At 44.1% G+C, this 72,089-nt stretch overlaps 4 protein-coding genes across 4 annotated transcripts in view; 1 reads left to right on the top strand and 3 right to left on the bottom strand.

Annotated features, from left to right (window-relative positions):
- The window catches only part of LOC309524656 (vomeronasal type-2 receptor 26-like), a 15,487-nt gene extending 15,019 nt beyond the window's left edge, over positions 1-468 (top strand). The window contains exon 7 of the mRNA XM_082209490.1: positions 1-468. This exon is cut by the window's left edge and continues 698 nt beyond it. Coding sequence (XP_082065616.1) covers positions 1-213 — 213 coding nt within the window. The 3' untranslated portion in view covers positions 214-468.
- A 24,202-nt stretch (positions 469-24,670) lies between these two features.
- On the bottom strand, positions 24,671-41,389 carry LOC309525344 (vomeronasal type-2 receptor 26-like; the record flags this gene model as incomplete). Its single annotated transcript, XM_082210914.1, has 6 exons — positions 40,974-41,389; positions 40,332-40,623; positions 39,118-39,915; positions 38,479-38,706; positions 26,591-26,717; positions 24,671-25,569 (listed from the first exon to the last, which is right to left on the bottom strand). The coding sequence occupies exons 1-6, from the start codon at positions 41,186-41,188 to the stop codon at positions 24,671-24,673; spliced, it is 2,559 nt and encodes an 852-aa protein (XP_082067040.1). The 5' UTR covers positions 41,189-41,389.
- A 5,004-nt stretch (positions 41,390-46,393) lies between these two features.
- LOC309524646 (vomeronasal type-2 receptor 26-like) lies at positions 46,394-53,374 on the bottom strand (the record flags this gene model as incomplete). Its single annotated transcript, XM_082209453.1, has 6 exons — positions 46,394-47,304; positions 49,828-49,954; positions 50,621-50,848; positions 51,355-52,164; positions 52,521-52,812; positions 53,160-53,374. 6 exons carry the CDS (start codon positions 53,372-53,374, stop codon positions 46,394-46,396), a joined length of 2,583 nt encoding a protein of 860 aa, XP_082065579.1.
- A 4,608-nt stretch (positions 53,375-57,982) lies between these two features.
- LOC309524651 (vomeronasal type-2 receptor 26-like) lies at positions 57,983-71,380 on the bottom strand (the record flags this gene model as incomplete). Its single annotated transcript, XM_082209464.1, has 6 exons — positions 70,918-71,380; positions 69,212-69,503; positions 67,861-68,670; positions 62,231-62,458; positions 60,302-60,428; positions 57,983-58,893 (listed from the first exon to the last, which is right to left on the bottom strand). Exons 1-6 carry the CDS (start codon positions 71,130-71,132, stop codon positions 57,983-57,985), a joined length of 2,583 nt encoding a protein of 860 aa, XP_082065590.1. The 5' UTR covers positions 71,133-71,380.
- Positions 71,381-72,089: the final 709 nt, after the last annotated feature.

The raw sequence follows: 72,089 nt of genomic DNA, 5'->3' as shown, positions 1-72,089 counted from the left end.
ATGCTGGTCTTCTGCAGCGTTTGGGTCTCCTTTGTGCCCACCTACCTGAGCACAAAGGGGAAATACATGGTAGCTGTGCAGATCTTCTCTATCTTGGCTTCCAGTGCTGGGCTTCTGGGCTGCATCTTCATTCCCAAATGCTACATTCTTGTGCTGAGGCCTGATCTGAACACAAAGGAACACCTGGCCACAAAAACTAAAGTTGTTGTCTGATTCTTAACTGTATTCCACCATAGTAGCGATGAAACACACAGAGTTGCCTTGGGAATGAATGTTTCTCCTTAGATAAAGTTTGCTCTTCATTTTTCATTCATCTTTAATGATGAAAGGGAATCATTGAATCACATCCCTGGAGAGTTTCTGGACATACAACTTTTAGGGATAACCCTACCTGTAGAGTCTCCTGGAGTGCAGCCTCCCTCTTCATACATAATTATCCTTCCCTACCATATCCAGTTTGTACTTTGACATGACCCAACTTCCTTTCTTTCTGAGTTCATAACCTAAGCCTAAATAATAACTTAGTGTAACTTGAAATTCTGCTTCTAGTATTAAAATCAGCAACTGAAAAACGGAATCTCACTTGAGTGTATTAATGCTTGAGGGAACCACCAGAAGGCCCTGGAGCTGGACCTCAGTATCTGGTCTGGACGATGGGTGTGGAGACACTCCTTTAGCTATACAGGGCCAATGTCATTTAGGGTTTTCAAGGTCGGCATCAACAAATGAATGTGACAGCTGTCTGTTTGGTGGGAGTGAGAGGGGCACCATGATAGCTGGAGCCAGAGACAATGATGGACAAGAACCACCACTTGTAAGTAAGAAGGCGGGTGAGTGGTGGTGGCATGAAGGCCGGTTGAGATTGGTGGGGTAGTCCCCACTCACCCCCATGGACCAGACCTCTCACTTATTTGCCCTGAGCTGCTGGAGAAGGGCAGGGTGCATCCTTTTTGTCTCCCTCTCTTATATAGCACCAGCACTCATAGACATCCAATGAATCTGAAGGTTGGGAGATTGAGAGCAAACAAAACATTGAATCATGCAGTACATAGTTACTTCCCCCCAATGCCAGTGGCTGGTGACCAGTGCCTGGCAAGGCCCATTGCTTTCATGCCCTCCTTGTGTGCTTCTTAGCAATGTCTGATTGGCCACTATGTTGCAGGACTAGATGGGAGTTTGGACTAACCCAGCAGGGCTGTTCTTAGCAAAGTTCAAGGCAAACTCATTCCCAAAATGCAAGTGACTCATGTTGCAGTGATTTGGTATAAACATATTTTTCCAGCTCTGTCCCTGCCCCTTGAACTATGGAGAGATCCTGGGAAATTTCTTCCCGTTATAATTATAAAAATGATAGTGGTTTATTCTTCCCAAAGCTCAAGAGAGAGCTCCGGCAATTGCCCAAACATCAGAAGCCAAGGAAGCCTGAGGTTATACATATCACACTGTGCTGGAGGGTGTTAACTTCTTCTGATCACCTGGCTGTGGGGGAGAAAGGAGAGGTCAAAATAGAGGTGTAGGAGGCCAAGCCAGAATGACCTCCCTGCTGCGGCTTCTGCTGCCGCCTCTGCTTCTAATGCCCCATCAAGTCTGGGGGAAGTTGAAGGCAAAGTGCTCCTTAAATTTGATGAGGGAAGAAAATGAAGCACAGAGTTACTCCCGGCCTGGAGACTTCCTCATTAGCGGAATCATATCTCCAAGAAGCTTTGCTGAGCAACTTCCATATAACTTTCCCCGGCCCCCCCGTAACCAAGCTTAAAGTGTAAATAATTAAATACATCGTGGATGTCATGCTTCTTGACAACCACTTCAATGGTTCTCTTTAACAGGGAAATAGTTCTTATTTCAGGCATAGGGAGACAGTGCAGTACAATATAATAGACAAGTTATCACAGTGAGTCTACTATGAGTATTACATTTAAGAAACACAGAACTGTTTGCTTGAACAACTTAAGGTATCACAAGAAATCATATTTAAATATCAAAACATGTAAAGGAATTATCAAAAGGTCCACATAAAGCTGCACAACGCTCTCCCCAGAGAGGCTCGCCTGGTGCCATCATTACATATCTTTAGTCACCAGGCAAAAACAGTCGTCTTTCATAAGGCGTCTGACTTTTAATTATTAGAAGAAGAAGAAGAAGAGTTTGGATTTGATATCCCGCCTTTCACTCCCTTTAAGGAGTCTCAAAGCGGCTAACATTCTCCTTTCCCTTCCTCCCCCACAACAAACACTCTGTGAGGTGAGTGGGGCTGAGAGACTTCAAAGAAGTGCGACTGGCCCAAGGTCACCCAGCAGCTGCATGTGGAGGAGCGGAGACGCGAACCCGGTTCACCAGATTAGGAGTCTACCGCTCTTAACCACTACACCACACTGGCTCTATTTAAGTGGGTGGGGTGGTCTATTTAAGTGGGTGGGGTGGTCCAATCTAGCTTTTAAAAGTAGATTTTATTTTTTTAATGCAGGTTTTAAGGTCTGTTTTTGTTTCTTTGTTTCATATGATCGTACGTTGCTTTGAGTTGCTGTGGAAAAGACGACAAATCGATTTAATAAATAATAATGCCAGAGACACCGATTTGGGGAGGTCGTTCCCTCTCAGCTTCGTCCTATTTAACAAGGATGTTTTGGTGACGAAAAGTGAGATAAACCTTGTGCACTACATCTGTCTACATCTGCGGGATACAAATGTAAGCATTAAATAGTGAAATGGCCGGACAAATCTTTGCCTCTCCTTCCCTACTACATAGGTTTATTCTGCTACTTCATTTCCCTCCAAAATGTAATAGAACACAGATATTTATGGATGTAAGTGATGCTGAAGCCACTTTTCTCTTCCTCAGATGCGGATCATTGCCACAAATGTCCTGAAGATGAATATTCAAACAAGCACCAGAATCAATGTATTCCTAAGATCATCATCTCCCTGGTTTATGAAAAATATTTGGGGATAATCTTAGCTTCTATTACACTATTTTTGTCTTTGACAACAGGCATCATATTAGGAATCTTCATTAAATGTAAAGAAACTCCAATAGCCAAAGCCAAAAACCGGGACCTCTCCTATATCCTCCTCATCTCCCTCCTGCTTTCCTTCCTGTCCTCCTTCCTCTTCATTGGAAGGCCAAGGAAAGCCACCTGCCTTCTCCGACAAATGGTCTTCAGCATCATCTTCTCAGTTGCCATTTCTTCTCTGTTGGCAAAAACCATCATGGTGGTGCTGGCCTTCCTGGCCACAAAGCCAGGGAACAGGGTGAAAAGATGGCTGGGGAAGAGTTTGGCCAACTCCATTGTCGTTTCCTGTTCCAGTGTCCAAGTTGTCATCTGCACCATTTGGCTGGGCATCTCTCCACCCTTCCCAGACTCTGACAAACACTCCCAGGCTGGAGAGATCACCCTGCAATACAGTGTAGGGTCTGTTGCCATGTGTCAGGGGCTCGAGGACAGAGGCACAGGGGAGAGAGGAGATGGAGAGCGAAGGGGAAGGATCTGAGGGCAGCATAGGGGAGTATGACAGTAACCCGAGAGATTCCATGAGCTTCTCCAGCGAATCAGAAGATTCCCAGAAGGAGGCGCCGATGGTCAGGGCGAGGGGGGTCCCAGGGGGGACACACCAGAAACGGGGCCAGCGGGGACTCCCAAAGCAGCAGCTGGAGATCAGGACCAGCTTCCCCACCAGAGCAGAGTGGGGGGGGGAAGAGTCCCAGGTGTCAGGTCCAGCTAGCCTCCCCGAAGGGGGAAGCAGTGACAGGAGCAGTGAAACGGTCAGGAGGAATGTTGCCGGCTGGGCGCGCGCGCCAAGTTCAAATGTACAGGCGCGCGGGACAGCAGAAAGCCCGGATCGGGAACCAGGTCCTAAAGCCCGCCGGAGGCAGGGGGAAGACTAAGGGGATTCAGCGTCAGAAGAGTCTAGGAAGGGCGAAACCCCAGCTGACAGGCGGACCCAGCGGAGGAAAGAGCAGAGGAAGAGGTGGAGCAAGGCTAGAGTCTTAAACTGGTGTATCGGGGGAGGAGACTCAGACGGAGCTTCAGCGGTCTAGAGTCTAAGACGTAGAGCTGCGCGCTGCGGCTGTGAAAGCAGAACTGAACTTCAATAAAGACTTTTGTATATACCAAGAACCAGCGTTGGTCCTTTGTGAGCTGGGACCTAGGGCAGCTCTGACACCATGTTTTATGGTTCCCTTAGATACATGGGCTTCCTGGCTGCCATCTGCTTCACGGTGGCTTTCCTGGCCAGGAAGCTGCCTGGGGCCTTCAGTGAAGCCAAGCCGATCACCTTCAGCATGTTAGTCTTCTGCAGCATTTGGATCTCCTTTGTGCCCTCCTACCTGAGCACAAATTGGAAATACATGGTAGCCGTACAAGGTACATTCTTTCACCTTTGGTGGACGTGCCCTAGGATTAAGGCTTTCTGGGAGATGATATATAATGAATTGAAAAAGGTATTTAAAAATACCCTCCTGAAGAAACCAGAGGCCTTTCTCCTGGGCATCGTTGGCCAATTGGTGCCGAAGAAGGACAGAACTTTTTTTATGTATGCAACAACAGCAGCAAGAATACTTATTGCAAAGTATTGGAAGACACAAGATTTACCCACTCTGGAAGAATGGCAAATGAAGGTGATGGACTACATGGAACTAGCAGAAATGACTGGCAGAATCTGTAACCAGGTAGAAGAGTCGGTGGAAGAGGATTGGAAGAAATTTAAAGACTACTTGCAGAAATACTGTAAAATTAATGAATGTTAAAATGATGTTGGAATGGAAAATAAGTGGTATTGGCAAAAAGACTATTAAGAATATGCAAATATGGATTGACAATGGTTGAAAATACATAGTTATAACAGGTTAAGATACTGAGTAAAGATAAATGATAGAGGGTAAGGATTTGCTGAAAGGAATTTTAAACGGGAATACAAAAGGGGAGGTGTGAGGAAGTCAGGAATCAAGTAAATGAACTATAAGATATGAAATACTGGTTTTTCTTCTTTTTTAAACTGATTTTCACTTTTTGTGTGCTTTGTTTTTGGTATTTTTGTACCTTTTCCCCCCTACTATGGCTATTCTTTGCTTTTATTTTTTATGTTTAAATTTTGTAACTTTTTATTGTCTCTAAAATTCTAATAAATATTATTTTTTAAAAAAAATACATGGTAGCCGTACAGATCTTCTCTATCTTGGCTTCTAGTGCTGGACTCCTGGGCTGCATCTTCATGCCCAAGTGCTACATTTTTATACTGAGGCCTGACCTAAATACAAAGGAATACCTGACAATAAAAACTAAAGGCATCTGATCTTGAGTACTATGTATAGGGAACCAGTTTTGTCTCCGGGAGGGGGGGGGGAGGTGTATCTGAGAGGCAGAGCTGGTTCCACACAAGTTCTATGCCCAACATCTCCAGTTTAAAGCATGAAGAAGCGGGACCAGGAAATGCCACTTTCATTCTGTGATCCTGCCAGTTAGAGGGGATAATACTTAGCTGGATGGGCCGGTGGGCTGCATACACATCAAACGTTTGAGACACAGCATGTGACCCCCAATGAATACTAGGAGCTGTAGATTACACAGAGCTGAAGTTTCCAGTACCCTTAACAAAGTACACACTTTTCTTACAGGGATGCTCTCATGTTCTTTATGTCAGGAGTTCAGCCTACACTTGAGTAGGACTCTGGCAGAGACACATGCCTGATTGGCATGTTCTCTCCCTCCTGGTCTTTCGTTTGGGAGCTTCAAAAGCTTTCTTCAGCCCGAACATCACAGCGACCAATGCCAACCGACACCGGCACACTTAGGGATCCGCAGAGTTTGTGCACCTTTCGTGACAGAACTCAGCATTTTGGCTAATCTACTTTATTTACATATAAACACACGGAGCACTGCAACATGGCTCCCTCTCTCTCTAGCATTAGACAGCAAAGAGAAAAAGAACAAAGGACAATAGTCCCACTTAATGGAACACAGTAACACAAACATCCTGTCTCCGTCACTAACAAAAATCCCATGACTGCACTCATAGATCAGGAATTCTAACACTTCACTGGTGTGCAGAAGCTTTGGGTCACTAGGAGCATAGTCGGTTGCTGTATTCAGGGCCAGGTTGAAATTTTCCAGTCGGCTAATTGGCTCCAGCCCTCTGGTTTTCACCATCCTCATAGTGAAGCCCTTGTGGCAGGGATTGTGAGTTTTATGGGTGTAGAACTTTCCTGAACTTTCTAGAACTTTCTAGTTCTCAAAAAACAACAAGCTAGTAGCTGTGTTTATCTAGAAATTCATGTGAGACTCGAGGTCATTGCTCGGGATGGGTAATATATTCTCTTGCCTGCTGGGCAGTTTATCTTCAGTCTTTCTTACTTTCTGTTTTCCTGTCTATTTTTTTTTTTTTGCTTCTGTAACTGGATGTGCTCTTCAGAGTGGAATATATTTGTACCTTACTGGGGATCCAGTAAGTCCTGTACGCTTTTAAACCTCAGTAAACTATTGCTGAAGAATTCTCCTGTATGAGTGAGTGTTTCTTTGGAACTATGCATGGGAGATGGACTTCATGCATTTCATACTCTGCTATTTTCTGCCCATGTGCTGGAGTTGCTCAAGTATGGAGACAGGGGTGGAGGCTGATTTTTGCACCAGCCCTGTCACTTCATAGCAATTGTCGCAGCTTTGACAGTTTAGGCATTGTTTAGCTGACTTTGATATTGGTAATTGGGGAACTCTATTGAGCAGGTGGTTGCAGGCCAGATCCAGGCACTCTCACAGGAAACTGATTTTCTAGATCCATTTAAATTAGGGTTTGCTTTGTTGGACCTCAGTGTCTGGGCTGAATGATGGGGGTGGAGATGCTCCTTCAGGTATACTGGGCGGAGGCTAATTACGGTTTTAAAGGTCAGCACCAACACTTTGAATTGTGCTCAGAAATGTACTGGGAGCTAGTGGAGATCCTTTAGGACCAGCGTTATATGGTCCTGGCAGCCACTCCCAGTCACCAGTCTAGCTGCCGCATTAGTTGTAGTTTCCAAGTCACTGTCAAAGGTAGCCCCACGTAGAATGCATTGCAGTAGTCCAAGTGGGAGATAACCAGAGCATGCACCATTCTGGTGAAACAGTCTGCGGGCAGGTAGGGTCTCAGCCTGCATGCCAGATGGAGCTGGTAGACAGCTGCCCTGGACACAGAATTGACCTGTTCCTCCATGGACAGCTGTGAATCCAAAATGACTCCCAGTCTGCTCACCTGGTCATTCAGGGGCACAGTTACCCCATTCAGGACCAGAGAGTCCCCCACACCTGCCCTCCCCCTGTCCCCAGTGTCCCCCCACAAACAGTACTTCTGTCTTGTCAAGATTCAACCTCAATCTGTTAGCCGCCATCCATCCTCCAACCACCTCCAGACACTCACAAAGGACATTCACCACCTTCACTGGCTCTGATTTAAAAGAAAGGTAGAGCTGGGTATCATACACATACTGATGAACACCAAGCCCCCTCCTGCCCTGCTTCTGAGCTTCCCACAGCTGTCTGATTCACTACTGGGAGATACAGAGTCCTGGACATGATTGTCCTTTGGTCTGATCTGGCTGCAGGGCTCTCCCTAGGTAAAGGTAAAGGGACTCCTGACCATTAGGTCCAGTCGTGGCCGACTCTGGGGTTGCGGCGCTCATCTCGCTTTATTGGCCAAGGGAGGCAACGTACAGCTTCTGGGTCATGTGGCCAGCATGACTAAGCCGCTTCTGACGAACCAGAGCAGCACACAGAAACACCATTTACCTTCCCGCCAGAGTGGTACCTATTTATCTACTTGTACTTTGACATGCTTTTGAACTGCTAGGTTGGCAGGAGCAGGGACTGAGCAACAGGAGCCCACCACGTCACAGGGATTCGAACCGCCGACCTTCTGATCGGCAAGTCCTAGGCTCTGTGGTTTAACCCACAGTGCCACCCGCGTCCCTCTCCCTAGGTACTTGTGCGCAAAATTCAGGTCAAACTCTCCTTATCCCTTTCCTTGACTCATATCAAAACTTTGGAGATGCATATCACAAACACGCTTTTCTCTAGCTGTACACCTGCCCCTTAAGCCATATAAGACTCCAGGGAGTTGTGGATGCAAAACCTCTTCAACTTATAATTATCAAAATCATAGTGATTTATTCTTGTAAGAGCTAGAGAGATATTTTTTGGAGATGGCCTAGGCATCAGAATCAACAAGAGTGTTGATAGCAATGTCATTAATTGCACTGTGCCTGGAAAGCAAAGTCAGTGCAGAGAATATTTCCTGAGTCAAGATCTGCAGCAGGAGAGAGCGGGGGATATGTATGTGTGATGTTACATAATTCTGAAGTCACAGCAGAACAACACCCAAATCAGTAAAACCACTACAGCTTTGGTCTTGGAAGAGCTGCTTGCTTCTTCTGATCTGCTTTCACTGGAGGTGAGAGGAGCCACTGATATGAGAGATGTAGAAGGCAGGGCCAGAATGAGATCCCTGCTGCTTCTGTTGCTGCTTCTGTTGCTAATGATGCCCCATGGAGTCTTAAAGAACCTGAAAGCAAAATGCCCCTTGAATCTGATCCGGGACCAGCATGAAGCGCTCAGTTACTACCGGCCTGGAAACTTCCTCATTAGTGGGATTGTATCTCCAAAATATTTTTTCGGAAAGCTTCCATACAACTTTTCCCAGACCCCCTTAACCAGGGATAAGGGGTAAGTAATTCTATGCAGATGGATGTTGTGTTTCTCCACCAGCTCTCCAATGGCTGCTTTTTAAACCAGGCAAATAGCCTCTATTCAAAGCTCCAGAACCTGTGACCCTCCAGACATTGTTGGATTAAAGTTCCCATCATCCCTTGCTGGCTGGGCTGGTACTGTTGGGAGTTGGAGTCCAGCAATAGATTCCCAGCCATCCATTCCATTTTCAGCTTCCCTGGGTCTTGCAGGAAGTGCTCTTCTGGCAACACCATAATGCAAATGATCAGGGATCAAAATGAGGCATAACATTATTCCAATTTGGGTAGATAGGTGCAGGCGACACCAAATTCAGGCAATTTCCAAAGTGCAAAGTCTCTATTTATTTTACTTTTATTTTATTTTGACACTATACCACATAATTACAATAATCTACCAGGAATGCAACAGTAGACCATGTGAAAATTCCTCTTCGCTAAATTAAAGCTTTCCTTCTCCATCTCCACCTTTTCCCTTTCGTGTCATGTGTTTTTGAATTATGGGCCTGATGACAGACCGTCTTAAGCAAATTAATACACTGAGTGGCATTTTTTGGCTGGAAAGAAGGAGAAATAGGCTTTGAATAAAACAAATACATATCATAATACAGAGCAGGAGACTTCCTCATTTGGGGAGTTGGATGTCCAAAATATGAAAAATATTTATTCAAGTTTTTCTCACATACCCCTTCAGCTGACCAGATTTCATTCATAACTACTGCAATGCGCTCTATGTGGGGCTACTTTTAAAGGTGACCCGGAAACTACAACTAATCCAGAATGCAGCAGCTAGACTGGTGACTGGGAGCGGCCGCCGAGACCACATAACACCGGTCTTGAAAGACCTACACTGGCTCCCAGTACGTTTCCGAGCACAATTCAAAGTGTTGCTGCTGACCTTTAAAGTCCTAAGCGGCCTCAGCCCAGTCTACCTGAAGTCTCCACCCCCATCGTTCTGCCTGGACACTGAGGTCCAGTGCCGAGGGCCTTCTGGCGGTTCCCTCGCTGCATGAAGCCAAGTTACAGGGAACCAGGCAGAGGGCCTTCTTGGTAGTGGCCCCTGCCCTGTGGAACCCCCTCCCACCGGATGTCAAAGAAAACAACAACTACCAGACTTTTAGAAGACATCTGAAGGCAGCCCTGTTTAGGGAAGTTTTTAATGACTGGTGTTTTAATGTATTTCTAATCTTTTGTTGGAAGCTGCCCAGAGTGGCTGGGGAAGCCCAGCCAGATGGGTGGGGTATAAATAGATGATGATGATGATGATGATGATGATGATGATGATGATGATGACTGGTTGATGTGTTTGGTACCTGCACTCAAATGGTTTCTAATGACCTGTTTCCTAGTCCCCAACTTAGTGGCCATCATTGGCAAAGGACTTGCCCTTGCTTGACCCCTGTGTTGACTTTTGAAAAACAGTTGGGGGATCTATGCAGACATCCTCTGAAGCAGCCAAAACCATGCAAGTAGCATTGCTGCAACTTCCCAGTCTTTTGCAAATTTTGGGGTTGGGGTTCATTTTTACTCAGTTTTGTTCTGTGAAGACAATGTGCACTTCTAAGCTCCTGCAATGGAGCACATATCCCCAATTATTATTGGAGAATGCAGAGATCTTTGGAGGAAAATGTGGGGTATAAATTCAAGAAATAAAATGCATGCGTGCACACAAACTATTATTTGCAGATCAAATATGTTTGTTTTTGTTAAATGGTGAATAGCAGTTTAACGCTTCAAAATTGATTGATTTATTGCAGTTTGTCTGCCAGCAGGTACTGGCGAATCTTGTCCTTCTTGTTCACCACCCAGGAGATCAACAGTGATCCCAGGATCTTACCCAACATCACCCTGGGTTACAACCTCTATGAGAACCATTTAGATGAAAGGATAACTTCTGATGCCACGATAGATCTGCTTGCAGGTGTGGAAAGCAATATTCCGAACTATAACTGTGGGAAACAGAGTAACCTGCTGGCTGTTCTCGAAGGGGGAAATTCTGCAATCTCAAGGCAGATTTCGTCCATTTTAGGCATCTATAAAATTCCACAGGTAGGTAGGGTGGCAGAATGGAGGGACAGAGCAGAATGTCAACTGTATAAAATTCCACTTTTTGGACACCTTTCTTTCCAGAGAAGTCAAGAGAGGGCATTAAAAACGAGAAAACTGCTTTTTTTTGTTTTCAAAATTCAGCCTCCACCAACCTAGCACCTTCCAGATGTTTCAGACCACAATACCATCATACATCCAGTTAGAGAGTTGGAAAGCTAATTTAGTCCAACCCCCTAAAACGCAGGAGACTCGAGATTAAGAGTCTCATGCTCTACTTATTCAGCTATCCCAGTCGCAGCCAGCACAAATTTTCTTAGATATTAATCACTTCAGGTTAATAAGGATATGTTCCTGGAAGTAAAGGAAATCACTATCAGTTTCTATTATGATCTACAGTGGTACCTCGGGTTACATATGCTTTAGGTTACACACGCTTCAGGTTATAGACTCCATTAACCAAGAAATAGTGCCTCAGGTTAAGAATTTTGCTTCAGGATGAGAACAGAAATCGCGTGGCAGCGGCAGGAGGCCCCATTAGCTAAAGTGGTGCTTCAGGTTAAGAACGGACCTCCGGAACAAATTAAGTTCTTAACCCAAGGTACCACTGTAGTTGAGATTCCTGCATCGCAGGACTAGATGACCCTCAGGGTCCATTCCAAATCTATAATTCTACGATTTTAATTCTTTCTCTTCTCACTAGGTCAATTTTGCCTTCATGGCTCAGGTTCTTGAAGATAAAACCCAGTCCCCATTTGTCTACCAGATGGTCCCCAAAGAAGAAGCTCAATATCGGGGCATTGTGAAGTTGCTCCTGCATTTTGGGTGGACGTGGATCGGCCTCCTCACTCCAGACAATGATGCTGGAGGAAGATTTGTGAGTGACTTAACGCCTCTGCTGATCGGCAGTGGGATTTGCATTGCCTTGTCCAAAAGATTTCCAGAAAAGGGTCTAATTAAAATGTTCAGCCCCAATGAACCATATGGCACCTGGAGACAAGTCGATGTATGTGTTTGCTACATAACCACTCAAATGGGATCAAATATAATTATTGCAATTCAAGCAGCACGTGGGAAACAAATTGGGCCAAAAGTCTGGATCACAACAGCTTTTCAGGACATCAACTTGAATTTGTCTTATCCTCCTTATATCTTCCAGCACTTTCATGGTTCTTTATCCTTTGTAATGAAAACCAAGATCAGTAGCAGCAGAAAGGCCGACTCCATACCAGGCTCCCATCTTCTTCAGCAATTTTGGGAGGAAGCTTTTCATTGTTCATATTCAAAACATGTGCTGTCTGTGAGAGGCTGGACAAGATGTGCAGAGGAGGAGAAACTGAAGGCTCTGCCCCAAGAGGAGCTCCAGAGAGCCCTGTCTCAAGACAGCTACAGCACATACCTCAATATTCAAGCTGTGGCTCAGGCCTTAAATGCAGCATATTCATCTAGATCCAGGTGGATGTTAATGGCGAATAAAGGAGACACATTGGAACATCAAAGGTTATGGCAATGGCAGGTATTTCCTTTTCCTTTTCCTTTTTTCCTTTTTTGGCAAACTATCCATTGTCCCAATGATGGAGTCAAATTTACAAGCGAGATTTTTCCTTGCCCGTTTCTGAAGGAAATCCAATTTGTAAGGGTTCTGGTTAAGGTGAACATTTTGGCTTGCTTTGGTTATGAGAGCCAGTGTGGTGTAGTGCTTAAGAGTGGTAGACTTGCAAGCTGGTGAACCGGGTTCGCGTCCCTGCTCCTCCACATGCAGCTGCTGGGTGACCTTGGGCCAGTCACACTTCTCTGAAGTCTCTCAGCCCCACTCACCTCACAGAGTGTTTGTTGTGGGGGAGGAAGGGAAAGGAGACTGTTAGCCGCTTGGAGACTCCTGAAGGGGAGTGATAAAGCGTGATATCAAATCCAAACTCCTCTTCTTCTTCTTTATGTCGTATGGCACTTCCATATCTTGTCGTTCCTCTCTGGTGCCATTAGAGAGATACATATTTATTTTTTCTTATAATGATTTTTATTAAATTTCTGTTTTATATTTTAGAAAATTCACGTAAACAACCTTAAAATAGCAATGACGTCCCTTCCTCTCTTCCCATGGCTCATTTTGCACAACATAAATCCCTGCATATTTTATATGAACTAAACCATTCAGTATTCCATTATTACATCCATCAAAAATTATTTACACTGTTGAATTTATCTTAATGCTGCCAACGTTTTCGAGTATACACAATTCCCCCTCCATATATTCAGTAAACGTTTTCCAATCTTCTCTAAATGTATGTTGCTCTTGTTCTCTTATTCTATATGTTAATTCTGCAAGCTGTGCATATTCCATCAATTTAAGTTGCCATTCTTTAGTTGAGACCTCGCTTGTTTTCCATTTGGGGGCTAACAAAACACAGTCTGCAGTAGTGGCAAACATAAATAACCTTTTTTTTTTGACACCTGGGAATTTCCGCCTGAGTTAGGACTCTGGTTTGTTTTTTTTAAAGTACTTTTAAACATTTCCCCCCAGTTCATTATGAATTATTTCCCAATACTCTTTTACCCTTTTACAGGTCCACCACATATGATAGAATGTACCCTCAGTCTCATTACATCTCCAACACTTATCTGATTCAGTCTTATACATCTTAGCAAGTCTTCTTGGAATAGATACAGGTTTCTTATTCAGGGATGAAATCTCATACCCCAATCCGCCGGGTGTTTAAGCTGCCCATCAACAATTAAGCACCTGGAATTTAGACTGAGCAGGCACACAGATCTTCTGGTCACAGTCTTCCACATTGCTTTCTTAATGCTGATGTTCCCCCTGTCATTCCAGCTTCACCCTTTCTTAAGAGAAATCCAGTGTTCAAATACTTCCATGGGCAGACTATGTTTGGATGAGAATGGGGAGCTGCCAGCTGACTTTGATATTGATAATTGGGTGATGTACCCTAACGGGTCCTGTGTTAGAGTGAAAATTGGGAGTCTGGAGAGAGTGACTTCTACTGGCCTAAAGTTCGCCATTAACCCAGAAGCCATTGAGTGGCCCAAGCAGTTTAACAAGGTATGAGGATATAACAGAGGGATGAGGCTAGGAGAGCCTGATTAGTGCAACTGCTGCACAACAGCCTTGTAAGGTTGAGAGCCAGTGTGGTGTAGTGGTTAAGAGCTGTGGACTCGTAATCTGGTGAACTGGGTTCACGTCTCCGCTCCTCCATATGCAGCTGCTGGGTGACCTTGGGCCAGTCACACTTCTCTGAAGTCTCTCAGCCCCACTCACCTCACAGAGTGTTTGTTGTGGGGGAGGAAGGGAAAGGAGATTGTTAGCTGCTTTGAGACTCCTTCGGGTAGTGATAAAGTGGAATATCAAATCCAAACTCTTCTTCTTCTTCTTCTAAGGTGGACCAATTATGTCTTAAGAACCCAGTAAATGCTGCCAGACAGACCAGAGGGGGATCTGGGGCACTCAAGGAAATACTGGAGCCCCAGGAACCTGAGACAATATAAGCAGCATTTCCCAGCCAGGTTCCTCTCTGTTTATTTGGGGAGGAAAACCAGCAGTTATCTCTTTCTTTCTCCCAGGAAACAGAGTAGACCACTTTTCTCTAACACCCCAAATTGTATCCCCAGGAGAGTGCACACAGCAGTTAGGAACATGGCAGATGGCTCAAATCCTTGAATTTAAGAAATCCACATTTCAGACTCCAAGAGGCAATTGGTATGAAGTTCTATTCAGATTAGAAGGAAGGGAAGAAGGAAAATGGACAAAGCAGAATACTGAAAAGAGGTTCACATCACCCCTTCTTTGCCAGTACTCAAAGCACCTTTGAAAACGTAATAATCCAGGAGTCATTTTTAACGTTAACATTTTTTAATGTTATTGTCTTCAGGATATTGCATGTACAATTGCTGCATTGCATCAGTCTTGTTTGTTGCCACTATTTCCTTACTGCTGTTATTCTGGATTTGTTTTTGCCTTATTTTGTCCTCTGTATAGAAGGTAGAGATAACAGTGTTGAGACAAAGAAGCAAACACACTAAACGGTTTTCCCTGCCATGCCCTTTTCTAAAAAAAGGAAAGAAAGTGCTTCCCCAGAAATAAATGGACGGGGTCAATGGGACTAGGGATCTTGCTGGATGCTTTGCAAACTCTATGAAATAATTCCATCGGCACAGGTGCTCCTAACACTTTCTGCTTGTCTTGGTTATTAGGCTGTGCCTCGCTCCAGGTGTACCGAAAGCTGCCACCCTGGATATGCCAAGGTAGTTCAAGAAGGAGAGCCAGTTTGCTGCTACTCTTGTGTTCCATGTGCGGAAGGGGCAATCTCCACTCAGGAAGGTGGGTGATTCCAAGGGCGGGGTGACGAGGGTGACACTGTGGTCTAAACCACTGACAAGGATCCTGAGATGACGTCAAGGGTAGCCAAGTTCTGTGCGCTTGCCATAAAACTTAGGGAACAAGCTGTGCTATCATAATGATTCAGGTTTTAAATGATAATTTTAGATTATATGTTAGTGACTAAGTTTTAATTTATATCTTTTTAAACTGTTGCTATATCTGTATTGTCCCTGTTATAGGTAAAGGTAAAGGGACCCCTGACCATTAGGTCCAGTCGTGACCGACTCTGAGGTTGCGGCGCTCATCTCGCTTTACTGGCCGAGGGAGCCGGCATACAGCTTCCGGGTCATGTGGCCAGCATGACTAAGCCGCTTCTGGTGAACCAGAGCAGCCCACAGAAATGCCGTTTACCTTCCCGCCAGAATTTATCTACTTGCACTTTGATGTGCTTTCGAACTGCTAGGTTGGCAGGAGTGTCCCTGTTATACCTAATTGCAAATTCAAATGTATCCCTATTGTGTTTTATGACTTCCTTGATATTGTATGTGGGCTGGAATTGGTCTGTGACCGAAATAATAAAATTCAGTATTCACCGAGCCTATTGGGCTTGCTGATTGTAAGGTCGGCGGTTTGAATCCCCACGATGGGGTAAGCTCCCGTTGCTCTGTCCCAGTTCCTGTCAACCTAGCAGTTTGAAAGCCTATAAGCACACATAGATACAGTGGTGCCCCGCAAGACGAAATTAATTCGTTCCGCAATTTTTGTCGTCTAGCGAATTTTTCGTCTTGCGAAGCACGAAATCCCATAGGAATGCATTGAAAATCAATTAATGCGTTCCTATGGTCAAAAAAATTCCAAACAAAGCCAAATTTGGTACAACAACAGTTTATTAACTGCTCTTTAAAGTCACACATACTGTAAAGAGCAGTTCAAAAATTTAAGGGAAAATAAATTAACTTTATAAACAAAACATGTCTATGTTTTTAGTCAAAGAAAAAAAGTCGCGAGACGTTTTCGTCTTGCGAAGCAAGCCCATAGGGGAAATTCGTCTTGCGAGGCAAATCGCGAACGGAAAAAACTTTCGTCTAGCGAGTTTTTTGTATTGCGAGGCATTCGTCTTGCGGGGCACCACTGTAAATAGGTAAAAAAGGTAAAAGATAAATAGATAAATAGGTACCACTGTGGCGGAAAGGTAAGCAGCGTTTCCGTGTGCGCTGGTTTCCATCACGATGTCCCATTGCACCAAAAGCAGTTTATTCATGCTGGCCACATGACCCGGAAAGCTGTCTGTGGACAAATGCTGGCTCTCTCGGCCTGAAAGTGGAGATCAGCACCGTACTCCATAGTTGAATTTGACTGTACTAAACTGTCCAGGGGTCCTTTTCCTTTACCTGATTCCAAGGGAGAGGGCATTCCTTGGGAGAATAAGAACAGGTCAGAGATTTACTCAGAGACTCCTTCTGTGAAGATTCTGACATTTTTGAATCTGGATCCTAATAATAATAATAATAATAATAATAATAATAATAATAATAATAATAATAATTTATTTATACCCCGCCCATCTGACTGAGTTTCCCCAGCCAGTCTGGGTGGCTTTCAATCACGTGTTAAAAACAACACAGCATTAAATATTAAAAACTTCTCTAAACAGGGCTGCCTTCAGATGTCTTTTAAAGATATGATAACTACTTATTTCCTTCACATCTGAAGGGAGGGCATTCCACAGGGCGGGTGCCACTACCGAGAAGGCCCTCTGCCTGGTTCCCTGTAATCTCACTTCTCACAATGAGGGAATCGCTAGAAGGCCCTTGGTGCTGGATCTCAGTGTCTGGGCTGAACGATGGGGGTGGAGTCGCTCCTTCAGGTATACAGGACCGAGGCCGTTTAGGGTTTTAAAGGTCAGCACCAACACTTTGAATTGTGCTTGGAAATGTACTGGGAGCCAATGCAGATCTCTCAGGACTGGTGTTATGTGGTCTCGGCGGCCGCTTCCAGTCACCAGTCTAGCTGCCGCGTTCTGGATTAGTTGTAGTTTCTGGATCACCTTCAAAGGTTGCCCCACGTAGAGCACATTGCAGTAGTCCAAGCGGAAGATAACCAGAACATGCACCACTCTGGCAAGGCAGTCCGCAGGCAGATAGGGTCTCAGCCTGCGTACCAGATGGAGCTGGTAAACAGCTGCCCTGGACACAGATTTGACCTGTGCCTCCATAGACAGCTGTGAGTCCAAAATGACTCCCAGGCTGCACACCTGGTCCTTCAGGGGCACAATTACCCCATTCAGGACCAGGGAGTCTTCCACACCCGCCCCCCCCCTGTCCCACAAAACAGTACTTCTGTCTTGTCAGGATTCAACCTCAATCTGTTAGCCGCCATCCATTGTCCAACCACCTCCAGGCACTGACACAGGACCTTCACTGGTTCTGATTTAAAAGAGAGGTAGAGCTGGGTGTAATCTGCATCCTTTCCATTATTATTCACCTTCATTAATTAATTAGTTACCAAAAATGAGTTTAAAGGAACAACAGAAATGAAGTTATACCTGGGGTACAAAGCAGGGAGCAGGGAGAGGGCTCACCATGCTCTATGCACCATGTATTCCTGTTGCTATTTCAAACCAAGTCTTCAGTGATCAAAGAACCAAAGCACACCCAAAAGAAAGTGAATTAAAAAATTTATTAAGAATAACTGACCAGCAGTGATTTTTTTAAAAAAGATTTATTTATAATTATGATAGCAGGATGCAGAACCTCTGTGCACCTCTGTGGGGAAGTCTTTGCCTGTCAATGTTACCTACATCACAAGCTTATTTTGGAAACAAAAATTGAAAAGTGCCTTGTGTGTCACATCAATCTCTTTTGGATACACATGTAGAGGTTAAATAAATCAATTAACATTTTCCTCCTTTGTTGCATATTCTAATTTTGTTACCTCCTCCACATTATCTTCTTCTCTCAAAATGCAGTATGACACAAGAGAGTTACAGATATAAGTGATGGAGATGAAAAGACTTTTTCTCCTTCTCAGATGCAGACCATTGCACCAAATGCCCAGAAGATCACCATCCAAACAAGGACCGGGATCAATGTATTCCCAAGATTATCACCTTCCTGGCCTATGAAGAATCTTTGGGGATCCTTCTGGTTTCCGTTGCCCTTTTATTGTCATTAACCACAAGCTTCATTTTAGGAATCTTCATTAAATACATGAAAACTCCCATAGTCAAAGCCAACAACCGGGACCTCTCCTATATCCTCCTCGTCTCCCTCTTGCTTTCATTTTTGTCCTCCTTCCTGTTCATTGGCCAGCCAGGGAAAGTGACCTGCCTTCTCCAACAAGCAGCCTTTAGCATTATATTCTCAGTTGCTGTTTCCTCTGTGTTGGCAAAAACCATCACTGTGGTGCTGGCCTTCCTGGCCACAAAGCCAGGAAACACTATGAGGAGATGGCTGGGGAAGCGTTTGGCCAACTCCATTGTCCTTTCCTGTTCCAGTGTCCAAATTGTCATCTGTACCATCTGGCTGTGTATCTCTCCACCCTTCCCAGAGTCTGACATGAGCTCCCAGCCTAAAGAGATCATCCTGCAATGCAATGAAGGGTCTGTTGCCATGTTTTATGCTGCCCTCGGTTACATGGGCTTCCTGGCTGCCATCTGCTTCACGGTGGCTTTCTTGGCCAGGAAGCTGCCTGGGGCCTTCAATGAAGCCAAGCTGATCACCTTCAGCATGCTGGTCTTCTGCAGCGTTTGGGTCTCCTTTGTGCCCACCTACATGAGCACAAAGGGGAAATACATGGTAGACGTGCAGATCTTCTCTATCTTGGCTTCTAGTGCTGGGCTTCTGGGCTGCATCTTCATTCCCAAGTGCTACATTATTGTGCTGAGGCCTGATCTGAACACAAAGGAACATTTGACTGCAAAAGCTAAAGCTGGCACCTGATCCTTAAATATTCAATTTTGACAGTTGATACCCAGCAATATCTTCTTAGATACAGACCTCTCTCTTGCATAAATTATGAGTTCAATAAATTGAATGCTTAAAGACTCTGCAATGGCCACAGGCACTATGAGATTATAATTTTCTGTGCCTTGTTGTACCACAGCCTGATTCCCCTCAGATTCTTGATCAGCCATCTAGCCATAATCTTCATGCTCCCCTGGGGATCACTGTGACTGGTTTGGCACATCTGTTTATTTATATGGCTAACTTGCCCTAAAACTGCACCCAAACTGGATCACGACATGTTAAATGGCAAATAATAATTCAAAAAAACATATTAGAAACAACCAGAAGAAATCGCAATATTAATGAGGAAATAAATCTGACAGTTTCAGCTAAAAACATTGCACAAAACAATGTATCTTTTAGTAGCTTAAACTAAACTGAAGTTATACCAAAACAAACCCTCACCATTTCCCAGATGATGAACTTGTGTACAGTAGTTGGGACAAAAAAAATTTCTAGCATCCTCCAAATAATCTGAGGTAGAACTTCTTTAGTGGCTGAAATCCACCCCCACCTCACCCCAGTTTTATCTCCCTATTTCCTGCTTAGTTATTGTGTATCAGTGTGCTGGAGAAGAACAGACCCAGGGGACAAAAATTGTGGGTACCCCATGTGTAGAATTTGAAAACTCAAGACTAAGTTGAGCAAAAGTGATACAACAACAACAACAACAAATTTGCACCCTGCCCATCTGAATGTGTTGCCCTAGCCACACTAGATTATTGTCATATGTGCAGAAGAAATTGGCTAGAAGAGACTGTCACCTTACAGCCAATTATTGAACCACTCACTTGGCCTGCATAAATGCCCAGGTTAGGACTGTAGCCTCTCCTCCTGAAAAGAACTGACTCTGAATCGTGCAGGTGGGAAGCCCAGGTGAAAGATGGCGCCTTATAGGGTAAACTGGCAGCTATCCAAGAAAATAGGCATTATTTGTATTGACTTTTTGGAACTTAATGAAATTCTGTCCATTTTAGTTTGTTTGTTTGTTTGTTTGTTTGTTTTTAGAATACAAAAGTGTTAGCTGCTCTTATTTATCTAATTACCGGTATATATTAAGTTGTTTATTATTATTATTATTATTATTATTATTATTGTTGTTGTTGTTGTTGTTGTTGTTGTTGTTGTTGTTGTTATTATTATTATTATTATTTATACCCCGTCCTCCCCAGCCAAGACCGGGCTCAGGGCGGCTAACAATCAATAATAAAAACAAGTTGATTAAAATACAACTTAAAAGCAAGATTAAAATACAACATTAAAACATTAAAATGCAGCCTCTTCACAGGAGGAGGAAGGAAAAAAGAAAGAAAGAGGGGGAGGGAATCAAACTGATTCTAAGCCAAGGGCCAGGCGGAACAACTCTGTCTTACAGGCCCTGTGGAAAGAAAGCAGATCCTTCAGGGCCCTGGTCTCATGAGGCAGAGCGTTCCACCAGGCCGGAGCCAGTGTTGAAAAGGCCCTGGATCTGGTTGAGGCTAATCTAACTTCCTTAGGGCCCGGGACCTCTAGGGTATTTATGGACCTTAAGGTCCTCTGTGGGACATGCCGGGAGAGGCGGTCCTGTAGGTACGAGGGTCCTAGGCCGTGAAGGGCTTAATACTGTGCCAGTGAGGCACCCTTTTCCACAGGGAGAGGCTCAGACTCAGAAGCAGAGAGACTCTGAGACCCCTGGAAAAGGATGCTTTGCTCGCTGGCTGCAGAGTGCAGAGCTGAACTGCTTCTCTCTGCTGCCGCCTGCCGGCTTTTCTCATTGACTTTGTGGGTGCCCTGCCCCCACAATTATATTATTGTGGCTGCCCAAGCACCCACGGCCCCCTGGAGTTGGCTCTTATGGAAGGCAAGCAATGCAGAGCCAGACACACCTCTTTCAAACATGTTAGTAGCTGTTTGCCAGTCCTGCCTGCCTGCAATGCATTTGCACCCCAAGTCTGAAACCCCAAGTTGCACCTGGGGGAAAGGGCATAGGAGGAGGACACAGGAAGCCCTGGAAGGGAGATGATCTGGTTATATCATTGCTAATATCAGACTGCATTGGAGGGATAGAGTCATAGAGTCATAGAGTCATAGAGTTGGAAGAGACCACAAGGGCCATCGAGTCCAACCCCCTGCCAAGCAGGAAACACCATCAGAGCACTCCTGACATATGGTTGTCAAGCCTCTGCTTAAAGACCTCCAAAGTAGGAGACTCCACCACACTCCTGGGCAGCAAATTCCACTGTCAAACAGCTCTTACTGCCAGGAAGTTCTTCCTAATGTTTAGGTGGAATCTTCTTTCTTGTAGTTTGGATCCATTGCTCCGTGTCCGCTTCTCTGGAGCAGCAGAAAACAACCTTTCTCCCTCCTCTATGTGACATCCTTTTGTATATTTGAACATGGCTATCATATCACCCCTTAACCTCCTCTTCTCCAGGCTAAACATGCCCAGCTCCCTTACCCGTTCCTCATAAGGCATCGTTTCCAGGCCTTTGACCATTTTGGTTGCCTCCTCTGGACACGTTCCAGTTTGTCAGTGTCCTTCTTGAATTGTGGTGCCCAGAACTGGACACAGTACTCCAGGTGAGGTCTGACCAGAGCAGAATACAGTGGCACTATTACTTCCCTTGATCTAGATGCTATACTCCTATTGATGCAGCCCAGAATTGCATTGGCTTTTTTAGTTGCCGCGTCACAGTGTTGGCTCATGTCAAGTTTGTGGTCAACCAAGACTCCTAGATCCTTTTCACATGTACTGCTCTCAAGCCAGGTGTCCCCCATCTTGTATTTGTGCCTCTCATTTTTTTTGCCCAAGTGCAATACTTTACATTTCTCCCTGTTAAAGTTAATCTTGTTTGTTTTGGCCCAGTTCTCTAATCTGTCAAGGTCATTTTGAAGTGTGAACCTGTCCTCTGGGGTGTTAGCCACCCCTCCCAGTTTGGTGTCATCTGCAAATTTGATCAGGATGCCCTTGAGTCCATCATCCAAGTCGTTGATAAAGATGTTGAATAAGACCGGCCCAAGACAGAACCCTGTGGCACCCCACTAGTCACTCTTCTCCAGGATGAAGAGGAACCATTGATGAGCACCCTTTGGGTTCGGTCAGTCAGCCAGTTACAAATCCACTGAGTGGTAGCAGAGTCAAGACCGCATTTTACCAGCTTCTTTACAAGAATATCATGGGGCACCTTGTTTCATATCAATGTGCTTCAATGCTTGATAGTTTATTTCATGATGAATTAAAAGCGCCACCTTAGCCACATTATCAAAAGGAATTACAGGTGATTCTCAACTTATGCTTGGGTTATGTTCCAGGAATAGCGCATAAAGCCAAAATCACATATGGTCAAAACACACTGGATTCCACAAAATCCAACACAGGATTGTCAAACGGTTTTTTTCCCCTGGACACCTGCCCCCTTTCTACCTCCTTGTTTGTTTGTTTATTTCTTTATTTATTGCCAAGCATGTATAGCTGAATGCACACAAATTAAATGTGTGAGTGTTTCAAGTTGCTTATATTTGGATAGTAAGTGTTGGCATGAATTAATATGCTTGTAATGATGTATTGTTATATATTTATATTGCTGTCATGTTGTGAGGTGTGTTGGTTACATTTATGTGAAAAAGCAGCATGCATACTGAAATCATAGAATCTTAGAGTTGGAAGGGACCCTGGGGGTCATCTAGTCCAACCCCCCTGCAATGCAGGAATCCCAGCTAAAGCATCCATGACAGATGACCCTCCAACCTCTCTTTAAAAACCTCCAAAGAAGGAGAGTCCACCACCTCTCGTGGGAGTCTGTTCCACTGCTGAACAGCTCTTACTGCCAGAGAGGGTTTTTTTTAATGTTTAGTTGGAATCTCCTTTCTTGCAAATTGAAGCCATTGGTTCGAGTCCTACCACCCAGAGCAGGAGACATCAAGCTTGCACCATCTTCCATGCAACAGCCCTTAAGATATTTGAAGATGGCTATCATATCTCCCATCAGTCTCCTCTTTTCCAGGTTAAACATACCCAGGTTAAACATTCAAGCGCTCCTCCTAAAGCTTGGTTTCCAGACCCTTGATCATCTTGATTGCCCTCCTCTGCACACATTCCGGCTTGTCAATGGCCTTCTTAAATTGTGGTGCCCAGAACTGGCCAGGGTATTTCAGATGTGGTCTGACCAAGGCAGAATAGAGCAGTGTTTCCCAACCGGTGTTCCGCGGCACACTAGTGTGCCGCGAGACGTTGCCTGGTGTGCCGTGGGAGGGAAGCGGGCGAGTCGGGCGGCGAGAGGCGGGGCGGCGGCGGCGAGGAGAGGCCGCCCAGCGCGGGGCTCTCGCCGTCTGCCTGCCTGGCTGCCTGCGTGGCGCTGACGTCACGGGGCTGTAACGTGCCCCACATAGGCACACGCGGGGCGGCGAGCGAGCTCCCTCCCACATCCCATTGCCGCTCGCTTCGGCCGGCCTACTGGGCTGTCGCAGGCAGAAGGCCTGCGCATGCGCGAGGTTTTCGCGCCTTCGGGATTCCCTTCACGCCTTCCTCTTCCCGGGTCCTTGAGAGCGCGGGAAGCGGCAGCGCGAGACCGGCGTTGAGCCTGGTAGGTATTGCGCTTGCCAAGGCAGTCATTTGGGAAATGAAAACTTGCAAAGCAAGCAACCAGTTCAATCTGAAGTACATGTATGCTTAATATCCTGTATCTGAAACCTGTTCTGCCCCCTCCCCCACACTTGGTGCCATTTTCATCTACACATGCAGCAGAGTAAGTTGACCCAGAATAGTACCAATTCAGATGGCAGATGGGAGAATGACAGTGCTGAATGCTTTACCATGTAGAACAGTCCCTGCAAATAAAAACCTAGCATATTTGGAAGAGGGATGCTAGCCTAACCATTACCTTCTATGCTGTTACTATTTTTTTTTATTTTTTTTTACATAAGTAAAAAGTGACCTTTCCCCATCTGGCATGTTGGTGTGCCTCGAGATTTTTTTCATGAAACAAGTGTGCCTTTGCCCAAAAAAGGTTGGGAAACACTGGAATAGAGTGCTACTATTACTTCACTTGATCTGGACACTAGACTTCTGTTGATGCAGCCTAGAATAGCTTTAGCTGCTGCATCACACTGTTGACTCATGTTAAGCTTGTGGTCCACCAAGATATAATAAATATTTTGCTATCTTCCCTCTCTCTCCTTTGTGTAAGCCGTTGTTTGTTTACTCTGTGGACCCAGAGACAAATGGTTTGATGACACTGGTTTAGGGACTGGTCTAAGGCAGAGCAGAATCTACAAAGCAGGTGGTTCTTGCACATTTTTACTGAGTACCAGCCTTGTGTACCCTTAGGCAATGTCACTGGAAATTTACTAGAAAGCCCAGCTTCTCATTGGGCCTCTGTCTCAAGGAAAGAAGCCATAAGTCTCAGGCAGCAAGCAATCACTAAGAGAAAGAACTACATTATTAGGGACCTAGAGTTTACTCAGAAATCTCACCTACAAGTGATCCAAAGTTTTCTCAAAAGGCTCAATCCCCCCCCCCTTTGCCCAAGTATGAAACACAACACTCCAGGTTCTTGATAAACATAACACAGGATTGCCAAAATCCTGACAGATGCCACCTTATGTTTTTGTTGTCAGATGCTCCTTTGTATTCAGATCAGGTCTCAGCACAACAATGTAGCACTTGGGAATGAAGATGCAGCCCAGGAGCCCAGCACTGGAGGCCAAGATAGAGAAGATCTGCACAGCTACCATGTATTTCCCCTTTGTGCTCAAGTAGGTGGGCACAAAGGAGACCCAAACACTGCAGAAGACCAGCATGCTGAAGGTGATCAGCTTGGCTTCATTGAAGGCCCCAGGCAGCTTCCTGGCCAGAAAAGCCACTGTGAAGCAGATGGCAGCCAGGAAGCCCATGTAACCGAGGGCAGCATAAAACATGGCCACAGACCCTTCATTGCACTGCAGGATGATCTCTCCACCCTGGGAATGCTTGTCCGAGTCTGGGAATGGGGGAGAGATACACAGCCAAATGATGCAAATGACCATTTGGACACTGGAGCAGGAAAGGACAATGGAGTTGGCCAGACTTTTCCCTAACCATCTCCTCACCCTGTTCCCTGGCTTTGTGGCCAGGAAGGCCAGCACCACCATGATGGTTTTGGACAGCAAAGAGGATACAGCAACTGAGAAGATGGTGCTGAAGGCCGTTTGTCGAAGGAGGCAGGTGACTTTCCTGGGACGGCCAATGAAGAGGAAGGAGGACAAGAAGGACAGCAGGAGGGAGACAAGGAGGATGTAGGAGAGGTCCCTGTTGTTGGCTTTGACTATGGGAGTTTCCCTGTATTTAATGAAGATCCCTACAACAAAGCCTGTGGTTAAGGACAGGAAGAGAGCCAAAGAAGTCAGGAGAATCCCCAAATATTGTTTATATGATAAGAAGGAGATAATCTTCGGAATGCAGTGATCTCGGTCCTTGTTTGGATATTGTTCTTCTGGACATTTGGTGCAACGCTCTGCATCTGAGGAGAAAAGGAATGGCTTTGGCTTTGCTTACAGACATATTCTATTACATGTCGAGAAATGCACTCATATGGGAGATATCAGAAAATGAGAATGTATTGTAAGAAAGGAAAGCTTTTTGGTGCATTTCCTTATGCGATAGTTTTCGGGCAGTAAGACTACTTTATTACCATATTTCATTTCACTTTTAATTTGTATACTGCCTTTCTATATTGCTATGCAGAAGGAGGGTTACAAGCTGAAGAAATAGACAAAATAGACAGCAAAGATCACAGACGTAATACACACACAAAGAGTCATAATAAAAGCATAACTTTAAAATAAACAACATACCAAATAAAGCAAAATTCAATAATATTCAATCATAATACTCAGAAATAGTAAAATTTAATACCAGCAAATAATACTAAGGAATAGTAAACAGTATAATCTAATATCAGCAAATGCTAAACAGCTTACACATATCATGTACAATAAAGAATTATTAATCAATAATCAATAAAAAATAGCAAGTCACAATGAATAAAATACCCCAAAACATACAAACCATGTAAAAGGATCAAACTACATCTATTCTCATGCTCATTGCCTGGGATATCCAATAACTTCCTGCTGAAATCCCATAATATTTAATTGTTCTACAATGCAATGTAATGTTCACCTAATTTTTTTATTATTGTGCATCATGCTTTCTCTCTTTTAAATGAATTGCAATTTTCACTATTTCTCGTTTATTTTGAAGACATATTTAATTCACTTTTGTGAGGCTGGTTCTGGTTCTCTGATCCTAGAAGGCTTGGTATAAAATAGCCAAAGCAGTGCCTTATGGGCAGGGCAGGCAGAACCCAATTTGCATCCCAGAGATTGCTTCCTGCAAGTCATTTCTTTCAAATAACTTCCTGGAAGGGGATTAAAAATGCATCCAAATATGTCTTTAGAATCTTCACAGAAGGTTTCTGACTTATATGTTGCCCTATTCATATTCTCCCAACAAATTCCATCTCCTGTGGCTTCACCCACCTTCCTGTGTAGATATGGTCCCTTCCGCACACGGAACACAAGCATAGCAGCAAACCGGCTTTCCTTCTTGGACCACCTTGGCATATCCTGGGCGACACCTTTTGGTACACCTGGCGTGAGGAACAGTCTAGCCATAAAGAAAAGATAGCACATTAAAGGGGAAGTGTCAGCAATATTTGGGCATATGGAACTCAGAGTCTGAATGAATGAATGAATGAATAAATTTATTACGGTCATAGACCAGAAGAAAGGAAAAAAATAAAATAAAAGGCAGCAATAATTTATAAGGGAATGATGGTGTCAGTTAAAAGTTGTAAAATTATACATAAAAACAATACACATATACACACACACACACACCCACACACATATACATACTCATATATGCACTACAGTATATGTATGGGCTTAGAAAAGGGGGGGCTTATCCAGGGGTCAGATCATTTACTTTTTTACAGCTAATGCCCTCCGCTTGATCGCGGCCGCAGAAAACTTGGCCACTTTCAATGTTACTTCTGGGTTTTTGTCTCCTAGTAGGATTTTCAGCCGCTGAGATTCAGATCGACCTGGAAATTTCTGAACGATAGGGGAGATGAACAGTAACCTGATATCCCCGTAAAGGTCGCAGTGTAACAGCACATGTGAAGCCGTTTCCACCTCCTTCAGACCACATGGGCAAACTCGTTCAGCATAGGGTGTGCCCTCGTATCTGCCCTTTAGTAAGGCAGATGGCAATACATCAAATCTAGTAAGGGTAAACGCCCGCCTATATTTTGCGATTTGTAGGTCCATCAAATATGGGGTTAGGTTAAACCCTTTTCCATAATCTTGGATAGCTGGATATTTATCTATCTTGCTCATATGGTCCTGAAGCTCTACATCTCCTATTCGCTGGCTCACCATCATTTTAGCCTTTTCAAAGCCTGAGGCTATGAGTTCTTGTGAGGAAAGCCCCAGGCCCCTCAATTTTTCATAAAGCGACAATCTCCATTTAGACTGGAACGGGTCTAGTAGAGTCAATGGAGCCACTCCCACTGGGAAAAATATGAGTTTTAGCCAGAAGTGAACACGGCAGTGTTAGAGACACAGGTAGGTAACCCTAGTAGGGAACGATAAAATTTAGTTTGTACAGATTCCAGGGACTTGAGTTTTCGACAATTAAATATCTGGGTGCCATACGTCAATTGTGGAAGTATTTTTGCAACAAAGACCTGGGAGGCAGCAGGAACATATTGACCTCCTTTTCTGTAAAAGAATCTTATGATAGCTCTGGAAGATCTTTGCGCATTTACAATGGAATTCTTAATCTGATGGCACCAAGATCCCTTCTCATCAAAAATTATTCCAAGATATCTAAAAGATGTTACTTGCTCAATAGGTTGGTTATTAATTTTCCATTTATGTCGGAGTTTTCTCTTGGAGAACACCATAATTTTTGATTTGGTGTAGTTTATTATTAGGTGTTCAGCTTCGCAATACTCTGTAAGAGCTCGTAAAAGTTTTCTTAGACCCACACAAGAGAAGGAAATAAGTGGAACTCAGAGTCTGGAAAGAACCCAGCAGGGTCTCCAGTCCCACAAGCAAGCACCTTTGATGTAAGGGGTGCCAACTTGAGTAAAATATTGTGGGGGCCCAGGTAAGCCACACAACACATAATCGATGCCCATCAACTTTATACGGCCCCAGCCCCCTCAAAAATTTTAACGTGGGGGCCAAAGCCCCCACAGCTCCTAGGAGTTGGCTCCTATGCTTGATGTAAATGGCCTCGGCCCAGTATACCTGAAGGAGCGTCTCCACCCCCATCGTTCTGCCCGGACACTGAGGTCCAGCGCCAAGGGCCTTCTGGCGGTTCTCTCATTGTGAGAAGCAAAGCTACAGGGAGCCAGGCAGAGGGCCTTTTCGGTAGTGGCGCCCGCCCTGTGGAACGCCCTCCCATCAGATGTCAAAGCGATAAACAACTACCTGACATTCAGAAGACATCTTAAGGCAGCCCTGTTCAGGGAAGTTTTTAATGTGTGACATTTTAGTGTATTTTTGGACTCTGTGGAAACCTCCCAGAGTGGCTGGGGAGGCCCAGCCAGATGGGCGAGGTACAAATAATAAATTATTATTACTATTATTATTATTATGTAGAATGGAAGCCTCCCTACTGTATTTGCTTTTTAAATAATAACAATAACAATTTATTTCTACCCCACCCATCTGGCTCGGTTTCCACAGCCACTCTGGGAGGCTGCCCACAAAAGATTAAGAATACATTACAACATCAATCATTAAGAAATTCCCTGAACATGGCTACCTTCAGACGTCTTATAAAAGTCAGGTAGTTGTTTATTTCCTTGACATCTGATGGGAGGGCGTTCCACAGGGCGGGCATTGATTCATAGAGTTTGGAAACAACCCAACAAGTTCTCTAGGCACAGGGCAAAAGATGCAGAAACAAAAGAAAAGAAGAGAAAAATCCCATCCCAGAACAGCAGCAATAAAACACTCTGATGAAGAGCAGTATTTAAACATAGAGTAGGATCACATCTTATGCAGGAGTTACATTCCGGGGAAGGAGTAGTATATGCCAAAATGTATATGCAGTGGTAGCTTCGTTCCTGAATGGCTTGGCTCCCAAACATATCAGCTCCCAAACGCTGAAAACCCGGAAGCAAGTGGCTTTCAGTTGAGTGCAGGAAGCTCCCGCAGCCAATTGGAAGCCGTTCCTTGGTTTTCGAACAGTTTGGGGAGTTGAGTGGACTTCCGGAATGGATTAAGTTCCAGAACCAAAATTCCACTGTAATCAAATGAGCCCCTTGGACCTCAGTATCCGGGCTGAACGATGGGGGTGGAGATGCTCCTTCAAATATATTGGGCTGAGGCGGTTTAGGGCTTTACAGGTCAGCACCAACACTTTGAATTGTGCTTGGAAGCCTACTGAAAAGAGTATCAATACATAGGTCTCAGGGGACGCGGGTGGCGCTGTGGGCAAAAGCCTCAGCGACTAGGGCTTGCCGATCGAAAGGTCAGCGGCTCGAATCCCCGCGGCGGGGTGCGCTCCTGTTGCTCGGTCCCAGCGCCTGCCAACCTAGCAGTTCGAAAGCACCCCCGGGTGCAAGTAGATAAATAGGGACCGCTTACTGGCGGGAAGGTAAACGGCGTTTCCGTGTGCTGCGCTGCCTCACCAGATGCAGCTTTGTCACGCTGGCCACGTGGCCCGGAAGTGTCTCCGGACAGCGCTGGCCCCTGGCCTCTTAAGTGAGATGGGCGCACAACCCCAGAGTCTGTCAAGACTAGCCCGTTACGGGCAGGGGTACCTTTACCTTTACCTTTTACACAGGTCTTTGAGCAACTGGACTGAGGCACACACTAATAATAATAATAAAGAAGGTACATTCAGGGGAAGTATTCGTGTCCCAGGAGTATTTGTGTCTATGGAGCTGATTCATAGAGTTTGGAAACAACCCAACAAGTTCTCTAGGCACAGGGCAAAAGATGCAGAAACAAAAGAAAAGAAAGGAAAAATCCCATCCCAGAACAGCAGCAATAAAACACTCTGATGAAGAGCAGTATTTAAATATAGAGTGTGATCACATCTTATGCAGGGGTTACATTCAGGGGAAGGAGTAGTATATGCAAAAATGTATACACAGTGGTCCTTTGGTTCCTGAATGGCTTGGCTCCCAAACAAATCAGCTCCCAAACGCTGCAAACCCAGAAGCAAGTGTTCCGGTTTATGAACATTTTTCAGAAGCCAAACGACCGACACGGCTTTCAGTTGAGTGCAGGAAGCTCCTGCAGCCAATCAGAAGCTGTTCCTTGGTTTTTGAACAGTTTGGGGAGTTGAGCGGACTTCTGGAATAGATTAAGTTCCAGAACCAAAATTCGACTGCACTCGAATGAGCCCCTTGGAACGGCTCCTGCACAACCACCCTGACCTTCCGGAGCTGGCATGCCAAGCAGGCCTTACTCCCAAGCTCTCTCTTTTGCTCACTGGGCTCCAGGATGCTCTTGCGTGGGCTCTGCGATTTTCTCATGAGATCTCGCAGGGCCGGGCTGGATTAGCCATTAAGCAAAATAAGTACGTGCTTAGGGCATCCAGGGAAGGCGGGGACCACAGGAATTTTTCTGTTGCTGGATTTACCATGGACCATATTGTGCAGCTCAATCAGGTTCCAGAAGAAAGGCTCCCACAATATATGAAAAAATTACATACATACAAACAAATAAACACAAATACAAACATACATGTGTGTGTGTGTATCTGCACATGAAGAGTGCAGCGCTGTCTTGCCGGCCCTGCAGAAAGTTGTCAAGTCCCGCAGGGCCCTAGTCTCTTGGGACAGAGCGTTCCACCAGATCGGGGCCACAACCAAAAAACCCCTGGCTCTGGTTGAGGTCAGCCTAGCCTCCCTGTGGCCCGGGACCTCCAAGATGTTTTTATTTGAAGACCAAAAGGAGCAAAAGGAAAAGAGATTAGAAACTCCCCTCAGCCTCAGCCTCCACAAACAGTGGTCAGGATGATAGGAGCCAGAGCCCGGCAGTGCCTGAAGTGCCACTGTCTCCCTATCCCTAAATAAGAACTATTTCCCTGTGAAAGGGAACCACTGAAGCGGTGGTGGAGAAGCATGATATCCATGATGTATTTAATTATTTACACTTTAAGCTTGGTTACTGGGGGCTGGGAAAAGTTATATGGAAGATGCTCAGCAAAGTTTCTTGGAGATATGATTCTGCTAATGAGGAAGTCTCCAGGCCGCAAGTAACTCTGTGCTTCATTTTCTTCCCTCATCAACTTTAAGGAGTGTAGAAATGAAAAATCACGGGAGACGAGAGAGGCAGGTGTAACATGAGGCGTCTGTCTGGGCGGGCCTTGAGAGCCTCTTTTATTGAGTATTACAAGCATTGCCACAGGTGGGCCTGTGGCTGATTGGTGGATACATACACACAGAAACTTGTGATTGGTTAACATAAGTACTAAGGCGGGAATTACGTGTGAGAGGTGGGGATTACATGTGATCATTTATCACTGATACATTAAAGGCTGAGAATCAGAGCTAGAACTAGACAGGCATGAAGCCTCCTAATTGAATTATAACTAGAGATTAATATGGCACAAACAATATAACAATCAGCTAGGCATGGAGAACAGGTACAGTTTGTTTTCCATGAGCTTGGGATGTCTGTTACTAATGATTGATCATAGCATGAGACAATGGAATAATCAAGTTCTGTGGATGTGGTCAGCTAGGCGTGAAGAGCAGGTTCGTACAGTGTGTGCAAAAGCAGGGAAAAGCCTACAAGCAAGACTTCTCAGAAAGCAAGAGAAAAGAGGAGCAAGGCTTCCCCAAAATGGAGCAGTTTTGTGCAGAAAGAGACTACAGTTATGTGCAGAAAGAAGACTTCCCTTTAAAGGAGCACTTTGCTTTCAGCTTCAGACTTGTCATGTGACAAAGACACATGAGAGCAGAAGCAGCAAAGCAGGCTGGAAAGTGCTGGGACTGCACAGTCATTTGGGCCTCCTAAAGTTATTCAGCCCTAACTGCTAACTGTTGGGTCACTCTGTCATGTGACAAAGTAGCCAGTTTCTCTTTTGTGCTCTCGGTAAGAAATCAGAGTCTGTCTGCTTCGGTTGTGAGCAGAGTCAGTATGTAATCTCAGTCAAACTGTTTGGAACCATGTTGTTTATGAAGAAGTTTATTTTAACTTAGTAAAGCTTTTATTCTTTAAAACTCTGCATTATTAATTTACGCTGCGCGTCAAGACTTGATGGTGCATTAGAAGCAGAGGCGGCAGCAGAAGCCGCAGCAGGGAGGTCATTCTGGCTTGGCCTCCTACACCTCTATTTTGACCTCTCCTTTCTCCTCCACAGCCAGGGAATCAGAAGAAGTCAACACCCTCCAGCACAGTGTGATATGTATAACCTCATGCTTCCTTGGCTTCTGATGTCTGGGCAATTGCCAGAGATCTCTCTTGAGCTTTGGGAAGAATAAACCACTGTCATTTTTATAATTAAAAGGGGAAGAAAGTTCTTGGGATCTCTACATGGTTCAAGGGACAATGACTGCTCCCCACTTAAAACAGGGGGTGCCCTTTGCGTGGACGCGCACAGCCCCTAGATCTCAAGCGGCTCCAACAGCATAGGCTTGGTTTGCCTTCCCTCAGGTGGGATACCTTGAGGTCTCCGCCTACCTCAGTCAGTTGTCCAATCCCACCTGGGGGAAGCGTTGCCAAGGAGACCAGGCCAGGTAGGGGAGGGATTACCTGCCCACACAATAGAGAGAGGATCTTCACTGGCAATCCTCACTTGGCTCCAGAGCTTCTCCCACCCTACCCACCCTCAGTTAAGGTCTTATTTTGCAGGTTAACTTTTCTTCACAGGTTTTGCAGGTTAACTTTTCTTCACAGGTATGCGGGCGCTGCTACGTTAAGGTCGCTGTTAAAGGGCCGGAAAGGAATTTCCCTGCATTGGCAGGTTTCGCCTTTCCCGTAGCAAAACGTCACAACTTTGGCGGTATCAGGCCTTGGGCGGAATCCTTTAGTGCACCTTCCTCTTTGCGGCGGTGATACCAGGGTTACCCGTTAAAGGGGTTTCTGAAGGGAGGCTTTGACCGTACGCCGAAAGGTTGTCATTGCTGTCCCCTGCGGCGGTGGCGTAACGGGGGTGGCTATCTCTGCTTGAACATATGTTCTCCAGAGCCGGCCCATCCCCCCCCCCACACACACACTGGATAACCCTGATGCTCCCTAGGTCCCCGGCTGGGGACTGGGGAGGGAGAACGCCCAATGCCTGAGCCAAGGTCTACCCACATTTGAAATTTAATAAAGTTGTGGCCAATTTAATCCCATAGCACGTTGTCTTGAGTCGTTATGACGGGGGGGGGACCACGCGGGATCTGGGGACTCTGCCTGTCCATGCAAGAACAGAGCTGGGGGAAAATATGTTTACACCGAATCACAGATGTGGCTTCAAACTGCAACATGAGTCACTTGCATTTCGGGCATGAGTTTGGCTTGAACTTTGCGAAGAACAGCCCTGCTGGGTTAGTCCAAACTCCCATCTAGTCCTGCAACACAGTGGCCAATCAGACATTGCTGAGAAGCTCACAAGCAAGGCATGAAAGCAATGGGCCTTGCCAGGCACTGGTCACCAGCAATTGGCATTGGAGGGAAGTAACTATTCACTGCATGATTCAATATTTTGTTTGCTCACAATCTCCCAACCTTCCGATTCATTGGATGTCTATGAGTGCTGGTGCTATACAAGAGAGGGAGACAAAAAGGATGCATCCTGCCCTTCTCTAGCAGCTCAGGGCAAATAAGTATGAGGTCTGGTCCATGGGGGTGAGTGGGGACTACCCACCAATCTCAACCGGCCTTCATGCCACCACCACTCACCTGCCTTCTTACTTACAAGTGGTGGTTCTTCTCCATCATTGTCTCTGGCTCCAGCTATCGTGGTGCCCCCTCACTCCCACCAAACAGACAGCTGTCACATCTATTTGTTGATGCTGACTTTGAAAACCCTAAATGACATTGGTCCTGTATAGCTAAAGGAGTGTCTCCACACCCATCGTCCAGACCAGATACTGAGGTCCAGCTCCAAGGGCTTTCTGGAGGTTCCCTCAAGCATTAATACACTCAAGTGAGATTCCGTTTTTCAGTTGCGGTTTTTAATACTAGAAGCAGAATTTCAAGTTACACTAAGTTATTATTTAGGCTTAGGTTATGAACTCAGGAAGAAAGGAAGGTGGGTCATGTCAAAGTACAAACTGGATATGGTAGAGATCGATACTTATGTTTGAAGAGGGAGGCTGCACTCCAGGAGACTCTACAGGTAGGGTTATCCCTAAAAGTTGTATCTCCAGACACTCTCCAGGCATGTGATTCAATGATTCCCTTTCATCATTCAAGATGAATGAAAAATGAGCAAACTTTATCTAAAGAGATGCATTAATTCCCAAGGCAACGCTGTGTGTTTCATTACTACTGTGGTGGGAAACGGTTATAAATATGTTAAGAATCAGGCAACAACTTTAGTTTTTGTGGCCAGGTGTTCCTTTGTGTTCAGATCAGGCCTCAGCACAAGAATGTAGCATTTGGGAATGAAGATGCAGCCCAGAAGCCCAGCACTAGAGGCCAAGATAGAGAAGATCTGCACGGCTACCATGTATTTCTCCTTTGTGCTCAGGTAGGTGGGCACAAAGGAGACCCAAACGCTGCAGAAGACCAGCATACTGAAGGTGATCAGCTTGGCTTCATTGAAGGCCCCAGGCAGCTTCCTGGCCAGGAAAGCCACCGTGAAGCAGATGGTGGCCAGGAAGCCCATGTAACCCAGGGCAGCATAAAACATGGCAACAGACCCTTCATTGCATTGTAGAATGATCTCTCCAGCCTGGGAATGCTTGTCCGAGTCTGGGAATGGGGGAGAGATGCCCAGCCAAATGATGCAAATGACCATTTGGACACTGGAGCAGGAAAGGACAATGGAGTTGGCCAGACTTTTCCCTAACCATCTCCTCACCCTGTTCCCTGGCTTTGTGGCCAGGAAGGCCAGCACCACCATGATGGTTTTGGACAGCAAAGAAGATACAGCAACTGAGAAGATGGTGCTGAAGGCCGTTTGTCGAAGGAGGCAGGTGACTTTCCTGGGACGGCCAATGAAGAGGAAGGAGGACAAGAAGGACAGCAGGAGGGAGACAAGGAGGATGTAGGAGAGGTCCCTGTTGTTGGCTTTGACTATGGGAGTTTCCCTGTATTTAATGAAGATCCCTACAACAAAGCCTGTGGTTAAGGACAGGAAGAGAGCCAAAGAAGTCAGGAGAATCCCTAAATATTGTTTATATGATAGGAAGGTGATAATCCTCGGAATGCAGTGATTTCGGTCCTTGTTTGGATATTGTTCTTCTGGACATTTGGTGCAACGCTCTGCATCTGAGGAGGAGAAAAGGAATGGCTTTGGCTTTGCTTACAGACATATTCTATTACATGTTGAGAAATGCACTCATATGGGAGATATCAGAAAACGAGAATGTATTGTAAGAAAGGAAAGCTTCTTCGGTGCATTTCCTTATGCGATAGTTTTCGGGCAGTAACACCGCTTCATTTCCATATTTCATTTCGCTTTTAATTTGTATACTGCCTTTCTATATTGCTATGCAGAAGGAGGGTTACAAGCTGAAGAAACAACAAAATAGACAGCAAACATCACAGGCATAATACAGACACAAAAAGTCATAATAAAAGCATAACTTTAAAATAAACAACATATCAAATTAAGCAAAATTCAATAATATTCAATAATAATATTCAGGAATAGTAAACAGTAAAATCTAATATCAGCAAATGCTAAACAGCTTACACTTATCATGTGCAATAAAGAATTACCAATCAATAATCAATAAAAAACGGCAAGTCACAATGAACGAAATACCACAAAACATGCAAACCATGTAAAAGGATCAAACTGAGAAACAAGGACACACAACTTTTAATTTATTTATTTTTAATATCCTTGAACTCCTCTCTTCCAAGCTGCTACAGCTGTTTTCAAACTCCTTGTCTGGGATATCCAATAACTTCCTGCTGAAATCCCATAATTTTTAATTGTTCTACAATGCAATGTAATGTATTGTTCACCTATTTTTATTATTATTGCGCATTATGCTTTCTCTCTTTTAAATGAATTACAATTTTCACTATTTCTCGTTTATTTTAAAGACATTTTTAATTCACTTTTGTGAGGGTGGTTCTGGTTGATGATCCGAGAAGGCTTGCTATAAAATAACCAAAGCTGTGCCTTATGGGCAGGGCAGGCTGAACCCAATTTGCATCCCAGAGATTGTTTCCTGCGAGTCATTTCTTTCAAATTACTTCCCAGGAGGGGATTAAAAATCAAGAAAGGATCTGCATCCAAATATGTCTTTAGAATCTTCACAGAAAGTTTCTGGCCAATATGTTGCCCTATTCATATTCTCCCAACCAATTCCATCTCCTGTGGCGTCACCCACCTTCCTGTGTAGATATGGTCCCTTCCCCACACGGAACACAAGCGTAGCAGCAAACCGGCTTGTCTTCTTGAACCACCTTGGCATATCCTGGGCGACACCTTTTGGTACACCTGGCGTGAGGCACAGTCTAGCCATAAACAAAAGATGCACATTAAAGGGGAAGTGTCAGCAATACTTGTGCATATGGAACTCAGAGAGTCTGGAAAGAACCCTTCAGGGTCTCCAGTCCCACAAGCAAGCACCCTTGATGTCAGGGGTGCCAACTTGAATAAAATATTGTGGGTGCCCAGGTAAGCCACACAACACATAATCAATGCCCATCAACTTTCCTAGGAGTTGGCTCCTATGGTTGATGTAGAACGGAAACCTCCCTCCTGTGTTTGCTTTTTTAACAATAACAATAATAGTTTATTTATACCCCACCCATCTGGCTGGGTTTCCCCAGCCACTCTGGGCGGCTTCCAACAAAAGATTAGGAATACATTAAAATATCAATCATTAAGAACTTCCCTAAACTTGGCTGCCTTCAGATGTCTTATAAAAGTTAGGAAGTTGTTTATTTCCTTGACATCTGATGGGAGGGCGTTCCACAGGGCAGGCCCCACTACTGAGAAGGCCCTCTGCCTTGTTCCCTGTAACCTCACTTCTTGCAGGGAGGGAACCACCAGAAGGCCCTCGGAGCTGGACATCAGTATCCAGGCTGAAGAATGGGGTTGGAGACGCTCCTTCAAATATATTGGGCTGAGGAGGTTTAGGGCGTTAAAGGTCAGCACCAACACTTTGTATTGTGCTCAGAAATGTACTGAAAAGAGTATTAAAAAATAGGTCTTTGAACTACTGGACTGAGGCACAGTCTAATAATAATAAAAAAGAAGGTACATACAGGGGAAGTATTTGTTTGCCACGAGTATTTGTGTCAATGGAGTCGATTCATAGAGTTTGGAAACAACCCAACAAGTTCTCTAGGCACAGGGCAAAAGATGCAGGAAAAAAAGAAAAGAAAAATCCCATCCCAGGAACAGCAGCAATAAAACACTCTGATGAAGAGCAGTATTTAAATATAGAGTATGATCACATCTTATGCAGGAGTTATATTCCGGGGAAGGAGTATTATATGCCAAAATGTATATACAGTCGTACCTTGGTTCCTGAATGGCTTGGCTCCTAAATAAATCAGCTCCTGAACGCTGCAAACCCGGAAGCAAGTCTTCCACTTTGTGAGCATTTATCAGAAGCCAAACGTCTGACGCGGCTTTCAGTTGAATGCAGGAAGCTCCTGCAGCCAATTGAAAGCCGTTCCTTGGTTTTAGAACAGTTTGGGGAGCTGAGCGGACTTCTGGAATAGATTAAGTTCAAGAACCAAAATTCCACTGCACTCGAATGACCCCCTTGGAACGGCTCCTGCACAACCACCCTGACCTTCCGGAGCTGGCATGCCAAGCAGGCCTTACTCCCAAGCTCTCTCTTTTGCTTTCGGGGCTCCAGGATGCTCTTGCGTGGGCTCTGCGATGTTCTCATGAGATCTCGCAGGGCCGGGCTGGATTAGCCATTAAGCAAAATAAGTACGTGCTTAGGGCATCCAGGGAAGGCGGGGACCACAGGAAGTTTTCTGTTGCTGGATTTACCATGGACCATATTGTGCAGCTCAATCAGGTTCCAGAAGAAAGGCTCCCACAATAAATGAAGAAATTACATACATACATACGAACATACATACATACATGTGTGTGTATCTGCACATGAAGAGCGTTATGCACATTTAATAATTTGCTTAATTAATTATAACGAAAGCATCAGCCAAACTTCCAAAAGATTATACTTGAATTTCTGTTGGAAATATTCAACAGATAACTAGATCTTCATGTGTATCATGTGGAATAAAGGGGCTCTTACCTGGTTGAACCACTTGGGCCACACAATAGCTTCTGGGTTAATGGTGAGCTTGAAGTCAGTGGATGCCTCTCTCTCTATACTCCCAATTTTCACTCTAACACAAGACTCATTGGGAAGCACCACCCAATTCTCAATATCAAACATGATTGGCAGCTCCCCATTCTCACCCAAATACAGTCCGCCCATGGAAGTGTTCAACCACCGGGTTTCTCTTAAGAAAGGGTGAAGCTGGAATGACAGGGAAAACACCAGAATTTCAAAGCATTTCAAAGCATTTTGGACATCTCATCCCTTGTCCCTTTGAGCTCCAAAGTCCTGGCATATCTGGCCTCGTTGGAATCTACAAAAGACTAAACACCCAAACTTAGAAAGCATTTTGGTGCCTCATCCCTGCTTCCTTGGAACTCAAAACTCCTGTTGTGCCACAACTTCTCCTACTGGCAAGACTAAACAGACACCCTCCAGGGGGAGGGACGTCTGCTTTTAACTGGTTTTGGCTTCTATTGGTTTTATTATATGGTCTTATGTTTTTTATTGCAGTAGACCACCTTGATATTGCATTCACGTCTAAATCAATGAGAATGATTATTGTAGAGTTGGTAGAAAGAACTTTGATTTCTAGAAAGGGAAAGGAAATACCTGCCATGGCTGTAGCCTTTGACATGCCAACTGGTCTCTTCCATCTGCAATCAACATCTGCTTTGATATGGATGAACAGGCAACATTTAAAGCATGTGCCATGATTTGGACACTGAAGTATGTTCTGTGGCTGTCTTGAGACAGAACAGTCTGCAGCTCCTCTTCAGACGGCACCTCCGGATTCTCCACATCTCTGCATCTTGTCCAACCTCTCACAGCGAGAACGTGCTTTGAGTATGAACAACTAAATGCTTTTTGCCGATAAAGATTAAAAAGATGGGACTCTTGTTTACAGCATTCATGTTTGCTCCTTATTTTGGTCTTCATTACAAAGGAGAATGAACCATGGATATACTTCAGGTACTTGGGACTGAAAGACAAATTCATGTCAAGGTCTTGAAAAGCTGTTGTGAGCCATACTTTTGGCCCAATTTGTTTCTCGAGTTCTTGTTGTAGTTTCATGATGACAACCAATCCCCTATAACTGCTTACATAGTAAAGGAATACATCGGTCTCTATCCATAGGGCAACTGATTCACTTTGTGTGAACATCTTTTCCGGTATTGATACTGAAAAGGCAACACAAATTCCATTGCTGGCCATCAGAGATGTCAAGGCATTCAAGAACCTTTCTCCATTCTCATTCTCTGGAGCAAAGAGGCCGATCCACGTCCATCCAAAATGCTGGAGCAACTTTACAATCCCCAGGTACTGAACTTCTTCATTGGGGACCGTATGGTAGACAAAAGGGACTTTGGTGTTCTCATCAACAACCCCAGATACAAAGCCATAACTGATCTGGAGTGGGGAAGAAAAAGTATAGTGTTTCATATTCAGAGCAAAGTACAGGATTAGCCTGAAATATTTAATACCTAACAAATATTGTGCTGGCCAGGGCTGATAGTTTTATTTTGAAACTTTGGGCAGTTGCAAAACTAGCAAAGTCTCCGTGTTGAAGAATCATAGAATTGTAGAGTTGGAAGCGACCCTGAGGTTCATGTTGTCTTCCCCCCTGCAATGCCGCTGTCCCATACGGGGATCAAGCCTGCAACCTTGACGTTGGCAGCACCACACTAACCAACTGAGCTATCTAGCTTAACATAGCTCAGGATTTTCTCCCTCTTTAATGACTCTTTTTGACTCTGCTGACAATAAAGTGAATTTATTTTGCTGCTGAACCTCTTTTGTGTCCCTCCATGCCCCACCATTCATACCTGTGGGATTTTGTACATGCCTGACGTGGTTGAAATCACTTTGGAGATGATGGAATTGGCTCCTTCAAGAACAGCCAAGATATTATTCCATTTTCCACAGCGATAGTTTGGAATATTGCTTTCCCAACCTGCAAGCAGGTCTAGCATGGCATCAGAAGTGATCCTTGCATTGTAATAGTTCTCATAGAGGCTGTAGCCCAATGTAATATTGCCTAAGAGCCTGGGATCCCGGTTGATCTCTTGGATGGTGAACAAGAAGGACAAGATGTGCCAGTAGAACCTATATGGCAATCTGTATGAAATCAATCAAATAAAAAGTGTCAAATCATTCACCATTTAATGAAAATAAATCATGATCAGGTTCATTTATACATTTGTGTTCTTCAGCAAGCAGCACAGCAGCACAGCAGGTAAAAATAGAGCATGTCTGGGAATATGCAACCCACTAGCTGCTGCGAAACTCAAGTTCCCTTCAGCCCCTGCCAGCATGGCCAGTGATCAGGGGTGATGGGAGCTGCAGTCCCGCAACATCTGGAAGACCACAGAGTCCTCACCCCTAAAATGGAGACTATTTCCCTAGTAAACAGGAGCCATTGGGGTACAGTAGAAAAACGTGACGTCCTTCTGCATATAATTACTTACTCATCCTTAAACCTGGTTAATGGGGGCTGCGAAAAGTTGTATGGAAGTTGTAGACCAAACACATTTGGAGATATTATCCCGCCAATGAGGAAGTCGCCAGTCTGGAAATAATTCTGTGCTTTGATTCCTTCCCGGATTGGATTCAAGTGGCATTTTGCATTCAGGTTTCTGCAGGATTCAAGCAAAATGAGCAGCATCAGCATCTGGGATCTCATTCTGACTGACTGCTACACCTCTCTTGCGAGTGTTCCTCTCTCCCCCATAGCCAGCTACATCAGAAGAAGCCAAAAGACTCTTATTTATCCAATATGGGTGGTGGTCAGCTATAGCTTCAGAGCCATTAAACCTCACACAGATGTATGCCACCCCTCTTATTCTCAATCATGACTCAGTCTGTCTCTGACACAGGTGATCTTCTGTGCGTCAAATTTTCCCTCAGGAACAAGGCAGAATAAATCACTATGATTTTGATAATTATAAGGGGAAGGAAGTTCATATCTGCAACAACCTGAAGTCTCTGTGTGGCTTGAGGGGCAGGAGCAGAGTGGGAGATAAACATGGTTGCAAGGAATCAAAGTCGGTGCAAAGTTGGTTAGTTTGACATGGGTCACGTGGCTTACCTGGGTCCCCACAATATTTTATTTAAGTTGGCACCCCTGACATCAAGGGTGTTTGCTTGTGGGACTGGAGACCCTGCTCTCCAGGGAGGTCCGGCTGGTACCTTCATTGTACACCTTCAGCTGCCAAGTGAAAAAGTTCCTTTTAAACCAGTCCTTTGGCTGATTGACATCCCATGCCCTTTGAAATGTCTTCTGGGTGGAGGGATTATTGGTTAGTTTATGTTCTTTTTTATTATGTATTTTGTCTTTTTTATATTGTATTTTTATGTTGTGAGCCACCCTGACATCTATGGCAGATGGGCGCTATAGAAATTTAATAAATAAGATAATAATAATAATTAATCAAACTGAGGTGTCTGGCTTAGCTCTTTTCTGACTACCTAGTATCAAGTTTCAGTCATGTCCTTCCATGTACTAAGTTTTCTCCTAGTCTTGTACTTTTGATCCTCATCAAAACTCACGTGCCAAAAATATTTCTCTTCCACAAACTATGTGTATCACCGTTGCAGATTTCCATATGACCTTTTATCTATTGTCCTTCCTGTAGCTAGTTTAATGTCCCTTTTCTACTAATTTAGCTAAGTTCATTTTGCACTTTAGCATTTCAGTTGACAATGTCTTAAGAGGCTTAGGAAATTCAGCTATGAATAATGTGCAGTGTAACTCAAGATAGAAGAGCCTGGTACAGGAATGATTTCCAGCAACAAGGGGGAAATCCACAATTGCTATTAGTGAAGAATCGGGCATCAGAAACTTTAAGAGGTCTACTGTCAATTATTGTCAATCTCCTCCGCATCACAAGTAAGCTAAGGGAACTTTGACCATGATGCTTTTGGACCTTTTTCTCACCATACACATGATTAGCTGGAATTGCAGTGAGAGGAAACTGCTTGCCTATGCAGGGGGGGAGGGGTTATTGGGGCATTGTTTTTTGACTACGTATTTTGTGGTGTCGTAGTTATACTTTGATTTTGTTCTGTGAACTACCCTGAGGCCTCCCGGCATAGGTATATAAATTCAATTAATAATTATTGTAGCACCCTGCTTGTGGTTAACGCTTAGCTGGAATGAAATATTCAATGCAGCAATAGAGAAATTAAAATAATAATTTATTTGTCAGACAAATAAATGAGAGACACAGTGGTATATGGTTACCAAAGCTCTGCTCACTCCATCCCTGATGGCCAGCACTTATATTTCCTCAGCCCAGGCCCCTTGCTCCTCCTTTGGCTGCCTCTGTCCAATCAGCCTGGTTGAAATTCCTATTTGCTGTTTGCTAGAACCAATCATAAAAGATACACCCATTTCCTATTACCTTTTATGGGAGACAAAGAGCTATATTTCCTTCTATCCATAAATGGCAGACAAGTAGCCATATATCTTACATTTGCCTCGACCAGGCGCCTTAATTACCAGATCATCTTTGCCCTATTGCCCTATTGACTCCAAAACAGATGGCTAAAACAGATGGCTCATGGTTTTAATTTTTGTCTTGAACAGAGATCTTGGGTTCACCTTCTCACACACCATCAATGAAATAAGAATCTAACATAAGAATCTAACATTTCTTACTTTCTAAATCCTTTGCATAATTACATTTAAGCCAATATATTTCATACATAACATATATAGATTTTTAGAAGAAAAGGCCTTTTCAAAGTAAAAAGGAACTTAGTAAAAACAGTTTCCAAAAGCAACCCCTTAAATTTACACCCCCATTTCAAGCCAGCTGCTGTTTCTATTAGCTCTTGCCCTTTAACGTTAGGAAGATGTGGCTCGAGTCTGATGGGAGGCACATGGTATTTTCTGTTAAACAATAAATTTCACTATTTACCAACTCTTAATTAGTGTTTTTGCAGCTTGATTGTATTCTGTAATTTGTATGGTCAATATGACCTTTTGCTCCCAGCCTGTAAATTCCTTTTACAACTTTAAGAAACGTGTCTCCTGTTATAAAACGGCGGGGGAGGGGTGTTCAAGGAGATAAACATCTACCAAAGTACTCAGCCAGCTGCTTTATGCCTGGCATGAGACATACAAACATTTGCAAATATATTTTTTAAGCTCATTTTAAAATGCAGGCCTTGATCTGATGCCTCATTATAATAATAAGTATAATAATAATATTATAATATTCATAGAGTTTACTGCAGCTCTCAGGAAAATACTATGTGGGATCCAGATTATTTTTTAATCCCAACAACAACCTGTGGTTCCACTCAAGATTCAGAGGGGTGGGGACATTCAACTCTACAATTCTACAACTGTACAAAGGCCTCAGTTTATTTATAGCATCTTTATTTTGCTCTTTGGCCAATCTCCCACTGTAGTCTACAAATATCATTCCTAAAACAGCCTACCGTATTTTTCGCCCTATAGGACGCACTTTTTCCCCTCCAGAAATGAAGGGGAAATGTGTGTGCGTCCTATGGGGCGGTCCCGGGATCAGCGCACTTCTCCCCATAGCCAGCCCCACAAGCTCGGGAGACAGCGGGGAGGCAGAGCGCGCCTTCCCACTGTTCCCCGACGTGGTTCTTCTTTATTTCCCCCCCAAAAAAACTAGGTGCGTCCTATGGGCCGGAGCGTCCTATGGGGCGTAAAATACGGTAAGTCCTCAAGCTTATAATTTTAAGACATGGATAATAATAATAATAATAATAATAATAATAATATTTTTATTTATATCCCGCCGTCCCCAGCCAATACATTTTAAAATCCATTCAAATCAAATTAATGGCACCTCCAAGATGTTTTTATTTGAAGACCAAAAGGAGCAAAAGGAAAAGAGATTAGAAACTCCCCTCAGCCTCGGCCGCCACAAACAGTGGTCAGGATGATAGGAGCCGGAGTCCAGCAGCGCCTGAAGGGCCACTGTCTCTCTATCCCTGAAATAAGAACTGTTTCCCTGTGAAAGGGAACCACTGAAGCGGTGGTGGAGAAGCATGATATCCATGATGTATTTAATTATTTACACTTTAAGCTTGGTTACTGGGGGCTGGGGAAAGTTATATGGAAGTTGCTCAGCAAAGCTTCTTGGAGATATGATTCCGCTAATGAGGAAGTCTCCAGACCGGGAGTAACTCTGCGCTTCATTTTCTTCCCTCATCAAATTTAAGGAGCACTTTGCTTTCAGCTTCCCACAGACTTGTCATGTGACAAAGACACATGAGAGCAAAAGCAGTAAAGCAGGTTGGGAAGTGCTGGGACTGCACAGTCATTTGAGGCTCCTAAAGCTATTCAGGCATAACTGCTAACTGTTAGCTCAGTCTGACATGTGACATAGTAGCCAGTTTCTCTTTTGTGCTCTCTGTAAGAAATCAGAGTCTGTCTGCTTCAGTGGTGAGCAGAGTCAGTATGTAATCTCAGTCAAACTATTTGGAACCATGTTTTTTATGAAGATGTTTATTTTAACTTAGTAAAACTTTTATTCTTCAAAACTCTGCATTATTAATTTATGCTGCGCGTCAAGACTTGATAGTGCATTAGAAGCAGAGGTAGCAGCAGAAGCCGCAGCAGGGAGGTCATTCTGGCTTGGCCTCCTACACCTCTATTTTGACTTCTCCTTTCTCCCCCAGCCAGGTAATCAGAAGAAGTCAACACCCTCCAGCACAGTGTGATATGTATAACCTCAGGCTTCCTTGGCTTCTGATGTTTGGGCAATTGCTAGAGATCTCTCTTGAGCTTTGGGAAGAATACACCACTATCATTTTTATAATTAAAAGGGGAAGAAAGTTATTGGGATCTCTATATGGTTCAAGGTGCAATGACAGAGCTGGAAAAATATGTTTACATCAAATCACTCCAACATGAGTCACTTGAATTTTGGGGATGAGTTTGGCTTGACCTTTGCTAAGAACAGCCCTGCTGGGTTAGTGCAAACTCTCATCTAGTCCTACAACACAGTGGCCATTCAGACATTGCTGGAAAGCTCACAAGCAGGGCATGAAAGCAATGGGCCTTGCCAGGCACTGGTCACCAGCGACTGGCATTGGGGGGAAGTAACTATGTACTGCATGAATAAATGTTTTGTTTGCTCTCAATCTCCCAACCTTCAGATTCATTAGATGTCTATGAGTGCTGGTGCTATATAAGAGAGGGAGACAAAAAGGATGCATCCTGCCCTTCTCCAGAAGCTCACTGCAAATAACCTGCCTTCATACCGCAACCACTCCCCTGCCTTCTTACTGACAAGTGGTGGTTCTTCTCCATCATTGTCTCTGGCTCCAGCTTTCGTGGTGCCCCTCTCACTCCCACCAAACAGACAGCTGTCACATATATTTGTTGATGCCGACCTTGAAAACCCTAAATGACATTGACCCTGTGTATATAAAGGAGCGTCTCCACACCCATCATCCAGACCAGATACTGAGGTCCAGCTCCAAGGGCCTTCTGGAGGTTCCCTCAAGCATTAATACACTCAAGTGAGATTCCGTTTTTCAGTTGCTGATTTTAATACTAGAAGCAGAATTTCACGTTACACTAAATTATTATTTAGGCTTAGGTTATGAATTCAGGAAGAAAGGAAGTTGGGTCATGTCAAAGTACAAACTGGATAGGGTAGAGAAGGATAATTATGTATGAAGAGGGAGGCTGCACTCCGTGTAACTCTACAAGTAGGGATATCCCTAAAAATTGTATGTCCAGAAACTCTCCAGGCATGTTATTCAATGATTCCCTTTCATCATTCAAGATGAATGAAAAATGAGCAAAATTTATCTAAGTAGTTAGATTAATTCCTAAGGCAACTCTGTGTGTTTCATTACTACTCCTGGTGGAAAACCCTTATAAATATGTTAAGAATCAGACAACAACTTTAGTTTTTGTGGCCAGGTGTTCCTTTGTGTTCAGATCAGGCCTCAGCACAAGAATGTAGCATTTGGGAATGAAGATGCAGCCCAGAAGCCCAGCACTAGAAGCCAAGATAGAGAAGATCTGCACGGCTACCATGTATTTCCCCTTTGTGCTCAGGTAGGTGGGCACAAAGGAGACCCAAACACTGCAGAAGACCAGCATGGTGAAGGTGATCAGCTTGGCTTCATTGAAGGCCCCAGGCAGCTTCCTGGCCAGGAAAGCCACCGTGAAGCAGATGGCCACCAGGAAGCCCATGTAACCCAGAGCAGCATAAAACATGGCAACAGACCCTTCATTGCATTGCAGGGTGATCTCTCCAGCCTGGGAATGCTTGTCAGAGTCTGGGAATGGGGGAGAGATACACAGCCAAATGATGCAAATGACCATTTGCACACTGGAGCAGGAAATGACAATGGAGTTGGCCAGACTTTTCCCTAACCATCTCCTCACCCTGTTCCCTGGCTTTGTGGCCAGGAAGGCCAGCACCACCATGATGGTTTTGGACAGCAAAGAGGATACAGCAACTGAGAAGATGGTGCTGAAGGCCGTTTGTCGAAGGAGGCAGGTGACTTTCCTGGGGCGGCCAATGAAGAGGAAGGAGGACAAGAAGGACAGCAGGAGGGAGACAAGGAGGATGTAGGAGAGGTCCCTGTTGTTGGCTTTGACTATGGGAGTTTCCTTGTATTTAATGAAGATCCCTACAACAAAGCCTGTGGTTAAGGAGAGGAAGAGAGCCAAAGAAGTCAGGAGAATCCCCAAATATTGTTTATATGATAGGAAGGTGATAATCCTCGGAATGCAGTGATCTCGGTCCTTGTTTGGATATTGTTCTTCTGGACATTTGGTACAACGCTCTGCATCTGAGGAGGAGAAAAGGAATGGCTTTGGCTTTGCTTACACACATATTCTATTACAGTGGTACCTCCAGTTACATACACTTCATGTTACAGACGCTTCAGGTTACAGACTCCACTAACCCAGAAATAGTACCTCTAGTTAAGATCTTTGCATCAGGATGAGAACAGCAGCAGCAGGAGGCCCCATTAGCTAAAGTGGTAAAGGTAAAGGTACCCCTGCCCGTACGGGTCAGTCGTGTCCGACTCTAGGGTTGTGCACCCATCTCACTTAAGAGGCCAGGGGCCAGCGCTGTCCGGAGACTCTTCCGGGTCACGTGGCCAGCGTGATGAAGCTGCTCTGGCGAGCCTGCACCAGCGCAGCACACGGAAATGCCGTTTCCCTTCCCGCTATAAAGCGGTACCTATTTATCTACTTGTACTTTGACGTACTTTCGAACTGCTAGGTGGGCAGGAGCTGGGACCGAAGATGGGAGCTCACCCCACCGCGGGGATTCGAACCGCCGACCATGCGATCGGCAAGCCCTAGGTGCTGAGGTTTTACCCACAGCGCCACCCGCGTCCCCTAGCTAAAGTGGTCTTCAGGTTAAGAATGCTTTCAGGTTAAGAACGGACATCTGGAACGAATTAAGTACTTAATCCGAGGTACCACTGTACATGTCGAGAAATGCACTCATATGGGAGATATCAGAAAATGAGAATTTATTGTAAGATAGGAAAGTTTTTTTGGTGCATTTCCTTATGTGATAGTTTTCTGGCAGTAACACTACTTCATTTCCATATTTCATTTCGTGTTTAATTTGTATACTGCCTTTCTATATTGCTATGCAGAAGGAGGGTTACAAGCTGAAGAAACAACAAAATAGACAGCAAAGTTCACAGACGTAATACGCACACAAAAAGTCATAATAAAAGCATATCTTTAAAGTAAACATATCAAATAAAGCAATATCCAATAATAATATTCAGGAATAGTAAACAGTAAAATTTAATATCAGCAAATGATAAACAGCTTACACTTATCATGTACAATAAAGTATTACTAAGCTATAATCAATAAAAAACAGCAAGTCACAATGAACGAAATACCACAAAACATGCAAACCATGTAAAAGGATCAAATAGAGAAACAAAGATACACAACTTAAGATTTACCGCATTTTTTGCACCATAACACTCACTTTTTTCCTCCTAAAAAGTAAGGGGAAATGTCTGTGCGTGTTATGGAGGGAATGCCTGCGGGTGGCATGCCGACGGATTTTCCTCCTCTAAAAACTACGTGCGTGTTATGGTGTTCTGGTACTGACAGTTCTCTTTCTCAAGCTCTGGGAGGAAGACCTTTCATTGCCTACAGACAGCCACCCAATCTTAAACAACTCCTAACCCACAATAATACTACAACCAGACTTAACACGGACACTGGCACCAGAGCCTGCAATAAACCCAGATGCCAACTTTGCTGCCACATACACCCGGACAACACCATTACTGGCCCCAACAACATCACACATACCATCTCGGGACTGTTTAATTGCTCATCGTCTAACATTGTGTATGCCATCAAATGCCAACAGTGTCCTTCAGCTCTCAATATTGGACAAACAGGCCAAACCTTACGCCAAAGAATAAACGGACATAAATCTGACATCAAGAATCACAAAACAGAGAAACCAGTAGGAGAACACTTCAATCTCCCAGGACATTCTATACAAGATCTCAAAGTGGCTGTTTTACTACAAAGGAATTTCAGAAATAGACTGGAAAGAGAAGCTGCTGAATTGCAACTCATTACCAAACTTAAAACCATGGAGAGACCTGGTCTGAACAGAGACATTGGATTCTTATCTCATTATACATGACTAAGCCATTTCTCACCTTCTCACCCCTTGCCTTTTCCTGTAAGACCTATTACAGTCGTTAAGAGTCGTCAACAGGCTCATCTCAGCTATCTGCCAATCTCCAATTCCCACCACCCTTCTGAGTAATAGCCCTCCCCACCTTCTCACTATATAGAAGGATCTGGCAACTTCTGTTTCAGTGTATCTGAAGAAGTGTGCATGCACACGAAAGCTTTTCCAAGAACTAACTTAGTTGGTCTTTAAGGTGCTACAGGAAGGAATTTTTTTATTTTGACTATGGCAGACCAACACGGCTACCTATCTGTAACTAATTTTTATTATTGTTGTGCATCATGCTTTCTCTCTTTTAAATAAATATTTGCGATTTTCATTATTTCTTGTTTATTTTGAAGACATTTTTAATTTCCTTTTGTGAGGGTGGTTCTGGTTCTGTGATCCTAGAAGGCATGGTACAAAATAGGCAAAGCTGTGCCATATGGGCAGGGCAGGCTGAACTCAATTTGCATCCCAGAGATTGCTTCCTGCGAGTCATTTCTTTCAAATTACTTCCCGGGAGGGGATTAAAAATGCATCCAAATATGTCTTTAGAATCTTCACAGAAAGATTCTGACTAATATGCTGCCCTATTCATATTCTCCCAACCAATTCCATCTCCTGTGGTGTCACCCACCTTCCTGTGTAGATATGGTCCCTTCCCCACACGGAACACAAGCGTAGCAGCAAACCGGCTTGTCTTCTTGAACCACCTTGGCATATCCTGGGTGACACCTTTTGGTACACCTGGCGTGAGGCACAGTCTAGCCATAAATAAAAGATGACACATTAAAGGGGAAGTGTCAGCAATATTTGTGCATATGGAACTCTGGAGAGTCTGGAAAGAACCCTTCAGGGTCTCCAGTCCCACAAGCAAGCACCCTTGATGTCAGGGGTGCCAGTTTGAATAAAATATTGTGGGGGCCCAGGTAAGCCACACAAACACATAATCGATGCCCATCAACTTTCCTAGGAGTTGGCTCCTATGCTTGATGTAGAACGGAAGACACCCTACTGTGTTTGCTTTTTAAACAATAACAATAATAATTTATTTATACCCCACACCTGCCTGTCTAAGTAAGTGGGCTGTGTACGTGACTTGCGAGGAGAGAGAAATGGGCAGTAGAGGAAATGGACAGAGATGCAGAGGGTTATGGGATTTGATCAGAAATTAGTGTCAATGTATCAAAGCCAGTCAACACAATGCATTCATCGTGGACACCATTGTTTGATGCATATTTTATAATTCCTCATAGTAATCCCACCTGCCCCACACTCTGGATACAGAAGAGCATTATACACATTTAATAATGTAATTATAATGAAAGCATCAGCCAAAGTTCCCAAAGATTATACTCGAATTCCTCTTCGAAATATTCAACAGATTACTAGATCTTAATGTGTATCATGTGGAATAAAGGGGCTCTTACCTGGTTGAACCACTTGGGCCACACAATAGCTTCTGGGTTAATGGCAAGCTTGAAGTCAGTGGATGCCTCTCTCTCTATACTCCCAATTTTCACTCTAACACAAGACTCATTGGGAAGCACAACCCAATTCTCAATATCAAACGTGATTGGCAGCTTCCCATTCTCACCCAAATACAGTCTGCCCATGGAAATGTTCAACCACCGGGTTTCTCTTAAGAAAGGGTGAAGCTGGAATGACAGGGAAAACACCAGCAGTTCAAAGCATTTCAAAGCATTTTGGACATCTCATCCCTGCTCCCTTTGAGCTCCAAAGTCTTGGCATACCTGGCCTGGAATCTACGGAGGACTAAACACCCGAACTTAGAAGGCATGTTAGATGCCTCATCCCTGCTTCCTTGGAACTCAAAACTCCTGTTGTGCCACAACTTCTCCTACTGGCAAGGCTATACAGACACCCTCCAGGTGGAGGGATGTCTGCTTTTAACTTGTTTTGGCTTCTTATGGTTTTATTATATGGTCTTATGGTTTTTATAGCATTAGACCACCTTGATATTTTATGAAATACACTATATATATATATATTCCAGCAGGAGCCTAAAAAAAGAATCTAAATCTAAATAAATAAAACAAAAACCTTTTCCTCACTGTTGCATTCGTGTCTAAATCAATGAGAATTATTATTATTGTAGAGTTGGTAGAAAGAACTTTGATTTCTAGAAAAGGAAAGGAAATACCTGCCATGGCTGGAGCCTTTGACATGCCAACTGGTCTCCTCCACCCGCCATCAACATCTGCTTTGATCTAGATGAACAGGCAACATTTAAAGCATGTGCCATGATTTGGACACTGAAGTATGTTCTGTGGCTGTCTTGAGACAGAACAGTCTGCAGCTCCTCTTCAGACGGCACCTCTGGATGCTCCACATCTCTGCATCTTGTCCAACCTCTCACAGCAAGGACGTGATTTGAGTATGAACAACTAAATGCTTTTTGCCGAAACAGATTAAGATGATGGAACTCTGGTTCACAGACGTCACATTTGCTCCTTATTTTGGTCTTCATTACAAAGGAGAATGAACCATGGATATACTTCAAGTAGTTGGGACCGAAAGAAAAATTTGTGTCAATGTCCTGAAAAGCTGTTGTGAGCCATACTTTTGGCCCAATTTGTTTCCCGAGTTTTTGTTGTAGTAACATGATGATAACCAATCCCCTATAACTGCTTACATAGTAAAGGAATACATTGGTCTGTCTCCATAGGGCAATTAATTCACTTCGTGTTAACCTCTCATGTTCATTCCTTTCAGGTATTCTTACTGAAAAGGCAACACAAATTTCATTGCTGGCCATCAGAGAAGTCAAGGCACTCAAGAACCTTTCTCCATTCTCATTGTCTGGAGTAAAGAGGCCGATCCACGTCCATCCAAAATGCTGGAGCAACTTTACAATCCCCGTGTACTGAACTTCTTCATTGGGGACCGTATGGTAGACAAAAGGGACTTTAGTGTTCACATCAAGAACCCCAGATACAAAGCCATAACTGACCTGGAGTGGGGAAGAAAAAGTATAGTGTTTCATTTTCAGAGCAAAGTACAGGATTAGCCTGAAATATTTAATACCTAACAAATTTTGTGCTGGCCAGGACTGATAGTTTTATTTTGAAACTTTGGGCATTTTCAAAACTAGCAAAGTCTCTTTGTTGAAGAGTCATAGAAGCGACCCTGAGGTTCATCTTGTCCACACCCCTGCAATGCAACTGTCCCATACAGGGATCAAACCTGCAACCTTGACGTTGGCAGCACCACACTCTAACCAACTTTCATTTGACACTGCTGACGATACAGTGAATTTATTTTGCTGCTGAACCTCTTTTGTGTCCCTCCATGCCCCACCCTTCATACCTGTGGGATTTTGTACATGCCTGACGTGGTTGAAATCACTTTGGAGATTATGGAATTGGCTCCTTCAAAAACAGCAAAGATTTTATTCCATTTTCCACAGCGATAGTTTGGAATATTGCTTTCCCCACCTGCAAGCAGGTCTAGCATGGCGTCGGAAGTGATCCTTGCATTGTAATAGTTCTCATAGAGGCTGTAGCCCAGGGTGATGTTGGGTAAGAGCCTGGGATTCTGGTTGATCTCTTGGATGGTGAACAAGAAGGACAAGATATGCCAGTGCAACCTATTCGACAAACTGCATGAAATCAATCTATTAAAAAGTGTCAAACCATTCACCGTTAATGAAAATAAATTATGATCAGGCTCATTTATACACTTGTGTTCTTCAACAAGCAACACAGCAGCACAGCAGGTAAAAACAGAGCATGTCTGGGAACATGCAACCCACTAGCTGGTGTGAAACTCAAGTTCCCTTCAGCCCCTGCCAGCATGGCCAGTGATCAGGGTTGATGGGAGCTGCAGTCCCGCAATATCTGGAAGACCACAGAGTCCTATCCTAAAATGGAGACTATTTCCCAAGTAAACAGGAGCCATTGGGGTGCAGTAGAAAAACGCGATGTCCTTCTGCATATAATTACTTACTCGTCCTCAAACCTGGTTAATGGGGGCTGTGAAAAGATGTATGGAAGTTGTAGACCAAACAAATTTGGAGATATTATCCCACCAATGAGGAAATCGCCAGTCTGGAAATAATTCTGTGCTTTGATTCCTTCCCGGATTGGATTCAAGGGGCATTTTGCCTTCAGGTTTCCACAGGATTCAAGCAAAATGAGCAGCATCAGCATCTGGGATCTCATTCTGACTGCTACACCTCTCTTGTGAGTGTTCCTCTCTCCCCCATGGCCAGCTACATCAGAAGAAGCCAAAAAACTCCTATTTAACTAATATGGGTAGTGCTCAGCTATACCTTCAGAGCCATTAAACCTCACACAGCTCTATCCCACCCCTCTTACTCTCCATTGTCATTCAGTCTGTCTCTGATACCAGTGATCTTCTGTGCACCAACTTTTCCCTCAGGAACAAGGCAAAATAAATCACTACGATGTTGATAATTATAAGGGGAAGGAAGTTCATCTCTGCAACAACCTGAAGTCTCTGTGTGGCTTGAGGGGCAGGAGCAGAGTTGGAGATAAACATGGTTGCAAGGAATCAAAGTCGCTGCTCCAAAGTTTGACATGGGTAACTTGAGGTGCGTGAGAGTTTGGCATGAACTTTGCTGCTGACAAGAACATTAGAAGAGTCCTGCTGGTGGTTCAGTTCAAAGCTTAATCTAATCCAGTATCCTGTTGCACCCAGTGGCCAACCCAAGTTGATGGCAACAGCTCTTTCCTGAAGTTGACCTCAGCAACTGACATTCAGAGATATGCAGCCTCTGATCCTGGAAGTCATGCGTCTTTTAAAAGTGTCTCAGTTAGCAGCTGAAACAGAATAAAAAAATTCCTTCCAGTAAGGCTGGATCCTACTAAGATGTTGGGTATTCCCATCCAAATTGTGTGTGCGCACTGCATCATGTGATCATTTATGTGGGGCATGGCTTACCCGGGTCCCCACAATATTTTATTCAAGTTGGCACCCCTGACATCAAGGGTGCTTTCTTGTGGTACTGGAGACCCTGCTCTCCAGGGAGGTTCGGCTGGTACCTTCATTGTACACCATTTGGTCCCGAGCGAAACGTTCCTTTTTAACCAGGCCTTTGGCTGATTGACATCCAATGCCCTTTTAAATGTTTTCTGCTGGAGGCATTATTGGTTTGTTTGTGTTCTTTTTTATTATGTATTTTGTCTTTTTTACATTGTCTTTTTATGTTGTGAAGAACCCTGACATCTATGGCCAATGGGCGCTATATAAATTTAATTATTATTAATAATAATAATTAATCAAACTGAGGTGTCTGGCTTACCTCGTTTCTGACTACCTAATATCAAGTTTCCGTCATGTCCTTCCATGTACTAAGTTTTCTCCTAGTCTTGTACTTTTGATTCTCATCATATCTCATGTGCCGAAAATATTTCTCTTCCACAAACTATGTGTAACAACCTTGTAGATTTCCATATGACCTTTCATCTATGTCCGTCATGTAGCTCGTTTAATGTCCCTTTTCTTCTAATTTAGCTAAGTTCATTTTGCACTTTAGCAATTCAGTTGACAATGTCTGAAGCAGCTTAGGAAATTCAGCTATGAGTAATATGCGGTCTAACTCAGGATAGAAGAGCCTGGCACAGGAATGATTTCAGGCAACAATAGGCAACTCCACAGTTGCTATTAGTGAAGAATCGGGAATCAGAAACTTAAAGAGGTCTACTGTCAATAATCTATCTCCTCCGCATCAGAAGTGAGCTAAGGGAACTTTGAAGACAATGAGGTTGGACCTTTTTCTCACCATAAACATGGTTAGCTGGAATTGCAGTGAGAGGAAACTGCTTGGCTATGCAGTGGGGGGGGGGTTATTGGGGCATTGTTTTTTGATTATGTCTTTTGTGGTTTCATAGTTATACTTTGATTTTGTTCTGTGAACCGCCCTGAGACCTCCCGGTATAGGATGGTATATAAATTCAATGAATAATGATAATAATAATAATATTTGTGGAGTTTACTGCAGCCCTCAGGAAAATACTATCTGGAATCCAGATTATTCTTTAATCCCAACAACAACCTGTGGTTCCACTCAAGATTCAGAGGGGTGGGGACATTCCACTCTACAATTCTACAACTGGACAAAGGCCTCAGTTTATTTATAGCGTCCTGATCTTGCTCTTTGGCTAAACTCCCACTGCAGCTTACAAATATCATTCCTAAAACAGCCTATGTCCTCAAGTTTATAATTTTAAAAGACATGGATAATAATAATAATAATAATAATAATAATAATAATAATAATAATTTATTTATACCCCGCCCTCCCCAGCCGAAGCCGGGCTCAGAGTGGCTAACAACAATAAAAGTAGCACAGCATTCTAAAATCATTTCATTTTAAAATCAATTCAAATAAAATTAATGGCAACCATTGGGCTAGAGGTCTGTGAGGATTACCAAAGGAGGGGGTCAGACTGTGCCTTGGACAAAGGCCTGGTGGAACAGCGCTGTCTTGCAGGCCCTGCAGAAAGATGTCGAAGTCCCACAGGGCCCTAGTCTCTTGGGACAGAGCGTTCCACCAGATCGGGGCCACAGCCATAAAAGCCCTGGCTCTGGCTGAGGTCAGTCTAACCTCCCTGTGGCCCTGTACCTCCAAGATGTTTTTATTTGAAGACCAAAAGGAGCAAAAGGAAAAGAGATTAGAAACTCCCCTCAGCCTCAGCCTCCACAAACAGTGGTCAGGATGATAGGAGCCGGAGTCCAGCAGTATCTGAAGGGTCACTGTCTCCCTATCCCTGAAATAAGAACTATTTCCCAGTTAAAGGGAACCATTGAAGCGGTGGTGGAGAAGCATGATATCCATGATGCATTTAATTATTTACACTCTAAGCTTGGTTCCTGGGGGCTGGGAAAAGTTATATGGAAGTTGCTCAGCAAAGCTTCTTGGAGATATGATTCCGCTAATGAGGAAGTCTCCAGACCGGGAGTATTCTTCCCTCTGCCGCTTCATTTTCTTCCCCCATCAAATTTAAGGAGCACTTTGCTTTCAGCTTCTCACAGACTTGTCATGTGACAAAGGCACATGAGAGCAGAGTCAGCAAAGCAGGCTGGGAAGTGCTGGGACTGCACAGTCATTTGTTGCTACTAAAGTTATTCAGGGCTAACTGCTAACTGTTGGGTCACTCTGACATGTGACAAAGTAGCCAGTTTCTCTTTTGTGCTCTTTGTAAGAAATCAGAGTCTGTCTGCTTCAGTTGTGAGCAGAGTCAGTATGTAATCTCAGTCAAACTGTTTGGAACCATGTTGCTTATGAAGAAGTTTATTTTAACTTAGTAAAGCTTTTATTCTTCAAAACTCTGCATTATTAATTTACACTGCGCGTCAAGACTTGATGGGGCATTAGAAGCAGAGGTAGCAGCAGAAGCCGCAGCAGGGAGGTCATTCTGGCTTGGCCTCCTACACCTCTATTTTGACTTCTCCTTTCTCCCCCACAGCCAGTTAATCAGAAGAAGTCAACACCCTCCAGCACAGTGTGATATGTATAACCTCAGGCTTCCTGGGCTTCTGATGTTTGGGCAATTGCCAGAGCTCTCTCTTGAGCTTAGGGAAGAATAAATCAGTATCATTTTTATAATTAAAAGGGGAAGAAAGATCTAGGGATTTCTACATGGTACAAGGGGCAGGGACATAGCTGGGGGAAAATTTGTTTACACCAAATCACAGATGTGGCTTCAAACTGCAACATGTCACTTGAATTCTGGGCATGAGTTTGGCTTGAACTTTGATAAGAACAGCCCTGCTGGTTTAGTCCAAACTCCCATCTAGTGCTGCAACACAATGGCCTATCAGACATTGCTGAGAAGATCACAAGCAGGGCATGAAACCAATGGGCCTTGCCAGGCACTGGTCACCAGCAACTGGCATATGGGGGAAGTTGCTGCTTGGCAGGGGGTTGGACTCGATGGCCCTTGCGGTCTCTTCCAACTCTGTGATTCTATGATTCTAACTATGCACTACATGATTCAATATTTTGTTTGCTCTCAATCTCCCAACCTTCCGATTTATTGGATGTCTATGAGTGCTGGTGCTATACAAGAGAGGGAGACAAAAAGGATGCACCGTGCCCTTCTCCAGAAGTTCAGGGCAAATAAGTGAGAGGTCTGCTCCATGGGGGTGAGTGGGGACTACCCCACCAATCTCAACCTGCCTTCATGCCACCACCACTCACCTGCATTCTTACTTACAAGTGGTGGTTCTTCTCCATCATTGTCTCTGGCTCCAGCTATCGTGGTACCCCCTCACTCCCACCAAACAGACAGCTGTCACATTCATTTGCTGATGCCGATCTTGAAAACCCTAAATGACATTGGCCCTGAATATCTAAAGGAGTGTCTCCACACCCATCGTCCAGACCAGATACTTAGGTCCAGCTCCAAGGGCCTTAAGAAGGTTCATTCCAGCATTAATACACTCAAATGAGATTCCATTTTTCACTTGCTGTTTTTAATACTAGAAGCAGAATTTCAAGTTACACTAAATTATTATTTCGGCTTAGGTTATGAACTCAGGAAGAAAGGAAGGTTGGTCATGTCAAAGTACAAACTGGATATGGTAGAGAAAGATAATTATGTATGAAGAGGGAGGCTGCACTCCGTGTAACTCTACAGGTAGGGTTATCCCTAAAAGTTGTAAGTCCAAAAACTCCCTTTCATCATTCAAGATAAATGAAAAATGAAGCGCGAACTTTATCTAAGGAGATAAATTCATTCCCAAGGCAACTCTGTGTGTTTCACTACTACTGTGGTGGAATACAGTTATAAATATGTAAAGTATCAGGCAACAACTTTAGTTTTTGTGGCCAGGTGTTCCTTTGTGTTCAGATCAGGCCTCAGAGCAATAATGTAGCATTTGGGAATGAAGATGCAGCCCAGAAGCCCAGCACTAGAAGCCAAGATAGAGAAGACCTGCACGGCTACCATGTATTTCCCCTTTGTGCTCAGGTAGGTGGGCACAAAGGAGACCCAAACGCTGCAGAAGACCAGCATGCTGAAGGTGATCAGCTTGGCTTCATTGAAGGCCCCAGGCAGCTTCCTGGCCAGGAAAGCCACCGTGAAGCAGATGGCAGCCAGGAAGCCCATGTAACCCAGGGCAGCATAAAACATGGCAACAGACCCTTCATTGCATTGTAGAATGATCTCTCCAGGCTGGGAATGCTTGTCCGAGTCTGGGAATGGGGGAGAGATGCCCAGCCAAATGATGCAAATGACCATTGGGACACTGGAGCAGGAAAGGACAATGGAGTTGGCCAGAGTTTTCCCTAACCATCTCCTCACCCTGTTCCCTGGCTTTGTGGCCAGGAAGGCCAGCACCACCATGATGGTTTTGGACAGCAAAGAAGATACAGCAACTGAGAAGATGGTGCTGAAGGCCGTTTGTCGAAGGAGGCAGGTGACTTTCCTGGGACGGCCAAGGAAGAGGAAGGAGGACAAGAAGGACAGCAGGAGGGAGACAAGGAGGATGTAGGAGAGGTCCCTGTTGTTGGCTTTGACTATGGGAGTTTCCTTGTATTTAATGAAGATCCCTACAACAAAGCCTGTGGTTAAGGACAGGAAGAGAGCCAAAGAAGTCAGGAGAATCCCCAAATATTCTTTATATGATAGGAAGGAGATAATCCTCGGAATGCAGTGATTTCGGTCCTTGTTTGGATATTGTTCTTCTGGACATTTGGTGCAACGCTCTGCATCTGAGGAGGAGAAAAGGAATGGCTTTGGCTTTGCTTACACACATATTCTATTACATGTTGAGAAATGCACTCACATGGGAGATATCAGAAAATGAGCATGTGAATTTCATTACGCGATAGTTTTCGGGCAGTAACACTGCTTTATTTCCATGTTTCATTTCACTTTTAATTTGTATACTGCCTTTCTATATTGCTATGCAAAAGGAGGGTTACAAGCTGAAGAAAGAACAAAATAGACAGCAAAGATCACTGACGTTGCACACACACACAAAGTCATAATAAAAGCATATCTTTAAAGTAAACAACATGTCAAATTAAGCAAAATTCAATAATATTCAATAATAATACTAAGGAATAGTAAACAGTAAAATTTAATATCAGCTAACACTTATCATGTACAATAAAGAATTACTAATGTATAAATAGGGACGCGGGTGGCGCTGTGGGCTAAAGCCTCAACGCCTAGGGCTTGCCGATCGAAAGGTCGGCGGTTCGAATCCCCGCGGCGGGGTGCGCTCCCGCTGTTCCGTCCCAGCGCCTGCCCACCTAGCAGTTCGAAAGCACCCCCGGGTGCAAGTAGATAAATAGGTACCGCTTACCAGCGGGAAGGTAAACGGCGTTCCGTGTGCGGCTCTGGCTCGCCAGAGCAGCGATGTCACGCTGGCCACGTGACCCGGAAGTGTCCCCGGACAGCGCTGGCCCCCGGCCAATAAATGTGAGATGGGCGCACAAACCCCACAGTCTGTCAAGACTGGCCCGTTCGGGCAGGGGTACCTTTACCTTTACCTTTAATGTATAAATAAAAAAACAGCAAGTCAAAATGAATAAAATACCACAAAACATGCAAACCATGTAAAAGGATCAAACTGAGAAACAAGGACACACAGCCTATGATTTATTTATTTATAATAACTCCTAAGCTGCTACAGCTGTTCTCAAACTCCTTGTCTGGGATATCCAATAACTTCCAGCCGAAATTGCATATTTTTAAATTGTTCTACAATGTAATGGAATGGAATGTTCACCTAATTTTTATTACTATTTTGCATCATGCTTTCTCTCTTTTAAATAAATATTTGCTATTTTCACTATTTCTCATTTATTTTGAAGACATTTTTATTTTCCTTTTATGTGGGTGGTTCTGGTTCTGTGATCCTAGAAGGCATGGTACAAAATAGCCAAAGCAGTGCCATATGGGCAGGGCAGGCTGAACCCAATTTGCATCCCAGAGATTGCTTCCTGCGAGTCATTTCTTTCAAATTACTTCCTGGAAGGGGGTTAAAAATGAAGAAATCAAGAAAGGATCTGCATCCAAATATGTCTTTAGAATTTTCACAGAAATTTCTGACCAATATATTGCCCTATTCATATTCTCCCAACAAATTCCATCTCCTGTGGTGTCACCCACCTTCTTGTGTAGATATGGTCCCTTCTGCACACGGAACACAAGCGTAGCAGCAAACCGGCTTTCCTTCTTGAACCACCTTGGCATATCCTGGGCGACACCTTTTGGTACACCTGGCGTGAGGCACAGTCTAGCCATAAAGAAAAGATGACATATTAAAAAGGAAGTGTGAGCAATGTATGTGCATGTGGAACTCACTCTAGAGTCTGGAAAGGACCCAGCAGGGTCTCCAGCCCCACAAGAAAGCACCCTTGATGTCAGGGGTGCCAACATGAATAAAATATTGTGGGGGCCCAGGTAAGCCGCACAACACATAATCGATGCCCATCAACTTTATGGGTCCCCAGCCCCCTCAAATATTTTATTGTGGGGGCCAAATCCCCCACAGCTCCTAGGAGTTGGCTCCTATGCTTAAAGTAGAAACGAAGCCTCCCTGCTGTGTTTGCTTTTTAAATAATAACAATAACAACAACAATTTATCTATACCCCACCCATCTGGCTGGGTTTCCCCAGCCACTCTGGGAGGCTTCCAACAATAGATTAGAAATACATTAAAACATCAATCATTAAGAACTTCCCTAAACAGGGATGCCTTCAGATGTCTTATAAAAGTCAAAAAGTTGTTTACCTCCTTGGCATGTGATGGGAGGGCGTTCCACAGGGTGGGCGCCACCCCAAGAAGGCCCTGCGCCTGGTTCCCTGTAACCTCACTTCTTGCAGAGAGGGAACCACCAGAAGACCATTGGAGCTGGACCTCAGTGTCTGGACTGAACGATGGGGGTGGAGATGCTCCTCCAGATATATTGGGCTGAGGCAGTTTAGGGCTTTAAAGGTCAGCACCAATACTTTGAATTGTGCTCAGAAATGTACTGAAAAGAGTATTAATACATAGGTCCTTGAACAACTGGACTGAGGCACAGTCGAATAATAAAAAAGAAGGTAAATTCAGGGGAAGTATGTGTGTGCGACGAGACTTTGTGTCTATGGAGTTTATTCATAGAGTTTGGAAACAACCCAATAAGTTCTCTCGGCACACAGCAAAAGATGCAGAAAGAAAACAAAAGAAAATTCCCATCCCAGAACAGCAGCAATAAAACACTCTGATGAAGAGCAGTATTTAAACATAGAGTATGATCACATCTTATGCAGGAGTTACATTCCGGGGAAGGAGTAGTATATGCAAAAATGTATATACAGTGGTAGCTTGGTTCCTGAATGGCTTGGCTCCCAAACATATCAGCTCCCGAACACTGCAAACCCGGAAGCAAGGGGCTTTCAGTTGAGTGCAGGAAGCTGCCGCAGCCAATTGGAAGCAATTCCTTAGTTTCCGAACAGTTTGGGGAGTTGAGTGGACTTCTGGAATGGATTAAGTACCAGAACCAAAATTCGACTGCACTCGAATGAGCCCCCTGGAACGGCTCCTGCACAACCACCCTGACCTTCAGGAACTGGCATGCCAAGCAGCCTTACTCCCAAGCTCTCTGTTTTGCTCACTGGGCTCCAGGATGCTCTTGCATGGGCTCTGCGATGTTCTCATGAGATCTCGCAGGGCCGGGCTGGATTAGCCATTAAGCAAAATAAGTACGTGCTTAGGGCATCCAGGGAAGGCGGGGACCACAGGAATTGTTCTGTTGCTGGATTTACCATGGACCATATTGTGCAGCTCAATCAGGTTCCAGAAGAAAGGCTCCCACAATAAATGAAAAAATTACATACATACATAGATACATAGATACATACATACATACATACATACATGTGTGTGTGTGTATCTGCACATGAAGAGCATTATACACATTTAATAATTTACTTAATTAATTATAATGAAAGCAACAGCCAAACTTCCAAAAGATTATACTTGAATTCCTCTTGGAAATATTCAACAGATTACTAGATCTTCATCTGTATCATGTGGGATAAAGGGGCTCTTACCTGGTTGAACCACTTGGGCCACACAATAGCTTCTGGGTTAATGGTGAGCTTGAAGTCAGTGGATGCCTCTCTCTCTATCCTCCCAATTTTCACTCTAACACAAGACTCATTGGGAAGCACCACCCAGTTCTCAATATCAAACATGATTGGCAGCTCCCCATTCTCACCCAAATACAGTCCGCCCATGGAAGTGTTCAACAACCGGGTTTCTCTTAAGAAAGGGTGAAGCTGGAATGACAGGGAAAACACCAGCATTTCAAAGCATTTCAAAGCATTTTGGACATCTCATCCCTTGTCCCTTTGAGCTCCAAAGTCCTGGCATACCTGGCCTCGTTGGAATTTACGGAGGACTAAATGTTGATGTAGCAGAGTCCATTTGCACAACGGAATGATGAATAGTACGTGCCACATGCTTTTTGTTGCTTTATTTTCAGTTCATTGTAGAGAATTTACAAATATGCATCTTGCCTCTGCTGGAGCAGAGAAGCAACCCGTCCTTCTCCTCGAACACCGAGAGAAACAGTGAAAAACAGGAAACCAGTGTACGTCACATCCAGCTTCCCATTCCCGTGGGAAAACCCAACAGTACTCTGACTGTGGAATGTAAACATTGTCTTGTGACAAGCACTTTGCTGCACAGTGAAGAGAGCAGAAACCAACATCCTCCCCCTTTCTGTGAACATCACTGGGCAGCGTGTTCGTACAATATCAGTACAAACCCAACTTCTGTACATAGGTACAGTGTTGATCCCTTGATACAATCTTGGACAATACATCAGCAGGAATTTCATTACCTGGCATATAGGACACCGTTACGAGTCCCTTCTGAATATGTTCCCTAGCATGTTGCAACTTCAACTGCAAGTGCTTCGTGCTTTGCTTACAACCTTCCGAATTCAGCAAAGCCAAACATGCTTTGTTGTCCTGGTAAACCTGGATTGGACATTTGACAGGAATTTTCATGTCTTTGCACAATTGTAATAACCATTCACAATCCTTAAGTGAATAAGACAGTGCATTCAGTTCAGCTTCACAAGTACTTAAGCTAATTGTTGTTTGCTTCTTGCATGACCAATCAAATAGACCCTGATTGTACATGTAGCAAACTCCAGACGTACTTTTCCTGTCTGTAGTGTCACTTCCAAAACTTGCATCTGCAAAAATTTCAAGACCACCAGACTTCTGATTGTTAAATCTTAGTCTGTAATGCATAGTGCCTTTCAAATAGCGTGCTATGCGTTTCAGAGCTTTCCAATCCTTAACAGTAGGATTGTTAACTTGTCTGCTTAGCAAATTACAGCTAACAGCAATGTCAGGTCTTGAGCATCTGGCAATGAAGTTTAGCTTGCCTAGCACACTTCTGTACAGTGTAGTGTCAGAAAATGCTTCTTCAGTGTCTTCTACCTGATAACCTGTTGTCATGGGTGTGTCTACAGGATTAGCATCCATCAGGTTTAGTTTGCTTAACACATCAGCAATTTTCCGTGACTGGTGTACTAGAATGTTACCACTCTGATCTCTCTCTATTTCCAGAGATAGGTAGTTGTTTACCTCACCAAGATCTTTCATGTCAAAGTGCTCTTTCAGTTGAGCTAGGGCATTATTGTACATTGTGACATCTTTCCAAAAGAATAAAATATCATCAACATAAAACAAACAATACAGCTTCTTTTGCCCCTCCTCTTTGACAAACACACATGGATCAGCTTTCCCTTGCTTAAAACCTAGAGAAAACAATGCTTCAGTGAGTTTTGTGTGCCAACACCGTGCACTTTGTTTGAGACCATAAAGGGACTTCTTCAGAGCACAAACAAATCCCTGTTTTACCTGTACGCCATCAGGTGGAAGCATATAAAGTGATTCACCTAGAGATCCGTACAAAAACGCTGTATTTACATCGTGGTGACTAATGTGTAGATTCTCCTCTGCAGCTAGCTTGAGCATAAGCCTAATGCTCTCATATCTCACCGTGGGTGAGTAGGTCTCGTGATAGTCTTCACCTGGTACCTGTGCAAAACCTCTGGCTACCAATCTGGCTTTGTGTCTGACTATCTTGCCATTTTGATCAGTCTTCGCTTTGAAGACCCATTTGCTTCCAAGCAGTTTCATTCCTGGAACTACTGGAACTAGCTCCCAGGTTTTGTTCTTTTCTAAGGAATCAAGCTCAGCCTTCATAGCATTTAACCATGGCTCAGCTTCCTTAGAATCCAAATCCTGGATTTCTTGGAAACTTGAAGGTTCAAATACCTTCTTGGAGCTTTTAACAGCTGCTACTGCTGTCTTAGCATATTCATCAGCAAATCTCTTTGGAGGTCTGCCTTTTGTGGCTCTTTGTGACCTGCGAATCAGCCTTTGGTCTTCAACACTCTCCTCTTCCTTCTTAGGAGAAAAGTGACCTATTGTGAACAATGGTTCTTCCAATTCCTGATCAGAGCTTTCAGAGGGTCGCATAGAGGCTTTCGCACTCTTGAAATCCTCTGAAGTATCCGATTCAGTTTCAGACTCAGAATCAGAACCTTCATCAGTGGGTGTGGGTTGTTGTTGCTTATCCTCAGTCTCATCACTGTCATCAGGATAACATTGAAAAATTCCCACGTTCTCCCCCCACTTGGCATTGTACTCAACACTTCTTGTGAGCCTAATTGTCTTAGAGTCAGTCATCATTATTCTGTAAGAACCTTTCTGATAACCTAGAAAGATACCATGCAAACCACGCTTGCCTAACTTGGAGCTTTGTGGCGAGTGAATCCACATGTCAGAACCAAAAATTTTCATGTGTTTGATGTATGGTTTCTTGCCAAACATCTTCTCATAGGGGGTACAACCAATCGCTGAAGATAACCTGCGATTGTAACTGTAAACAAAACATGAGAGAGATTCAGCCCAATAACTCTCTGGAAGATTGGCATCATGCAGCAAGGTTTTTAACCCTTGAAGCAATGTTTGATTTGCCCTTTCGCAAAGCCCATTCTGCCATGGCGAGCGAGGACTGGACAAATCGTGTTGAATTCCTTTCTCAGTCAGAAAAGCTTCAAACTGCTGAGAAGTGAATTCTCCCCCGCGATCTGTGAAAAGAATTTTTATCTTCTTACCATGCACATTTTCCAACCAAGCACAGAATTCCTTGAACCTTGGAAAAGCCTCTGATTTCTGCTTGAGATTATACACATAAATATACCTGGAAAATGCATCAATGAGAACCATGAAGAACCTATTGCCACCCAAAGAGGGCGATAGTGGACCGACTAAATCAGCATGAACAATCTGGTATGGTTCTGTAGCTTGCCTACTAGACACCTTACCTTTCGCAGCCATTTTCACCTTGTTTGCTGCGCATGCCTTGCACTTCATGTGGTACCTGCAGGGTTTAATAGTCATACCTTCAACCAAGGTAGGCATTTTAGAAACCGCCTCAAAATGCAAATGACCAAATTTTCGATGAAAATCATGAATACATTCTGCATGCAAACTTTTGTTAGAACCTGCAATGCAACAAGTATCATCCTGTACAACATCATCATAATACAAAACAAACAAACGATCAACACATTCAGCATGCAATACATAATCGTCTTTCTTTGTGATGGTGCATTTCTTGTTCTTGAAGGAAACGTCAATGTTCCGTTCATTCAGCTGCATCACACTTAGAAGATTGTGTGTGGCATCTGGAACATAAAGTACATCATGTATCTCTAAGTCCAAACTGTGAAGAACAACAGTTCCGTAGCCTTGACTGGGGATCGTGTGGTCATCCGCCTGGTGAATCGCACCTTCCTGCGGTGTAAAAGACACGAACAGTCTCTTATCGTTGCACATGTGGTGTGTAGCTGCTGAATCAACAACGAAGAAAGATCTAGACGTCTTCTGGACCTTTGCAACCTTTGGAGTGAAGCGTGAGACCATTGCCTTGTGCTGCGTTGTCCTGGACACCGGACCTTTGCCTTTGCTTTGGCCTTTTCCACGCGATGAGCTTCCGCTGCGCTGCTCTGTCTTGGCCCTGGGATATTTGCATTCCCTCTTCATATGGCCTAGACGTCCACACGAGTAGCATTTCACTGCCTTCAAAGCTTTGGCGCCCTCTGGTGGTTCCACTGCACTCTGGGATGACGTCTGTGAAGACTCCCCCGTACCCATGCAGCTAGCACCCCGGCGATCTGCTTCATTCTGGATCACGGCAGTAACATAGGCTACTGTGAGTTGAGCAGTTGGTTGAACAGCAATCTGAGTGGCAACGGACTCCCAACTTGGACCCAAAGAATGTAGTATCATGAAGGAATACACAGCCTCTGGAAAGTTGAGTCCTCTCTGTTGCAACTCATGTCTCAGATTTTGCATCTCCATCAGGTGTTTACGCACATCTCCACCTTCAGCAAGAGTCATATCATGCAGCTTGGCATAATAGTACATTGAGGAACCAGCTTCTGTCCTCAAGTGAGCCTCTCTTAAAGAGTTCCAAATTTCTTTGGCTGTGGTCTTTCCACGCAACAGACAGAGCTCTTCTGGGGATACTATCAACGTAAGCGTTCCCCTTGCTTTGGAATCCTTAGCAGTCCATTCAGCTGTGATTGGAGCTGGGGGGTTGTCTGTAATAACATTAAACAGACTTTCTTTCCGCAGAATTGCCTCTGCATACTGCACCCACTCCGTGTAGTTATTCTTATTGAGCTTAGGAATCCCAAAAGCATCAACCAGCTTTGCGTTTGCCATTTCTGCTGCTTAAAACGAGCTGCGTCACAGTCCTGCAGCTTAAGCCAAAAGCACTTTTAAAAGTACTTTCGTTTTCCCAGCCATCCAAGCCTGTGAGCTTGTGCCTTTTGGAGCCTTTGCCTGTTACGCGGCAAAACGGCTTTAAAAGTTCAAAGTCCAGCCATAAAGCATAAACAAGGAGCTGGCAGGCTGCTCCGGGAGCATGAGCACATACCTTCATCAATCAAACTTGACGCGCAGAGCAGATAACGCCGATCCGTTCCTCTGTTCCTCTGCCGGCATTCCTCAGTTTGATTTACGTCTTTCTGGGCCCGGAACCAATATTGTTGATATCGCAGTGTCCATTTGCACAACGGAATGATGAATAGTACGTGCCACATGCTTTTTGTTGCTTTATTTTCAGTTCATTGTAGAGAATTTACAAATATGCATCTTGCCTCTGCTGGAGCAGAGAAGCAACCCGTCCTTCTCCTCGAACACCGAGAGAAACAGTGAAAAACAGGAAACCAGTGTACGTCACATCCAGCTTCCCATTCCCGTGGGAAAACCCAACAGTACTCTGACTGTGGAATGTAAACATTGTCTTGTGACAAGCACTTTGCTGCACAGTGAAGAGAGCAGAAACCAACACTAAACACCCAAACTTAGAAAGCATTTTAGATGCCTCACCCCTGCTTCCTTGGAACTCAAAACTCCTGTTGTGCCACAACTTCTCCTACTGGCAAGACTAAACAGACACCCTCCAGGTGGAGGGACGTCTGCTTTTACCTTGTTTTGGCTTCTTATGGTTTTATTATATGGTCTGATGTTTTTATTGCAGTAGACCACCTTGATATTTTACGAAATACACTATGTATCCAGGAGCTGGATTATTGTAGAGTTGGTAGAAAGAACTTCGATTTCTACAAAATGAAAGGAAATACCTGCCATGGCTGTAGCCTTTGACATGCCAACTGGTCTCCTCCACCCGCCATCAACATCTGCTTTGATCTGGATGAACAGGCAACATTTAAAGCATGTGCCATGATTTGGAGACTGAAGTATGTTCTGTGGCTGTCTTGAGATAGAACAGTCTGCAGCTCCTCTTCAGACGGCACCTCCGGATTCTCCACATCTCTGCATCTTGTCCAACCTCTCACAGCGAGGACGTGCTTTGAGTATGAACAACTAAATGCTTTTTGCTGAGAAAGATAAAGAAGATGGGACTCTGATTTACAGCAGTCACGTTTGCTCTTTATTTTGGTCTTCATTACAAAGGAGAATGAACCATGGATATACTTCAAGATCTTGGGACCAAAAAACAAATTGATGTCAAGGTCTTGAAAAGCTGTTGTGAGCCATACTTTTGGCCCAATTTGTTTCTCGTGTTCTTGTTGTAGTATAGTGATTAAAATCAATACCCTATAATTGCTAACATAGTAAAGGAATACATTGGTCGGTCTCCGTAGGGCAATTAATTCACTTTGTGTGAACATCTCAGGTTCATTCTTTTCTGATATTGTTAGTGAAAAGGCAACACAAATTCCATTGCTGGCCATCAGAGATATCATGGCACTCAAGAACCTTTCTCCATTCTCATTCTCTGGAGCAAAGAGGCCGATCCACGTCCATCCAAAATGCTGGAGGAACTTTACAATCGCCATGTACTGAACTTCTTCATTGGGGACCTTACGGTAGACAAAAGGGACTTTGGTGTTCTCATCAACAACCCCCGATACAAAGCCATAACTAATCTGGAGTGGGGAGGAAAAATACAATGTTTCATTTTCAAAGAACAGATTTAGCCTGAAATACTTAATACCTAACAAATGTTGTGCTGACTGGGGCTGATAGTTTTATTTGGAAACTTTGGGAGGCTGCTACCCTAGCAAAGTCTCCATGTTAATAATAATAATAATAATAATTTATTATTTATACCCCGCTCATCTGGTGAGGATTGCCCAGCCACTCTGGGCGGCTTCCAACAGAACACTAAAATACAATAACCTATTAAACATTAAAAGCTTCCCTAAACAGGGAATAAACTTTAGAATCATAGAGTTGGAAGCGACCCTGAGGTTCATGTTGTCCTCTCCCCTGCAATGCAGCTGTCCCATACGGGGATCAAGCCTGCAACCTTGACGTTGGCAGCACCACACTCTAACCAACTGAGCTATCTACCTTAACATAGTTCAGGATTTTCTCCCTCTTTGATGCCTCTTTTTGCTGACGATGAAGTGAATTGATTTTGCTGCTGAACCTCTTTTGTTTCCCTCCATGCCCCACCCTTCATACCTGTGGGATTTTGTACATGCCTGACGTGGTTGAAATTACTTTGGAGATTATGGAATTGGCTCCTTCAAGAACAGCCAAGATATTATTCCATTTTCCACAGCGATAGTTTGGAATATTGCTTTCCCCACCTGCAAGCAGGTCTAGCATGGCGTCGGAAGTGATCCTTGCATTGTAATAGTTCTCATAGAGGCTGTAGCCCAGGGTGATGTTGGGTAAGAGCCTGGGATCCTGGTTGATCTCTTGGATGGTGAACAAGAAGGACAAGATATGCCAGAACAACCTACTCGGCGTACTGTAAGAAATCAATCAATTAAAACCATTCACCACTTAATGAAAATAAGTTGTATTTGATTCCCAATTAATGGTCTGCATTAGGGCTGCCATACGAACATAGAAGGAAGATGGCAGTTGGAAACAGTGTCCAGGCCAGGTGGTAATCACTGGAATTTCCTTTAAAATAACTCAAAATAACTTTTGTGTCTGGATTTCCACTTGTTGCAATAGAGGGACTCTAATCTGTATGCTTGTTTGAAGGGTGAGAAGAGACATATCCTTCTCACAAGATGAAAGTCCATTGGCCACCTAAGAATTAAAATATAAGAATTTCTCAAGAGGAGAAGCACACATCTTCAAAGAAGGAAAATGAAGAAAACATTCTTTGTTCCGAATGTGTGAGAAATATGGGGACAAGGCTGCTAAGGCTCTTATTGGCTGCTTCAAAGGAGTTGCATAAAGAGCCAACTGCAATGGAGAGCTAAGTCTGTTTAGAAGCTCTATTTGATTAGTATGGCTTACTTTCAATAGGCATGATTCAGATTAGGCTGTTATTTAATAAAGTTCAGTTTCAACCAGTCTTTCTGTGAAACAAACCATCAGAAGGATGGATTTCTTTCCGTCAATGGCCGTCGCAGAAACTACTGGTAATTCTGCTGCTATCTTCTGGGAGGTTATTTCAGACAGGGGAAGGGATGGAATCAAATGCCCTCCCAAATATCATCACAAAAGACATCTGTTTTGTTTGTTTAAATATGTTTTGTTTTGGTTTTCAACAGTAACACTACAAACTTGACATGAACAGCAAACACAACACTTGGAGTATATGTCATTGGAAATCTCCTTAAGGTACATACATAATAGGCTCACTGGTTAATCAGTCCTCTCCATAGAGATACATGTGTTACAGGGGGTTGCAATAACTGTGCTGGCTTCTTAATGTGATCTGTAAAGAACAACCACATGCTTAAAAAATTGGCTTCATTTACCGGTCCATTGAAAACTCTGCTGCATTGGGTCAAGTGTTCAGAAAGTGCTATTTCCCATACACCTGCATACCAGGAACACAAAGTAGGATTTTCTTCAGTGTCCCACTCATCTCATGAATGCAGCTGTGATCATTCAGTGAATCATTTTGATGCCTGATCAAGTTCATTTATACACTTGTGTTCTTCAACAAGCAACACAGCAGCACAGAAGGTAAAAATAGAGCACATCTGGGAACATGCAACCCACTAGCTGCTGCGAAATTCAAGTTCCCTTCAGCCCCTGCCAGCATGGCCAGTGATCAGGGGTGATGGGAGCTGCAGTCCTGCAACATCTAAAAGACCACAGTGTCCTCACCCCTAAAATGGAGACAATTTCCCTAGTAAGCAGAAGCCATTGGGGTGCAGTAGAAAAAAGTGATGTCCTTCTGCGTATAAATTACTTACTCTTGTTCAAACCAGGTTAATGGGGGCTGCCAAAAGATGTACGGAAGCTGCAGACCAAACATATTTGGAGATATTATCCCACCAATGAGGAAGTCGCCAGTCTGGAAATAATTCTGTGCTCTGGTTCCATCCCAGATTGGATTCAAGGGGCATTTTGCCTTCAGGTTTCTACAGGATTCAAGCAAAATGAGCAGCATCAGCATCTGGGATCTCATTCTGACTGATTGCTACACCTCTCTTGTGAGTGTTCCTCTCTCCCCCATAGCCAGCTACGTCAGAAGAAGCCAAAAAACTCTTATTTATCCAATATGGGTAGTGCTCAGCTATACCTTCAGAGCCATTAAACCTCACACAGATGTATCCCACCCCCCTTACTCTCAGTCTTGACTTAGTCTGTCTCTGACACAGGTGATCTTCTGTGCATCAACTTCTCCCTCAGGAACAAGGCAGATTAAATCACTATGATGTTGATAATTATAAGGGGAAGGAAGTTCATCTCTGCAACAACCTGAAGTCTCTTTCTGGCCTGAGGGGCAGGAGCAGAGTTGGAGATAAACATGTTTTGGAGGAAACAAATTACTGCTCCAAAGTTTGACATGGGTCACGTGGTGAGTGAGAGTTTGGCCTGAACTTTGCTGCTGACATGAGCATTAGAAGTGTCCTGCTGCTGGTCCAGTTCAAAGCTTAATCCAATGCAGTATCTTGAGCTTTTGTGTACATGCATAGGTAAAGGTAAAGAGACGCCTGACCATTAGGTCCAGTCATGGCTGACTCTGGGGTTGCGGTGCTCATCTCGCTTTATTGGCCGAGGGAGCCGGCATACAGCTTCCGGGTCATGTGGCCAGCATGACTAAGCCGCTTCTGGCGAACCAGAGCAGCACACGGAAACGCCGTTTACCTTCCCGCCGGAGCAGTACCTATTTATCTACTTGCAATTTGACATGCTTTTGAACTGCTAAGTTGGCAGGAGCAGGGACCAAGCAATGGGAGTTCACCCCGTCGCGGGGATTCGAACCGCCGACCTTCTGATCGGCAAGTCCTAGGCTCTGTGGTATAACCCACAGCACCACCTGTGTCCCGTGCATGCATACTTCTTCACTCTTTCCTGTGTCAGTGAATTTCTCCATTGGGCTACAGTATCCAAAAAATTGCTTCCTATTTTCTATCTAGAT

Source organism: Podarcis vaucheri, assembly GCF_965113315.1.
Source record: "Podarcis vaucheri genome assembly, chromosome: 2".
NCBI classification, from domain to species: domain Eukaryota; kingdom Metazoa; phylum Chordata; class Lepidosauria; order Squamata; family Lacertidae; genus Podarcis; species Podarcis vaucheri.
This window is presented reverse-complemented; position numbering and strand designations above follow the sequence as displayed.